Source organism: Enhydra lutris, unplaced genomic scaffold, assembly GCF_002288905.1.
Source record: "Enhydra lutris kenyoni isolate GAN:26980312 unplaced genomic scaffold, ASM228890v2 scaffoldscaffold14, whole genome shotgun sequence".
In the NCBI taxonomy this organism is placed as follows: domain Eukaryota; kingdom Metazoa; phylum Chordata; class Mammalia; order Carnivora; family Mustelidae; genus Enhydra; species Enhydra lutris.
Genome location: NW_019154098.1, coordinates 20,967,070 through 21,039,158, shown reverse-complemented (window position 1 = coordinate 21,039,158; position 72,089 = coordinate 20,967,070). Strand labels below are relative to the sequence as shown.

The 72,089-nt window shown below is 41.8% G+C and overlaps 1 protein-coding gene across 1 annotated transcript; it reads right to left on the bottom strand.

The window, feature by feature from the left end:
- Positions 1–17,666: 17,666 nt before the first annotated feature.
- LOC111146632 (TNF receptor superfamily member 11b) lies at positions 17,667–46,393 on the bottom strand. The gene is made up of 5 exons (XM_022502265.1): positions 46,271–46,393; positions 26,601–26,970; positions 22,747–22,938; positions 20,657–20,881; positions 17,667–18,872 (listed from the first exon to the last, which is right to left on the bottom strand). Exons 1-5 carry the CDS (start codon positions 46,298–46,300, stop codon positions 18,484–18,486), a joined length of 1,206 nt encoding a protein of 401 aa, XP_022357973.1. The 5' UTR covers positions 46,301–46,393; the 3' UTR covers positions 17,667–18,483.
- Between the last annotated feature and the right edge of the window lie 25,696 nt (positions 46,394–72,089).

Genomic DNA, 72,089 nt, shown 5'->3' with positions numbered 1-72,089 from the left:
AGGGCGGTCTGCGAACTGTGGAACATTCTACAGGGATTATGGAAGTGAAGAGCTAAGACTCCAGACAGCTCCCTGGGGACTGGTTTGGAAGGTAACCACACGTCTCGGAGGCCCCGTGGGTTGAGAGTGGTGTTATTTGCCTTTAAAGAAGCTTCTGGTGCTGTGGCCAGTTTCTTCCTTGCGCTGCTTGCATTGAGTTCCAAAGAAAATCCATTAGTAACAGTGGAGTTGATAATAGAACAGCAGATGAAGTCAGAGGGCTCTAAAAACAGCGTGCTATCAGCGTGTCATTTGTTTAGGTCTATGTAGAATGGCGTTTTTCTCAGGAATTTTCAAGCCTGAAATTTGATTATGGGCCCCTTTGTAATTTCTTGATATTTTCCTCTTTTCTGCTTGGTGAAAACAATACTCATGGCCACACTGGGTAGGCTGAAGTCCAGCAGCTCGGTGCCACTCATCACTATGAGCAGGGTTTTAGTCTTCATTTTGAGTTTCCTTGACCTTTCTTCTGGCTCTCAGAGAAGCCCCAGGCCACATCTCCGTCCGTCCCAATGTGGTGTGCATTGGTGCCGCCTCTTACATCTTTCAGCCATGGACCCACTACGGCTGCTCTGTCTCGGATGGCTCCCCATGACTCTGCCAGCCTCCTTGGTTTCCACTCTGTTGCTCTCTTGGACCAAAGCTGGGAGATGATGCAGCGTAGGAACAAGCAGAATTATCTTTGGAGACAAAATGCTGCATATCAGCTGTGCGATTTGGGCACGTTCTGTAACCACTCTAAACCTTAGATTTGTTACCTGTAAAATGAGGTTAACTGCAGTGCTCTCATCTCGAGATTGTTGAGATAATAAGGTAATCCGCCTAAGCTCCTAACTCTATTCCTGTCTCAATAAACATTGACCATTATATTATCTTCACTGTTTTTTTCTATCACGGTGGTTCCAGCCTGGGCAAGCTTCGCTCTTTTTTCGACACAGCTGAGACCATTAGTTTCATAACATGGCTGATGGCTCTGGGATAAGAGAAGAGTGTTAAATCAGGGGGAAATACAATGGCTATTTGGTGTAGAGACACTTAGGCATAAGAGACCCAAGTGTATTCTCCTGGGGTCCCCATCGGGGGCCTCCTGGCAGGCCTCCAGAGATATATTTCTATGTCAGAAGACATTTGTCCTGCAAAAGAATGTCTTTGAACTTACCTAGACTCCTTTGAGTCCAGGCTCAGAGATGAGTTTTGTCATCCTGGGCTCCACTTTGTTTTTCCGCACCAACTCCTTCTCGAGGTTACTGACAGTAGGAATCTCCACTCCCTAGAAAGAGAGCCTTTATCCTACTCTGGAGTGTCACCTTACCCTGGAACAAAAGCCAATGCCTCTTCCCCCTTCTCAGTCTTCCTCCATGGTTCATTCTCTTTCCTTCATGCAGAGGATAATTGAACTCTTGACTCAACTCATACTTAATCTCTATTCAGGCTCACATCAGAGCTAATATCTTAAAATAACAATAAAAATAATAATAGCAACAAAAAACTATTTTTTCTCTTGTTTTCCTTGCCCTACTGCCTCTAAAATGATCTGTCTTAAACATGCTTCTTGTTATTCTACTTTCTACTTAAAGCCATTGTGCCTTCCCTGACACTTAGGTGACAAAATTTATGTTAGCATGAGCAGCTTTTTATATATGCTGGTCTTTTTCCCTGACACGCTCTTTGTTTCTTGGTTCTCTTGGCCATCATGGCTTGCCTCAAATCTGACTTCCTCTGTGAATTCTTCCTGGAACCTGGCTGCGTCTCCTATTCCAGACATCAGCCAGGATCCCTCCTCCAGGCCCTCTTGACACTCTGTACCTTACTCCATCACATGACAACATGTAGGATAATTCACTTCCAGTCCTGCCTCCCCTCTGTCAAAGGGAGCTCTGTGACATCGTCTCCAGTCACAGGAGTGGCAGTGAATAAAATTAATGCTTCCCTCACATTTTACTGGGTTCTTTTTTGTCTCCTCTCTCTTCTGATCCTTACTATAGGTCTGTGAGACAAGTAGGACACCTATTACTGTGATCTCTGCTTTATGTATGAGAAAAGGAGTTTCCAACAGGTAGGTGACTAGGCCCTGGTTACGTCATCAGTTGAGTGAGGGAAGGGGGAAGTAAACCCAGACTGAGTTCTTTGGACTTTCATTCCAAAGCCTCTTTTCACTATTTTTTATTGCTTCCATTTTGACAGAAACTAAACCCTGGTAGGAAAAGTGTCTCAAGGAAGACTGTGGGAGACAGCGACCTGCTGAGGAACCAGAGCTGCAGAATCACTGGGACTCACAGGTGAGCCTGCTGGGTGCGATAAGAACTGTGGGGGGGGTACAGTTGGCTCACTTTAGGACTTGGGGGGAGATTCTCTTTGATGAAGACAAGGTAGATGGGAATGCAGATAGAGAGAAACACCAGGAAAATGAGTTTTAGGCAAAACCAGATCACACTCAAAATCCGGTCTCAGACACCACCTCACAGAGGGTCGTTCCTTTCTGGCAGCCCTCTGGATGGCTCTAAATGACGGCGGATTAATTTTATAAAAGTCTTGAACTGCTGCTAAGAGTTCTTTTTAAACCTGAAAGCAAAACAAACAAACATGAAGGCCTACAGAGCCGAGAATAAGCTCCAAGAGAGAGTGAGAGCATTGGAAATAGTTACTGAGATGAAGAAGGAGATCACGGTGTACCTTGTTTCCAGCCCCACCAGCATTGTCAGCTCACCCACCTGCAAGTCCCGTGGGAAGTCTGAGCTTGGCTGGGGGGACTAGGGGGGCGTTGTAGGGAAGACGCCAGGATGGGAGGGCTCAGAGTTATTTCAGACTCAAGGCTAACATTCACGGAGACCTTGAGTTACGTCATGAAAACTGTCTGGACTTGAGGCCCCCTTATGCCAAATGCGGTTTCCAGAAAAAGGATCTGCTGCATATTTGGAAGCCCATCAACCAAAAGTCGTCTCGTCACTTTTGTACATGAGATCTTTTCATTTGTGAAGAGTATATTATTTTGCTTAATTATGGGCTTAGACGAGATGGCATAGAGCAGCGGAAAAAGCATGAGCTGGGAGTCAGAGCGACCTGGGTCTGAATCATGGCCCTGCCATCCGCCAGCTGTGGTGCCCTGGCCTGGTGGGCTTGAGTCTCCTTGTACACGAATGGAGAATAATCTTGTACTAATGACCTATAATATAGGGCAGTTGTTCCAACTGGATTGTTAATGCATGTCAAGAATCTGGTCTTATTCTGCAACTTAGACATTTAATAATCAGTAGCTAGTATTAAGAAAATATCTGACCTATAACACAGTGACATATGGAAACTAGATTTCATGTTCACTCCAGAAAGATCTATGTAGTGGTACATTATATATAATCTTTTTGCTGGTAAAATATACTGTTTATATTTAATTTCCATTTCCTGGTGGAATGTACTACTATTTCATATCAAAACACCTCCCCAGTCTCCCCTTTCCTTCTAAGATGGAGCCTCACTGGTGCCCCACCAGTGCTGATTTTCAGCACCTTGACAGGTGGTTGTTTTTAAATATTTATAGTTCATTTGCAATCATCTATGTCATGATTAATTATGCTTTTTTTTTTTTTTTTTTTTTTTTTTTTTTGTCAGAGAGAGTGAGCACAGGCAGACAGAGTGGCAGGCAGAGGCAGAGCAGGCTTCCTGCTGAGCAAGGAGCCCGATATGGGACCCGATCCCAGGACATTGGGATCATGACCTGAGCCGAAGGCAGCCGCTTAACCAACTGAGCCACTCAGGAGTCCCTAATTATGCTCTTCTTAAGGAAGGGTGCATCCAGAAAGGAGATAGGGTTATCTCTCTCAGTCACTCACTGCCCAAGACTTGAGTCTTCATCTCCAGTGTGGGGATCATTTTAACCCATGTATCTCACAAAGGTTTTTTTTCTCTTCCCCCTCAACCCCGGTGGGGGTGGGACTCAGGTAAGATCCCTAAGTGGGGAAGAATTTTCTACATTATAACAGATACATACATTCAAGCTGTGATATGGTTTTTGCTATAGATCCTTTTGCAGATAGGAACCTTCTTTGTGCTCTGGCCACCTGCCTGCGAGTCACCTTGTGGTGACTAAGAGTCTCTCGGCACCACCGGATGTTAGGGGATTGGGCAACTTTCCTGAGTAATTATCTCCTCTGACTCACGTTCCTTGCAGTCCCCATAGTGACCTATGTACTACCGAGGATGAGCAAGGAATTTCTTCTCTGGAGTTGTTTAAGGAATAGCCTCAAACTTTCAGCTTAGTCTTTTTTTACACAACTTTCAGTACTACCTACCTAGTGGCCGCAGAACAAATCTGTGCAACTGTTGGATTTGGGTTTGCGGAAACACATTTTGAGTATGTACTTCTGGAAGGACATAGACTCTCCACTCCAATGAGATTCTTTTCATGGATACTCGTCTCTCCTTAAGGCCTCGTTGGGGTGGAAGAGCACAGTTAACACATAGCCTGAGTACCAAGAAGTCATCAAGAGATAACTTTTAGGTGTACTTGACCATCTTTCTTTTTCCTTGCTTTCTCTGCTTCTGGTGTCTGTCTCTCCCTCTCTTCCTCACTGCCTCCCTTCCTCTTTCTCTCTTTAAATCACTTCCCTTCCCTTCCCTACTTCCCTTTTACTACCCTCTTTCCCAATCAGTAGACCCACCATGGCATTCCAGGGGTAAGTCATTACCTTTGTTAGATGTATTCAGAGTGCAACAGTTGTAAATCTCCAGTCCAGGTCCGAGATTTGAATCCCTGGCTCTGTATTACAATCACCCAAAGGGCTAAAAGATACTGATGCCTGGGCTTCAGTTGAGTTAAGATCTCAGGGAGGAGTGGGGAGCTGAACCCTGGGCCTGATACTTCAAAAAGCTTTGAAAAGGTTCTAATGTGCATTCAGCTTACACTGGTTGAAGATATTTGGAGAGTAAAGATATGACAAAACTATTCTAAAAATAAGCTTCAAGAAGATTTATGGCTCAAAGACCTGCAATCATGTGGTTTGGACACACTTGCTTGTTTTCTGTCTGTCAAATAACAACTATTTTTTGAGAACCACAGAAAGAGCAGTTGGTTATGCCCAGACAGAGCTTCTAGGTGAGTTTGCAAGATAAGGCATGTGCTACCCTAAACACTTTAATATACATTATGCCATTCAACCTTCTCGACAAAATTAGGGGGCCTTCGTATAGGAATAAGGAAGAAACAGGGCACCAAAGGATGACTTAAGAGCTCAAGTTTTGACCACTCATTAGAAGTGGAGCCAAGAGGTATGAATACAGGCATTTTGCAGTCTTCCTTTTAATTATCATGGGATACCTCCTCTCTACATTGACAGATAAGACGAAAACAGACATTTGCTGGAGTACTGGTTCTCAACCTTGGCTGCATATTAGAAGCACTGGGAGAGCTTTGTAAAAACATCCTTCACTCAGGTCACACCTTGGAACGATTAAACCCACCAGTCTCAAGAATGGGACACAGACATCAGTATTTTTTAGTGTTACAGGTGACAAAATTGAAAACTACTGAATTAGAGGAAAGAAAGAGATACAAATGAGAGATCTGCAGATAAGCTTCCTAGGTAATACTTCACCTGAACTTGGCATGAGATGGAATAATGCCCTCCCCTTCCGAAAGATGCCCATTTCCTAATCTCAAGGACCTCTGAATATGTTACTTTATATGACAAAGGGGAAGTAAGGGTATGGATATGTTAAGGTTGTTAATTAGCTGATGTTAAAATGGGGAGTTGGCCTGCAATACTCAGGTGGACCCAGTATAATCACTTGGGTCCTTAACTGCGGAAGAAACAGGCAGAGGAAGGAGAACCAGAGAGATGGTAGCATGAGAAAGACTTGGCCCAATTTAGCTGGCTTTGAAGATGGAGAACAGACTGAAGGAATGCAGGTGCCCTCCAGCACCTTTTCCCTCCAGGAAAAGATAAGGAAACAAGTGCTACCGCAGAGCATCTAGGATGAAAACAGCCTTGCCAGTATTTTGCATTTAGTCTAGTGAAACTCATTCTGGGCTTCTGACCTCCAAAATTATAAGAAAATTAACTCATATTGTTTAACCCCCTGTTTGTGGTAATTTATTTCAGCAGCAATAAGAAATTAGTATAGTGCTTAAAAAGGAAGGGTTTGGAGAAACATGTGGTGAGTGTGAAAAATACCCATTTAGCCACAGATTCAGTTTTCTGTGTCTAGTTCTCTATGTACTGTACACCTCACATCTATAGCCTGCACTTGAGCCGGGATTCAAGCCCAAACCTTTTGACTCTAGAATTAGTGCTCATTCCAGTTACCATACTGTGTACTTTTCCTTAAGACAATAGTGGTTTTTCTGATCTCTGCTTTGAGCAAAAGGCAAGGAAGCATAATGTCACAGGGGATCTTATACCACAGAGAAAACAGATTCCCATTCAAGCTACTTAGAGGAACAAATCATCTCTAATTACTTGGATGTTTAAGGAAGATTGATCTGATAGTTGTGTGAAGAAGGATTGAAGTAAATGAAGGTAAGGGCAGACAGATGAGTCAAGAAGTTCCACAACAACTTAGGCTCCTGAGAGTTTGAATTCTGAATGGCGGTGGTATGGTGGTAGTAGAAGTTGAGAGGAGAGGAAGAATCGGGAAAACCTGGAGAGGAAAATCAACCCAAGGGAAATCACGCTACTTGAGAAGGGCAAAGGAAAGACAGAGTCAAAGACAGCTCCAGGTTTTCAGCTGTGGCAGGCTGAAAGAGTGGTTGGCAGTGCTCTTGACAAAATTGAAGGTGCAAGAAAAACAGAACAAATTTGGGGATTGGGATGGGATAGAACAATGGTGTTTAATAAAGAATTTGATTGGCCTTTGTTCTTGGGAGGGAGACGCTAATCCTTGGACAATCCCAAGTGATAAAGAATATCATTTTTATGCTAACAAAATGGCTCAAGGCAGGCCCCTGGATACTTTTGGTGTCAGGGCTGGTCAAAGAAAGACCAACCAAGGTGATGAGAGAGTTGCGACTTTAAGCTATCTTGTTGGCATCTGTAGCATGGAGGATGGGTGGAAATTGAGTTTAATCAGTCATGGTCATGTAATGAAACCCCAATAAAAACTCCAAACAGTGGAGCTTTCTGGTTAGTAAACATCTCATTGCTGTGCTGGGAGGATGATCCGTCTGATTCACCCGGGAAAGGGCCCAGAAGCTCCATATCTGGAAACCTCCCAGATCTTAACCCTAGGAGTATCCCTTATTAAAAAATGTAATCATAAATATGGTGCTTTCCTGAGTTCTGAGAGTCATTCCAGCAAGTCATCAAATCTGGGGACATGGGGAACCCCTTTTTTGTAGCCAGTCTTCCAGAAGCTTCCGTGGCCTGAATAGTCCTGAGATTTGTGGCTGGTAGCTAACCTCTGAAATGGAGGCAGTCTTGTAGAGGACTTTACCCTTAACCTAGGAGTCTGTATCAGAATTGGATTTCTGTTCACCCACCTGTGGTAGAAACAAAATATGTGGTTTCCCCTCAATACTAAGGCCAAAAGTGAATGCTGAGAACATTAAATACAACATTAAAGTACTCACACCGTGATTCTTCATTGACCATTCTGACCTCTCCAATACCTTTGTGCCCGAGGGATAGAATGAAATATTGGGGTCTAAAAGACAAAATGGAGTTTCTGTTACTCACTTGCAATGAAACGGTGGGCATGTAACTCATTCTCTTTGGGCCATAGCCCTTTATCTTTAAAATGGAAATATTAAGACCTAATTTGTACAGCTGTTAAGAGAATGAACATAAAAATCTAAGATCTTGGCACATGACAGGTGTTCAGTGACTGTAATTTCCAGCTGTCCTTTAGGATTATTTCCAATTGGAATGGTTCTTTCTGAGCAAGATTTTCTCTTATCCCGTTCATCAAGAAGTCGTCAAAGTGATTGATGTGGCTTCAGTGAACACGCAGTGAACTATGTGACCTTGGGGGGATATGCTGACTCAACCTCTCAACCATCACTGGCTGTTAGAGAGCTTCATCTTAAAGAGGGTCTTACTATAATTGAAAAATTCACAACGTCTGCTCTGGGGAAGGGAAGACACCCATTCAATGCCTGTATCTGCTGTCACTACGAAGCCAGAAGAGCTTGCTGCCACATGTGTTAAAACCCATCTTGGCCGCAGGTGTCCGGTGTCTATGCTCTGAATGGTGCCATTACTATGGGCACATTCAAGCTTCAGTCACTTGCCCAGGGAGACCCAGCATATCTGGGGCCCAGAATGAAAGCCAGGCCTGTGGATGCCTCCTTGTCCCCTCAACAGACTCCTCCTGACTTGCCTCTCTTCCATTTTGTGGTGAAGTGGTTACATTTCTGCACCAAATAACCAGCAGACTTTCCTAGAGGAATGCTGTTTTTCATTTCCCTCTGGTGATCCCACAAAATGGTTGGGTGTCATCCCTCATGTGAATTCATCTCTTGTGAAGAATACGTTTAAAAAAAAGCAAACACTTGTTTATTATGCCAGGTGCTGGGATAGAAACTTACGTGGGATGACCAGATAAGCTTCTGAGGTTTTATTCTGTCAATTGTGCAGACAGGAAGGCTGAGCCCCAAAGCAATCACACTATTGAGAAGAGATGGGATTTAAAATTAGGTGTGTCTCACCCCTAATCCTTTTTTCCTTTTGGGAAGGCTTATTAACCTGCGTGGGAAAGATGGCTCCTTATTTCTGAGGTAGAATCTGCTCTTATTTTTCTTTTATTCCCAGACTCCATCACATTTATTTTTTTCTAGAAACTTTGTTATGACATTCCCTATTCTTTAAATGTGGCCTAGTCAACAGAGCATATTTTCAAATAATTCGGAAAAGAGACCGTGCCAGCTACACCCAAGTGCCGGTCTGTTGGCTTTAAGTTTTTTTTAATACCCAGTCTCAACTCCATGGTTTGGGTTTAAACAGAAATTTATTCTGGAAACGTTAGCAAAGCTTACTTCTTTTGCCATCCCCTCTTAGTAAGCAAATCCTGGATGCGTTCCTTGCCACGAGTGCTTAATGGCAGAGTACATCTTGTCACCATCCAAGGCAGGTCCTTTTGAGTGGCATGTTCTCGTGGCTGGAGGGAAAAATGTGATCCAGATCCCACAAAAAACAGATGGAGTTTTCCATGCAAAACCATTACTCTTGGATTCCTGGCTAGAGGATTTCTGTTTTTCAAAATTGTGGGTTTATCCCCCCCCCACCCCCCGCCTTCTTGACTCTTGCTGTCTTTCTTTCCCAGGAGTGATGTTGGGTTTCTCCAGCTTAAATTGAGAGGTGCAACTGGGATAGATAATTGGAAGGAAGTATAAGACTCGAGACAGCTGTGACTAGATCAGGCAGATATTACATCCAGTCCAAGCACTGTATAACAATAGAGGTCCCAGATAAAAGAATGGTGGATGTCAGGGGAAAGAAGCTGAAGGCTGCTGGCTTTCAGGAAAATGATGATGATTTGAACAACTGGGTTGTTGGGGATTTAATGAGATGATGTCTGTAATGGTCTTAAGGGTAGGGCTTTGTTCCTTGCAAGTTCTCGATAAACAGCCTTTACTCTGAGTACCAGGGTCAGTGTAGAAACAATGGCAAATCAGAGGAATCGGTGATTTCCTAGGTTTTGCCTTCATACAACATTGTTTTCTAAGAACCTAAATGGACCCAGATCTAACAGGAAACCATGTAATAAATTATAATGATGATTATTATTGCTGTTGATATTATTAGCATAACATCAGCATCAAGGGAGACAGTTAAACTGTCAGGTGCTAAATGCAATGACTGATACATGCACAGTGGGATTAAACGCACTCCAAGAGAGAAAGCTGGGGGTTTCCCATCTTTGTTAAGAGAAGCACAAAGTTAAACAGGACTCTTGATAGGACTGAGAAGCTCCGAGTTCTGATAGCAGCTATGCAATTTAATGTAGCCTCATTTGGTCCTCAAGGATTAGATATAATAATATTTCCCAAAGTTGTGCAATAAGAATTCTAGCACCCAAGTCCTGACCTAGGGAGGATGCTAGGGAATGTACAGTTTGAACAAACAATCCCAAGGGATACTTGTGATTAGGTAAGTTTGGTAAACACTAGGTTGGTAAACACTAGGTTGGAACAATCTACAAAGGCCACCTGCTCAAAAATTCCAGGAAAGTAGGAGTTTCTATTAAAGAAACCATTTTTGCCCAATCTCAATGACAAAGTGAGAGCTATTAAGTCCTGAAATTGGGTTCCGTTGGCTGTGTGTGTGTGTGTGTATGTGTGTACACAAGTATGCACGTGTGTGCATACATGTGCATGTACGTGTTGTGTGTTCATATGTGTGCTTTGCTTGTGTATACATGTATGCATGAATGCTCGTGTGTGTGTGTGTGTGTGTGTGTGTGTGTTGGGGGCATCACTATAGCAATGAGACAGTTTAAAAACCACTTGAATCCGAGGTCATCACTCTCCAGGTTAGTTTAGAAATGGCTGAACCAAGAAGGCAGGAGAGATGAACAGATGACCTCATGTTGTCTCTCAGGAACCTATGATTCCATGAGAACGACACAGGTTTTATGCATGATCTGTCCTGTTTACCTCTTCTTGCCTGAAGTCAGTGAGTCATGAAAAACCAAAATTGCTATTGAAATGTCAATTTGGAAGATGTCTTTGTTTTAGTTAGAAGGATTTTTGTGGAAATATGACTTAAGCTTTTGTGTCTTAGAAGATGAGATGGATTTCCCTGGGAAAAGACTCAAGAAAACCCAAGGAAATGGGAGACTTATTTTGTATTAAATATTTGGAAAAAGACAGGAGTCTCAATCCATTAGTCATAACCAAATGCCCAGTGATGGTGCTCCTTCTCTGATGACTCTCCTGGAAAGATTAACGGTTCTTTACTGTGACCTTTCCTTTCCACTCTGGGCCCACCTGCAGACTGAGTTGCATATTTACCTCAGCCATTTACCTCATGGCTGAACTATTCTAGTAGTCAACTCTTCTCGTTTAATAATCTCTAACTTATTTCCTCTCCAATCCATTCTATACACTCCTGCCAGAATAATCTTGAAATTCTACTTTGCAGACATCAATACCTTTCTTAAAACTTCAATGGTTCCTATTGTGTTCATAGGTAAATATTATAAAATTAAAGATTCTCAGATGGCTAAAACCTCACAATCATCACAGTTAGCTCCTCAAATCCAAACACCTTTGTCTGACATCCAAAGACCTCTTATTTACTCTCTCTTAGTTAGGACTCCAGTTTACAGAAATTGGCTTGGAGGAGAAGGGGAAGTCAATGGTTCACAAAACCAAATGACAGGAAGAAAAGAAGTTGCTAGAACCAGGGGCTTGAACATCATTAGGATTCTTTGCTTGTCTCTTCCTCCTTATTCTCTCTGATACTTCCCTTTTTCTGTGACCTTTGACAACTTTAGGCTGAAACTTTTTTTTAAAAAAGATTTTATTTATTTATTTGAGAGAGATCACAAGTAGTCAGAGAGGCAGGCAGAGAGAGGAAGGGAAGCAGGCTCCCTGCTTAGCAGAGACCCTGATGCAGGGCTCGATCCCAGGACCCTGGGACCATGACCTAAGCCAAAGGCAGAGGCTTAACCCACTGAGCTACCCAGGTGCCCCAGGCTCAAACTTTTATAGATTTTCATTGGATGTAAAAAAATTTTCTTTAAGTGATTCCAAATGCACACATCCTAAGGAAAATCTCTCACTGAATGCCTTGGGGGTAGCGAAAGGAAGAGCTGGGTGTACAGAAAGAGAAGCTGTTATTGCCAAGCCCCATTGGAACAAGGTGGTTGAGTTGGGGTGGGTTGGGAGAGAGCAGTTACCTAAAAGAAGGAGGTAATTACCAGACTAAACTGAAGAGTTCTAGGTAGATAAAACAATTAGTTTCACAACTCACAGGGTGTTACTAATAAACTTCATCGAGCTTATTTTATAGTACTCTAAATTTTTGTATAAACTACATCAGTCTAGGCAATGCTTCCTCAACATGTTATGTACATTTTTGCCTTCATGGCTTTTCTAATACAATTCCTTATATCTACATCCCACCTCATTCTCTCGGCCTAGATGTGCCTATAAGACCTAGCCAAAGTTATTGCTTCTTGGCCTGCCCTGGGCTTCAGAGATGACAGTTGACGAATGTACCATGTTTATGCAATTCGATTGGTACTAAGTATAGACTGTCCGGTATTAGCGATTACTCAGCCATGTGTACATCCTGTCTCTCCACATGGATTCTAGCCATCTTCAGGACAGATATATTTAAACTCAGTTGCAGAGGTAATTTCTGCTTGTTATTATTAGTGTTAAACCCCTGTTTTATAGTTTCCTAGATTTGAGGAGAAAGAAATTTAGAAAATAATAGCAAGAAAGTCAAAGAATTAGAGCATATTGTTATATCCAATATCAACAGTCATAATTACACTAATTAAAGGGATAGAAGCCACTGTTTTGAACTTTGATCAAGAGAAGAGAATAATAAAAGTATGTCCCTCAAAGACTGAGTTTGGACATCAGTTTAGGAAACATCTCCAAAGGTGTTAAGCGTTTTGAAAAGGAGCTACTCCTAGGGCTGTCGGTCCCTGCATTGGCAAAGAAGAGCATAGAGTTTTCTGTTCTCAGAGCTCTCCCTTTCTCTCACACCTATTTCTATACCTGAGCATAAACACCTTTGTGTTTGACAGGGGTAGTTTCACAAATAGCAAACTAGAACAACCCAAGACTATGCTCCTGGAAGTAATGATAGTTTGCCACTATATGTCTTGTTTAGAACTGGGTATAAAATGTACTGTATTTAGTACTAAAATTTGGCACTCAAAAGTATTATTTTCAATGGAACAAATTAGATTTTCAATATGTGCATAAAATACTGAAAGTAGTCTGTTGAATAAGATGCCTAACAAAATAGGTGGAATGGAATAATCATAGTTAATAAGTAAAAACTTCTTGGAATATTTCATATGACTGGTCTAGCATAAGGATTTCAAAATTATTTCTTGGTCTGTATTCTTCAGTCCATAAAACGAATCCATTAAAAATACTTCACACCTTGTGCAAGATTCTGGATGAACGAGAAGACACGGTGGGTCTGGATCATGAAGATAGTTTTAACTGCCATCCAGTCTTTCACATTAAGTTTTGAAACAACAGAATTGACCAGGTTCTAACTTCCTCCTGGGAAGAATGCAGAGAATTGGAATTGGTGATGTTCTCCAACTTATGACAAAACCAAACTAAGTTCACCTTCATGACTTTATAAAAGAAAAAAAAAAAAACCTGATTGGGTGTGTAGTACCAAGATTGAACCCTAATGTGACTATAGACTTTGGGTGTTATTGGTGTGTTCATGTAGGTTCAACAGATGTAACAAATGCACAGCTGGGGTGGGGGATGTTGAGAGTAAAGGAGGCTACACATGTGCAGGGGCAGGAAGTATGTGGGAAATCTCTGTACCTTCCCCTCAATTCTTCTGTGAACCCAAAACTCTTTAAAAAGTCTTAATTTAAAACAAACAAATGAGCAAACACTCATTAGAGACCTGACACAGAACAAATAACTGACCCAAAATCTAAAAAGAGATCGTGATTCTAGTGAGAGAGGACCTACAGGTATGTGCTGACTTGGGTGGATGCAACTGGACACGAATAAGAGCTCAGGCAAGGTAGCTGGCAGTTGGTGAAGGCTGTGGGTGGGCCAGTAGAATAGTGTGGAACTGGGTGCTGCACACACTGGAGGACTTTGCATCCTTTCTGTTGCTTCACAACCTTGGCAGCTTCTCAAATAAAATTTGAAATTAGTCCCATATACAGAGGGCAAGGGGAGACTGAAGAAAGACACAGACCACTCTAGGTGGTAGGCAGCAATCTTAATAAGCAAGAGAATTACATACAAGGCTTATCTTGGGCAGCTGCAAGATGAGTAGATCTCTGTACCTGCCTGCCAGATTCTTAAAGTTTAGGAGACTGTAGCGGGGTACTGTCTTGTATTGAGTTCATAAGTTCCCAATAACACATTGTCTTGGAGCTACATCCTAGAAATGGCTCCCACTGTGAGAATGGTGGGAAGAACTTACGTTCCAAGGACAGGAGACTAGGTGAGGAGCCTCTGATCGTCCGTGTCAAGCTCTCAGGTCAACCAGTGATCATGTCCATTTGATGATCTCCTCCAATGCTTTTGCAGGTTCTTTCTTCATGAAGTCCATTGAGTACTCACAGAATAGACCAGAAAGAACCACAAGATCGTGGAGGGAGGGGCAATAGTCCTGTAGTGGGGGTAAGACCCCTCACCCAGAAGAATAAAAACATTAATGTAGCAGGGGAAAAGGAAAACCCACTGGCTTTAGAACATTGGTGAGCACTCATTACAGCTGAAGAAAGGGAATGGAAGGTGGGAAAAGTCTGTTCTTGGGGCAAGGGTCAAGATTAAGTGCTGAACCCACAACTGGCAGACTTCAAGTGACAAGTAACAGCAAAATGCTGTTGGGCAAAGGATGGGAAAGGAACAAGAATGTGTAGACAGAAGCTTTTTGAGGAGTAGCTCAACGGGAAGCTCTAAAACTCAAGTAGGCATTGCTCTGATACACATCCACCACCCTAAAACAAGCTTTCTATAGGAATTTGAAATCTCTGATGCGCTGAGTATAACTATTGCAAAAAGAAAAGTAAAGAAGAGAGAAGAGAAGAGGAGAGGGGAGGAAAAGAGGGGAGGGGAGGGAAGGGGAAAGGAAGGGAAAAGGGGAGAGAGAGAAAGAAAGAAAGAAGGGGAGAAAGAAAGAAGGGGAGAGAGAAAGAAAGAAAAGGAAGGGTGCCTGGGTGGCTCAGTGGGTTAAGGCCTCTGCTTTTGGCTCAGGTCATGATCTCGGGGTCCTGAGATCAAGCCCCATATCAGGCTCTCTGCTCAGCAGGGAGCCTGCTTCCTCCTCTCTCTCTGCCTGCTGTTTGCCTACTTGTGATCTCTCTCTGTCAAATAAATAAATAAATAAACCTTAAAAAAAAAAAAACAAAGTAAAGGAAGGAAGGAAAGAAGGGAGGAAGGAAAGAAGGGAGGGAGGATGGGAAAGGAAGGAAGAAAGGGACAAAGAAGTTGGTGGAATTAGTAACTAATTGGATTAATGCAAATCCTTCCATTACAATTCTAGCAGAAGGAAAATCATGACCATATCCAGGTATATAAACTATTTACCTGTCTCTACTGACCTGCTCAATGCATTTGGCTTTTTTTTTTTAAAGATTTTATTTATTTATTTGACAGACAGAGAGATCACAAGTACGCAGAGAGGCAGGCAGAGAGAGAGGAGGAAGCAGACCCCCTCGCTGAGCAGAGAGCCGGAGGCGGGGCTCGATTCCAGGACCCTGGGATCATGACCTGAGCAGAAGGCAGAGGCTTTAACCCACTGAGCCACCCAGGCACCCGCATTTGGCTTTTAACAAAAAAATTATGAGACATACAAAAAAGGCAAGAAAAAGCCAATATACTCCCATGTGATAGAGTAATCATCAGAAATAATTTTCAGCTTTACTATAAAGTGGATGTGATTAAGTCAGTGTGGTATTGGTGGAAGGGCAGATTTACAGATAAATGGAACTGAAGAGAGAATCCAGAAATAGACCCACACAAATATAATCAACTTCTTCTTAGCAAAGATGCAAAAGCAATTAAAGGGAGAAACGCTAGTCTTTTAAAGAAATCATGTTGGAACAACAGGAGGACCATAAGTAAGGAAGGCCCGTGGGGGTTGGGCTTCAATATTTCACATCTTATGTAGACATTAACTCAGTTACAAAGGTTAATGTCACCAGTAGTCATGCTGATATCACTGGCCCCTGATATGTGAGAAGGGCCATAACTTACATGATACTCTTCCCCCAGATCCTTAACGTCAGTCTATTCATGAAAAAACATCAGAAATACTGAAATTGAGTCACATTTTACAAAAGAGCTCACGAGGGATACTTCCCACTGTCTTTTTAATGATGCTGTAAATCTAAAGTTGTTTTAAAATTGTAAGTTTTTTAAAAAAGAGAAATGGACGTAAAGTCACATGGCCTATTTCCCTTGGCGGAGAAGGTTGAGGCAGAGTGAACCCAAAGTAGCGACCAGGGAAACCAGTGAAATTGGCATCTCAGTGATTTACACTCGATGCCATTAACTTCCAGATATTTTCAAATGCTTCTCCAGCCTAGTTGGTGCGAGGAGGCCATTTCGTTTTCTGGAAAGAGGAACTTTGGTGGAAGAGCAGGAGCCTCTGAAGGGGAGAAGTCTTCTTGTCAACTCCTGTTCTGCTCCCTATACCCTTAGCCCTTAGTTCCCACAATTTTTTTTTTTTTTTTCACTTCACATGTTGCCACGTTGGGATTCTGATTCTCTGGGTTTGAGCCTCTTGACTTCTCCTTAGCTTTTAATTTCCCCAGAATTAGGAGTTTGTGTGGTATTTAACCAGAGCTGCCCTTCTGTCAGCGTGTCCATAACTGATGTGTTTTCTCACAGGTAGGATTGATCAGCACCAATGTTATACTCTACGTCATAGTCTTACCTTTGTTGCCTACTCCATGATGGGGGGGGGTGGGGGGGAATAGACCCTGTTCACAATGAAAACCCCCTTTTGGGAACTGCAACTGAAAAAGACAGACCCGCACTGGCCATGTCCTTACACCCGTCCCAATCTAGGACAACCAGAGTCTCTATCCCAGGAGTGTAAATTTGGAACTGAAAGATACAGGAATGAAAGACCGAGGAGAAAGTGTAGGAACTTTGGTCCCCAAAGGGCCCACAGTTATTTTAATTCTGTTCTTTCTGAGGCTTGGATACAACCTGTATCAGTTTTCTGTAGTTGTTGTGGCAAACTACCACACACTGAGTGGCTGAAAACATTAATTCTTCCATGAATAAACATTAATAAAAATACTAATTCTGTCATAGCTCTGGAAAGATCAAGTTATCAGCAGTGCTGTACTCCTTGCAGAGGCTCGGGGGGAGAATTTGTTGTCTTCCTTGGGTTTCTTGGCTTATGGCTTCATCACTCCCATCTCTGCCTCTGTCTACACATCTTCTCTGTCTTTCCCCTTTGTGTGACTCTTATAAAGACACGTGCTGTTGGATTTAGGGCCCACCAGGATGATTTCCTCATCTCAATATCCTTAATTACATCTACAAAAGCCCTTTTTCTAAATAAGGTAACATTCAGAGGCTATGATGTGAAGATATTTTTGGGGAGCTTCATCATTAAACCCAATACCCCACCCTTCCAATTAGTTTCTTAAACTAAATAGTGTCAGTTTCCATTACTTGCAACCAAAAAAAACCCCAAAAAACAACCAAAAAAACCCCTCTAGTTTGGTCTCTCGGTGTTAGCCATGTAGTCGTAACTGGTTTGTAAGACCTCTATACTAAGGTTGACTTCAGAAATTCTCCAATTTCAATGTAGTAAGAGTTACTTTGGAATTTATTAAGAATTCAAGTTTCTGCCTTCCTCTTCAGTTTCTCAATAAATTGGTCCAGGAATCTGCATTTTTAACACTTCTCAGGTGGCCCCAATGATAAAAGAACAGGGAAAATTGTGGAAGCTCAGACCCATTAACATCCCTTTCAAATAAAAGCAAGAGGAAAACCAATGAAAAATAACTTGAAAACTTTAATGATGTTGTTTAGATAGTAAAAACATAAAATCTTTTAAATAAAGTACATTCAACTTCTCAGAGCATCTAATATTCAGATAATTTATATTTCATACACTTTCCAACATTAAACAATTGACTAAATAATGCGTTTTCTATAAAATGACATTACAGCTTATACAGGTAAAAGTATATCCCAAAAACACTCCACACAGGAAGAATGGCAGTACCTATTGAGAAATGCTATAAACTTTCCGTTAAAAAATATATTTTATCTCTCATTTGTCATAATAATAAACAGAATATATATTTTTCTTCCTAAACTTGTCATACACGATTTCCCTTTAGGATGATAATATGTACAAACCTTATATCTGAATGAATATAAATAGAAATACTGTAATAGTGTTACAGATATATTAGTAACTCTTACAGAAAAAAAATATGGCTTTCTAATAAAAGCCTCTAGCACAGCTGAAATCTCAAAGCTATTTAAGTTAGACATTCCCATATTTAATAAGGCACAATGGATCTCGTTTCTTATTTCCAGTTGAATCACTGTGAGCAGTAATAAGAGAAAATATAGTCAGTAGATACGAGACCAGATCTATCAGTTGGATAAACTATTTGGGGTTTATCTAAATTTTAGGGGAGATGTTCGTTCTTTCTCCACACCATTGTTTCTTTTTGCGCCTTGTGGCCAAATCTAGTCCTTGGTGATGAGAAAGAAACCACTGCATCCCCCTCAAGTGCCTGAGAAACAGTTTACTCATTCATTGGATCTGGTCCATTGTGAGGAAATAGCCCAGTGGCCATTTCCGGTTATAAGCAGCTTATTTTGACTGATTGGACCTGGTTCCCTATCATTTCTAAAAACAGCTTCTGATATAATCTGTACATGGTGAAGCTATGAAGGAACCTGATGGTCTTCTTCAGGCTCTGAGTGACAGCTTTGGGGAAGTGGTATGTTTTCAAGTGCTTCAGTGCATGCATTAAGGCCTTCAGGGTGTCCTGGTCGCCATTTTTTATTCTCCACAGGCTGAGCAGCTTCAGAATCTGCTCGCTTGATTTGCATGCCTTCAACGTCTTCTCGATGTCTTCTACTGTGACTTTCTTCCCCGGCAAGCTTTCCATCAAACTGCGGAGCTGCTCGAAGGTGAGGTTTGCGTGCCCAATGTGCCGCTGTACGCTGTTTTCACACAGGTCGATATCTGCATCAAACAAAAGCCCGAAGAGACAGTCACATAATGTATATTTTAAAGCCACCACCACAAAATGACTGTGAGGCAGAAGGAGGTTCTCCCAGAATTTCATAAATTTATTTTAAGGATAATCTTCTCTTTCCTTTTTATAGGAAGGGGGAGGCCGAGGGATGCTAGGTATTTGTGAGAACTGAGTTGAATATTATTTCATGTTAGAAAGGGTAAAGTGCTTTATGTATTGTAGGCATCCAACAGAGCTTTGTGAAAAGCCCTAATTTTGGAAATGAACAGTAGAAAACTATAGACCATCACTCTCAGTTTTCTAAGAAAAATTGGAAAAATTAAAACCATAACATTTCAGAAAAATAGAAATAAAGTATTCGACTTAGCCATTTTGTAATATGAACTTTCATTAGCAGATATCTGATATACAACCCATTTGAAGAATTAGGTGTGACAAATGGTCTTTAATAAATAGGGCCAGAGAATTACTGTGGAGGAGGAGGAGGAGATCTGAAAAACCCAACAGAATGGGGACAAACAATGGTAGGATTCATATGGCCTAGAGAATATTTCAATAATGAGCTGGGACATAAATGTAAGAGGGGGTATCTAACACTTCCGTTAATGACACGAGTCATTTACTGTCTGTGAGCCCTAAGGCAAGTCAGTTCATCTTTTTGGGCAGAAATGTCCTTATTTATAAAATAGAGAGTTTGGCCCCTTCCAATTCTAACAGTCTCTGTTTCTCTATCCTACCTTCCCCCCACCCTTTTTTTTTTTTTCCTGCTTCAGGGCTAATTATACTTTCAAAGAATACATTTTTTTGCCAGGGACATAAGAAAACTTTACTCTGCACAAGTGAAAGTCAAAAATCTTAGTCTCCTAAAATAATAGGCTTCAGTTTCAGATATTTGAGGCTTTTTGGGAAGTGTAGGATTCTTCAGTTATCCAACTACAGGTAAAGAGCAGATGGGTTTCTCACGGATACTGTCCACATTACGGAAATCTTCCTGCCCTTTTTGGCAGGTGCTCCCAGTGCTAACTGAAGTCAGAACTCTTTGCACTGTATATCCTAAAGCTTACCGTCCAGTCCACACTCAAAGAAACTTCCTTTTCCCTTTGGATTCTTTCCCATCATAACATACACACACACACACACACACACACACACACACAGTTTCTAAAGGAGACTTTTTAAAATAAAACTCTAGAACATGAGAAACCTTGGTTTCAACTAGCCCTTTTCTCTAAGAAACACTTTACAGACCTCATCTCATTAATCCTCACGCTATAGGCTATTAAAATGGTAATTTTAAAATAGGCTATGTCGTGAGGATTAATGAGAGGACATCTGTAAGACACTTGGAGGCCTCTGGAGAGAATCACCAAATAAATACAAATAAATACAACAGAGCTTCTTGGTGGAAATGCAAGATAAGATCCAAAGTGTGTAAGGAACATCTATGTAGGCCAGAGAGGATGTTAATGAAACCACTACAGGATCTAGAGGTGGAATTCCCGAGGTCTAGTCTCGTAATTGAAATGGACTGTCTCTTGCTTCAGAGTGTTCAGTGTACTTTAAAGAGCGGCCGGGGTGTGGAGGAGATGAGAAGAAAAACCTTGAGGCCACTCTAGGGATAGCTTCTACAACATCACTTGGCAGAAACGTTTTAGTTCAATAATTCCCAAAGGGAAACATTGTTCACACAACTAAACAGATGCACAGTCTTCTTGTTTATGATAAATGGGTGTCTTTGATTTCTTGATTTGTTTATTTCAGGTTACCCTACCTTGGAAGATCTTCTTGACCATATCTTGATCTTTGTTTTGATGCTTCCATAACTTCAGGAGCTGGAAAGTCTGTTCTTGTGAGCTGTGTTGCCGTTTTATCCTCTCCACGCTCTCTGCATTTACTCTGGTGCCCGGCAAATTGTCAACCAGGACGCTGAGCCAATTAGGGGTGAACTTTGTAGGAACGGCAAACCTGAAGAATGCCTCCTCACACAGGGTAACATCTAAAGGTGGGAAAACCAAGATTTACTTAGCAACTGGATTCCGGGAGGTCTAGTGGCCAATAAATAAATAATTCCAACCCAAGAGGGAGTTTTCCCAAGTTGAATGTGTTAGAACGTGAAGTTCAGATAAAATCAACTCTCTGTTGGCTCGTCTTAGTGGCAGATTGTCAACCCAATTGCGCTTATGTCCTCTCTAAAGTTCTTTTAGGGCATTGAAGGGAGAGAATTTAACGAATGTCTAATAGAAATATTTCTATAAACAAATTGCAGCAAAAATTCTATGACTCGATGTACACGTTTACATATTTTAACGTAAATATTAAACATCCTGTTAAAGGGTTGCCTACCATCCACAACTTACTTCAAGACCAATGTCAAAACAAATATAATTACGGTCTTTCGAGGAGTGTGAAAAGTAATCTGGAGTAGTGTACTGTTTTCTGCACACATGTAAACACAGAGTTCACCTTTGAGAACAAGGGTGGATATAGTTGTAGAAGCATACATTAAGTGGGGAAATAATCAACACAAAAAATAGACCGTTAAGAAAAGAGGTACAATGGCCTGAGTGTCTGGGTAGATAGAGTCTGTTTATCTCAGGGATTAAGAGTTTGTCTTCAGGGCGCCTGGGTGGCTCAGTGGGTTAAAGCCTCTGCCTTCCGGCTCAGGTCATGATCTCAGGGTCCTGGGATCGAGCCCCACATCGGGTTCTCTGCTCAGCAGGGAGCCTGCTTCCTCCTCTCTCTCTGCCTGCCTCTCTGCCTACTTGTGATCTCTGTCTGTCAAATAAATAAATAAATAAATAAATAAAATCTTAAAAAAAAAAAAAAGAGTTTGTCTTCAGATTCATCAGACCTGGGTTTGAATTCTGACTGTCACTTCACCACCTACACTGAACCTGAGCAAACTTCACAGTGTTTTTGTGAAGATTAAAGTTCCTGTAGGAGAGGTGCCTGGCTCATAGTGAGTGGTTAATGAATGATAAGAATAAAACTAAGAATGAATTAAATAAGGAGAATGTTTAAAGTTAGAACTCGCCCCTCTTACCACTCCTTCCCTCATTCCATTGTTTGAATAGGAAAGCAGAAAGGCTAAATGACTTGATGAAGATTCTGATTACAGGATGAAAACTTGTTGGAACTGGGTGTGAAACTTAAAAATACTCAGCCCACATTCCTACGTTTCAGATTCTTCTATGTCACACGCGAAGATGGTTGGGGGGAGTCAAGCTAGTTAAATGATATAAGGGAGGTCATCTTCGGTGAGATGCACCCTTGATGGAAGGTCTGAGATTAGTCTAGTGGCACGAACGACACCACTGTGGGAAGCATCCACATAATGAGTGTGGAGCTGGTGATACTTCCTGAACACAGAGTTTAGGACAACCAGAGAAATCAATCGCTTCCGTGCAGTCGAGGCAGTGACACCCTAAGTAACAAAGAGCTTTGCCTTGTCTGGTTTGTTACTAGTTTATATCATGATGCTTCTTAGTTGCCAGATTTTATCCCTTTTTGGGGGGGGGGCAGTTTTTAATCTTAAAAAGTAATAAAAATGCATAATTTACCAAAAACTCTATAATTTGGACTGATAATGTGGCCTTAGACGTCATCTTTAACACCACCTCTTTCCCAGTGGGTAAGATCTGACTTAGGTGTAAAGGGAGAAAGTCAAGTTTGGGAACAAGATCACGACAAGGTGAGACCTCCGGAGAGGTGTTGACTTGTGGCATTAGCGATGCCGAGAACAATCTTAGCTGACAGACATTCAAGAATGGAAAAATAAGAGTTTCATTAAGAAGGTAGCCAGAGGGTCTTGCATTCAATTCAGAGGGGGGTACAAAGGCCGACATCTTAAAATATAATTACCTATTCCACATTTTTGAGTCGGTTCACTGTTTCCAGAACATACATTGTCATGAGTTGCATTTCCTTTCTGAATTAGAAGGAGACCAAATGCACCGCAGTCTGTGTGTTTTCTACAGGGTGCTTTAGATGACGTCTCATTCGAGAAGAACCCATCTGGACATCTTTTGCAAACTGTATTTCGCTCCGGGGTTCCTACAGAAAATACCAAGCAATTTAGCACCTTCTTCTCAAACACTTTTCACAGCAGACTGTTCCTCTTAAGACAGATTTGGAAAGACTTTTCACTTGGTTTTTACTACTATTACGTTGCCCAGAACTTCAGGCGTTTTTCACTTCATTAGAGACCGAAACTTCTACAGTTAGGAGCCCCCCAGGCAGTCTCCCTTCCCTGTAACACATACACAAGTGTGTTTTGCCATTACCTACAGAACACGAAATGAGAGGGAAGGAAAGAGTAACGGTGTTCATTTGTTCAGCCTCTGCTGTAGCATGGGTGAGGCCTCATTGTCAGCCAGATTCTTCATGCATTTTTTTCTGGAAAATCGTGAAGATAAGGGCTGCCTGTCTGCTGTCCTGTCATTCTTTGCAATCAGTACCCACTGAACACTGGGTTGTTAAATTTCATTCGGTGCCTCCCGAAGTCCTGTCTTTCCTGAATCCTAATTGTGAAGCAACTTGTAAGTATGCTAACCTTGAGAAGTAAAAATTTACAACCTTATAATAAACTTTTGAAGGTGGCCATAAAGTTGGTCACCAATTCAAAAGCGTAAGCCTGCCGTTAAGCTACCCAGTAAATGGGAGATGATCTACTGTTTGCTTAAACTATTGAGTTTTAAAAGAGCAGGGTCATTAAAATTTCAAGGAAGGGTGATTGCAAGGGTATTTTATTGCATGATGGAAAGAGACCTGATAAGTTTGGAGAACTCGCTGGTAAGAAAAACTTGAACCAGTCAACAACTGAAGATAAATGCCCTCAAACCCTTGACTCTATTGTGCATGGCTGGATTATACAGTACAGTGTATTTGCATATGAAAATACCTCCATCTAGTGTAAGCTACTTGAACAGATGCAGACTTCAATATTCAAATGTAGCTTTTCCAGCCAATTCTGGCTCAGGCGAGATAACAAATACAAAAGGGACAAATGAAAGCTACAGAAAGTTAATAAACTTCATTTATTAAAAATTCAAGCCTCCCATCTCATTGTATCAAGACCAGAAGAAAGAAAGAAAGAGCAAAAATGGTTTGGTTCTAGTTTCAGCTCCTGCTTCTTCTAGGGATGGATGATGATGCATTGATCAGTAAAAATGACAAAGGACTGGCAGGAAAAAAAAAGAGGAAAGGGCAAACCATGGTCTGAATCTTTCCCACGTTATTTCCGGCATGGCAGTGACATCGTATAAAAGAAGACTTTACACAGAAGTCTAATTTTTTTGTCTTGTTTAATACTTTCTTACTACACCTCCCTCCTTCAGTGGGATCCAGCTGCACACCAGGTCCTACAATATCAAAAGCGGAGGTATTTGGCGAGGACTCCATAGTATTCTCACACTGCAAACACGTTGGGAATCAGTGGACTTGGCCATCTGGATCCAAGTCTCCCTCTGCCAACTACCACATGTTCTGGAAAGCCAATGGCACAATGAAGAATCTTATCATTCTTCATATACATGCTGAAGGCTTGGGTCTCGCCATACATCCCACGAGAAGGTCAACGATATAAGACATTCTTCCAGGTAATGGAACTTGCAAAGTTCTTTAACAAACAGAATCCAAGAGTAATGGAAGGTAAAGTTTCTGAAAGTAGGCGGGAGGCTTTCCACAATGACCCTTCTGAATGGGACTTCCCTCTTTCAGCATTGTTAGAACTTTCCATAGAAAAAAAAAAAAAAAAAAGATTTATCCATCTAAGTGAATGAGTTTGCCCTTATTAATATCCATGGAAACATAAACCTGTCAGGCAAAGTGGGAGATACCATAATGAGAAGAGGTGCTCTGCTCTCCTGTTGAGAATGCCACCATGCCAGCCGTACAAAAAGACATCGGAATGACAGGACACACAGAATGGAGCAGGTAAAACATAGAAAGGAAACAACCTGACTTCAAAACAACAGCAGCAAGGAATGTTTAACACTTTTTGGAATAACGCTACATAGTCCTTCCTTCTCTTTGGACTGGAAACTTCTTATTTTCCATGAGAAACTCTGTTCTGTGGGTTTTTAGGGAAGGAGAGGTAAGTAAGCCCCACTGTGATACCACAAAATAAAATGTATCCCTTTGTCTGTCTTCTGGCTGCCTGCTGGCTTCATTCCCCACACAAATTCTCATGCTGAAGTGAGAAGATTCCTTCCCATTTCCATTATTTTCCAAATTTTTCTAGTTTCCAAACTAGAGTCCCTGCTTAGTTAATTTTTCTGCAATATACAATGACTGAATTGAATTAAATGGATTTGGTTTTGTTGGGTGAGTTTGACTCCCTACAATTTGGTTTAGATTTTGAAACCCAAAGCATCAGTATCACCCATTTCTCTCTGAAATACTCATGCCAGAGACATTTTAAGGGACATTCATGCAATTTGTACCTCCTGTAATTATTCTTACCTGATTCACAACTTAGGAAACAGAACAGACTTCAACTTTTGAGTGTTTCCTTGGTATGTCTTTAAACCTAAAGTATTTGTCATCGAATAATTTAGGCTCTGTGTATCACAACTTCTGAACGCTAAAATAATTACAAAGAATTAGCGTCCTCTAAACCAGTGCTTCTCCGCTAGGGGTGATTTTGTCGTCCAGGGGACAACTGGCAATGTCTGGAGATATTTTTGGTCATCATGACCCGGGGAGGAGTGCTCTTGGCATCTCGTGGCTAGAGACCAGGGCTGTTGCCAAACATTCTACAATGCACAAGACAGATGCCCACAGCAAGAACTATCCAGCCCCAAATGTCAGTAGCACTGGGGGTGAGAAACACTGTTTCGTACTTAGTAATCAGAATCTATACTGGTTACTACTTCCTCCAGAAAAGTGGAAAAAAGAAAAAAAAAGGAAAGGAAGTGAATATTCTGAATTTTCCCAGGCCACGGGAGGATACAGACTACACTGAAGCTTCGTGAATGTGGTAGGAAAAAATGTGCGTTGCAGCTTTAAAAGATTCAATGCACACTGGCCTTAACCTCAGCTGTTCAAAATGCAAAAAGAGAAAGTACTTTGTTTGTAGACAAGTACTGACTATTGGCTTGACAATCTGTTTTGTCTAAGATAAAGAATGAGCTCCTTTTAGAGATGCTGTGGGTCTTTATCCTCGCAGACACTCGACGCCCATGCCAAGGGAAGAACCAGCTTCATTTTTAATAATGAAATGCCTTTCCCCTAACCATTCTCATTTTTTACATAATTAATTATAACTCCTCATTGTTAGCACTCCAGAGCCTCATTAATATCAGCCTAATGACTCTCTTGGTATCAATTATCATTTCTGATGTTTGTCAAAAAGCACTGCAGATTGAAGCTATCCGTGCTGAAGGGAAGCCCAGAAGTATGTATCAACTATAAACAGTGCGACTCCGAGTGTGTCCCTTTGAAAAAAAAGGGCACTCCATCACGCATCTCATTAGAGAGCCATTCGCTGCATTGGAGATTTGCTACTAAATTGCCCCCAGTGGCAAAGTATTCCTCTTAGAAATGGTCCCTGGGCAGCAAGCCAGCCACATAGGATGCACCTAGCAGGTTCTATTACCTCTGCAATTTGCTATCCTAGAATATCATCAGGACAAAACCGTTCCCTTAAGCTCTCAGTACTACCTGACTCTGTACGATCGCATTAATTTTGCCGCACGTCGAAAGCCGATGCGTACCAGCGTGCAGCACTCCAAACCCGGGGGGGCAGCTCCTGTGCTTCAGGCAGAACTCGACCTCCAGGTAGCGCCCTTCCTCACACTCGCACACCCGGTTGTGGGTGCGATTGCACTCCTGCTTGACGTACTGGAGCTCCTTGCACACCGGGGTGCAGTACAGACACTCGTCGCTGGTGTGCCAGCGGTCTGTGTAGTAGTGATTCGGACAAGGGGCGCACACGGTCTTCCGCCTTGCCGTGCAGTGCTGTTTTAGGGAGGTGCCGGGAGGACATTTGTCACACATCAGCTGACGAGAGGTCTCTGGGTCATAATGAAGGTACTTTGGAGGAAAGGTTTCCTGGGTGGTCCATTTGATGGAGATGTCCAGGAACTAGGAGAGATGGAAATGGGGAACACGTTAGCATGGAGAGAGGGTGGCTCTTCTGTGCAAAAGCGTCGTTCGACTCAAAAAGTCCTTTACTACCTGAAGCCCCATTACCTTCCTGCCTACAGGGCTGCACCACAGAAAGGAAGTCCAGAAGCCCTAATTCTTGCATCAAGCAGCTTAATCTCAAAGACCAAGATGGGGGTGGCAACACACATCGTATTTAAGTAAACCCAGGCTCATGGATGACAGGACACTTTATCTCCCTGGATTTCAGGATTATGTCTAGATTAATGAGTTGTATGAATTAGTGGTTCTCCCAGAAGCTATACCAGAAACTCCTAGACTCCCTAATTGAAATGCAGACCTCTACCCATTCTGATTCCACAGGTATGGAGCTGGGATTTGGGATTTAAAAAAACAAAAACAAAAAAACTCCTGCAGTGACTCCAACGCGTGAATCCATACTCAATGACTATTCTTTCGTTTATCCACTTCACAAATCCTGAGCCCTAATTATGTGCCAAGATCTGTGCTGGGCAATCAGAATGCAGCAGTAAGTAAAATAGTCAAGAAACCCTGTGCTGGTGTAGTGGTGGGTAAGAGAATAAATAACAAATTACAGAGAAATTACATGTTTAGAAGGTAAGTGTTGTACAAAAAAAAAAAAAAAAAAAGGCAAGACAAAGAGATTGGAAACATGGGAGGAGACTAACAACATTTCAATGGGGACATCTTCGTAGCTCTCTTTAGGACTAGATATCTCTTTCACTTTTTCCATTCTAAGAATGATGTGTGAAGATGCATCATGATTACATTGTCATCCTGGCCATTCATTCATTCAGTCGTTCAATCATGCAGCAGCTAGGCACTGAATGCCTACCAGGAGTGCACCAGGAATATGCTGGTGAGTGAGACATGTGCCCTGTCCTCATGGAGCCTGCAATTCACGGAAAGATTCCTAGAATTTTAAGACGAATATTTCCTCCAGAACATCATATGGCCCAGTCTTGACTCTTATAGGTAAATGATGTAAGAGTCTTGACTCTTACAGATCCAAGAAAATTAAAGAACCACCTCTTTTCACATTGATTGAAAAAAACCTCAGGGAACAGGCAGGGTTTCTGAAGTTTCTATACTTCTAGAATAGAACTTTCTAGAATAGAATTTTTTATTTCGTGGGTGAGGGTGCTTCTTGGGAGAGCAGCTCCAAATGGGTGCTCCATTTCGTATTCTAGATCTTCAAGGGAACACGGAATTCATTCTTCACACTAATTACAGAAATCACGCGCTCAGAAGAAACAGTGTTGTTTGTGTGTAGGGTGTGGTTTATTTGTTTTTTTATTGTTTGTTTATGGTACGGGGATCAACATTGACTATTTTCAGGCTGTGAGGAGGGGCAGACCAAACACAATAATTTTTTCCAAACTTCTCTTCTGTATGGAACACAGGAAATCTCACAGAAGCCCCTTGACCTGCAAAAGCATGTGGAGCTAGGGAAACAGCACTCCCTTTTGAATTCAGAGTGACAATGGTAAAGAATGGCCCTTTTCATAAACATTTTCATCTAATTAATAATGCATTCACTTCTTACTGGAACACAACAAGAGTGTCAAGGCTGACCAGGCCTAATATGGGCTGATAAACCAGAAGAAAAGAACAAAATATCTCACTTCAGACCATGGATCTTGGAACCAAGAGTCCTGTGAGGTAAAGGACTCCTAAGCAACAAAAAGAATACAACACAAAATCAGGGCTGCCCCAGGGAGTCTTCTCAAGACACCCTCATGATCTGAGGGTTTCTAGGGAAAATATGTTCTTGAATTTCCCCGGGGCTTTCTATTGACTCAAAGTTCATCGACATTTGGAGAAAGAAGAAATAAACCAGTAGTGGCTGGAAGCTGGTTTGCTCTGAATCTTTCAGAAGTATGAAATCTATCCATTCAACACACATTTGGTGAGCACCCACTGTGTACCAGGCATTGTAGAAGGAACTTGGTGTATAGTGGGACACAGAACAAAGATGGTTGTTGCCTTCACAGTCTGGCAAGGGGTAGATGGTAAAGAAGTGAAGAAATAAATAATCACATGGGAGCCTGGGTGGCTCAGTTGGTTAAGCGACTGCCTTTGGCTCAGGTCATGATCCTGGAGTCCTAGGATCAAGTCCTGCATCAAGCTCCCTGCTTGGTGGGGAGTCTGTTTCTCCCTCTGACCCTCCCCCCTCATACTCTATCTCTCTCATTCTCTCTCAAATAAACAAAATCTTTGGGGGCGGGGGGAGAAGTAATTACAAGGAGCAATCAATGTTTCGAAGGAAACTGAGCAAGATGGAAAAGATTATGCTACCTTCCTCAAAGCCCCTTGTGTGAATTTGGCTTAAAAATTTCTAAAATCTTCAAGGCTAGGGAATGAAGTTTTCCCGATGCAACTTGCAGACACATGGAAACAAGGAGGAATGCTTTCTTCTCTTGCTGTTCACCTTTATTTCCTGAAAGACCATTTTCAAAGGTTATGTCACTTTCAAGAGCCTTGACTCTGAGGTGCAAAGAGATGCCTTTGTCCTCTGTGCTACTGCTGAGTGAGCACCACCTTGGTAGGACTGGAAATCCTAAGACTTCCTCCAGCCTGACTCCAGCCTGACTTTCCCGTTTTAACATGGCTCAGTTGTGCCCATTTACTCCTCAACTGACTCTTTCCTCCCTTACCAAGAAGTGGTGAGCATGGGATGGGAACCACCCACCCCCACCCCCAGATGCTGCTTGTGTTCCTCACTGGAAGGAGCCACACAAATTGAAGATCTGACAAAGAAAGCTGATGCAATTTATATTTTTCTAGGCAATTGGACATGACACTGTTGGTTTCCAGAAACCATGCTTTGGAAATTCGTTGCCATTTCTTCAAAATACAGGGAAGTTGAGGTGAAAGGTATCCACAGAGAAATAAAAAAGGTTGACTTAAGGATTAGAGAGCAATTATATTAGTGAAGGTAATTTCTCCAAGGCCACCACATGGGATTTTCATATATATTTTTAAAAAATCAGAAAGCCTTGAGGAACTGCAAAATAACTTGTTTTTAGCAACTTCTATTGGGCCTCTGTGTTTTAGTTGAAAAATTTCCACTTTGGTAAAAAGACAGGACTGTGTGGCCAAAACTGGACGGTGAGGTCTCAGTTTCTGGTTAGCCCCAATTCCTGTACAGAATTTCTGGAACCAGTTACTGGACAGAGGATGGGCAAGATCAATAGAGCTGTTCATCTCGGTCCTGTCTCTCACTTTCTTCAGCATTTCCTGGAAAAGCAATGGAAAAGATGCCACAGAAGGACACATCATCTTAACATCGGCTCCATCTCCCTTGTCAGCTGACAGTGTTTAAAATCCACGAGAGTCCAAAAATGAACTTCTGTGTAAAAGGCATAACCACTGATGAACATCGGCAAAAGCTGGGACACATGGGTAGGTGTGTCTGCGGAAGCCTGAAGTGCTTTCTGTAGAAGGGGCCCCTCTGTTTGGGGTGTTTTATGTTTGGCTTTTAGAGAATAATTAAATGGGATTTTTCCTCTTTATTTTTTTTTAAAGATTTTATTTATTTATTTGGCAGACAGAGATCACAAGTAGGCAGAGAGGCAGGCAGAGAGAGGAGGAAGCAGGCTCCCCGCTGAGCAGAGAGCCTGATGCTGGGCTTGATCCCAGGATCCTGAGATCATGACCTGAGCTGAAGGCAGAGGCTTAATCCACTGAGCCACCCAGGCGCCCCATTCCTCTTTATTTTTTCTCTCTTCCTCCTCCCATTCCTTATGTGTCCATCCTTTGGTGTAGACCGCTTGTGCTTAAGGGCATCTGGGAGTCCTCCCATCTAGTGCTCCCCACCCCTCGTTTTCCTGAAGCCCCAGTGCACCTTTCCTTGAAAGGACACTTAAAGCACCATCTATGATGGCTTTGTCTTTTTCCTTCCATTTTTAATGGTGGACAGTGGTTAAAAGAATTTTCTATTTCAACCCAACCATCTTTCCTCATCTATCAAATGTTAGTAGAGGATGGTGGTGAGTAGGTTGAATCAGTTATTCTCTAAAGCTTTTTCTAGCTACCATTCTAATATTCTGTGGTTTGGAGTGCCTGGGTGCCTTTAGCTCAGGTCATGATCCCAGGGTCCTGGAAACGGAGACCCACATCAGGCTCCCTGCTCAGCAGAGTGTCTGCTTCTCCCTCTGTTCCTCTCCCCGCTCATGCTCTCTCTCTCTCTCTCTCTGACAAATACATAAGTAAATAAATTATTTTAAAAAATATTCTGTGGTTTGACAGCATCCAATTAGCTAATAGGCTTGGAAACAAATGTCTTGCTTTAACTCCCTTTCTACTTCTTGTTCCACTGTTTTATTTGTGAAACCACTTTGGAGTGGAGAGGAGAACCCTCTTTTCCAATCTCCACTTCTCACACTCACCCATGCCTTCTACTCCCTCTGTAGAACCAGCAGATGCCCCAGTGACCTGAATTCCCAGCTATCCCTCCTCCTCTGACATGCCATCTTTTATCCGCTTACCATAGAGTTGGTCCTTCATGAAAAATTGTATGTTTGTTTCTGCATCTGTTTATGCTACTTGTATATATGTACCTGTATGTGCTACAGTTGTAACAATCCTTAGGTAATTCAGTTAAATATTATGTAAACTAATCAACATGGGTGTGAAAAAATTATTATTCTTTTAGGAAAATGCTTTGAGAATGACTTGATAAAGATGAGCCACAAAGAAGCAAAAAATAAAAAAATGTGCTATAGAATTTGGAGTCTCTGAGACAACTGTAAAAACAAAATCGGGTAAACATCTAGAATAATTAGTTTGTTTCATGAATGTTTTTAAGTGCCAAAATCGAAATGGATGGGCCATACATTACAGAACAGGGTTTTGTAAGAAAGACAGCATAGGACTTCAGGTAGCAAACACAGATTCTTTAGCCTTGGCGAACTCTCAAAATAGAGGTGAATGAAAGTTTAGTTAAATGTTTTAGTTTATGATACATGTGTATAGTTTTTATTGTTAAATGTTTTGACTGATTTTATTTCTTTTTAAAGATTTTATTTATTTATTTATTTGACAGACAGAGATCACAAGTAGGCAGAGAGGCAGGCAGAGAGAGAGGAGGAAGCAGGCTCCTTGCCGAGCAGAGAGCCTGATGTGGGGCTCGATTCCAGGACCCTGAGATCATGACCTGAGCCGAAGGCAGAGGCTTAACCCACTGAGCCACCCAGGTGCCCCTTAACTGATTTTCTTGTTAATCGTTTAACTCTTAGTCGCAAACATAAAATTTCAAATTAGAATTCTCAATATTTAAGAGGTAGAGTGGTATAGTCATGTATGGGCAAGTAACAAAAAAGGACAATATGAAGATGGAATTCTGTTTGTGTATTCCATTCTAACATATGTGCATCAAATCTCTACTCTGTGGTAGGCAGTAGAGTTAAAAATAACCTTTATAATATTTTGGTTTGTGCCTACATTAGAATGTTTTATTATCATTAAGTTTCTACATTAGAATGTTTTATTATTATTATCATTAAGTTTCTACCAGCTATAAAAGTGAGTCTTAGAATGAGTAAATAACTGTCCCAGGTCCCAGTCATTAGTGGAAACAGACTTCAAACCCCGAGCATGTGCCATATAATACTGTTTTTAGTCATTCTTTAACATTTACCAAATACTCTCACTTATGCTGTAACCTTCATGCATATTCTAGAAGTAAGACTTGATGTGCTTATTTTTCATTTAGACTGAAGAGCATAGAGTTAGGAGATCACAAAAGATCAACCAAAGCCTTCCTGAACCAAAGCCTTCCTGAAGTCCAAATGAACTGACATTGACTTTTGTTCTTTCTATGAAGACTAGCACTTACTGGTCCAAAGCCACTGAGACAGAAATTTCTCAGATGATGATCTGACTAGAGCATTCTACTGGTGTAAGCTTCGTCCTAAAGGGCAAAAGAAAACGCTTTTCTCTAACAAGTTTATTTTTGCATTACGCAATGCAGCCAATTCCATACTACCAGGCTCGCTCTCTGGTATACAGAACCATGAGTGACCCAGTGGGTTTCCGTTTATGGAAAATTCATTAAAAGGAGCCCATGCACAGCTTGAAATAACTACTTGGTTTGGGAGTTCCTTTTGTGATCTCTCGTCATGATCTTTGCCACAGAGAACTATTTGAGGACTATCCAGAGTTAGGTAAACTTCTGGTCAGTTTAGAAACCATGCCATTTTACAGTTCATCTTGGCCAAGAAGGAAGACATTCAGGATACATATCATGGTGAATTTCCTAAAGATCTCTTATAGTATAAACTATAAATTTTATTTTTTATTTTATTTTTTTATTTTAAATTTTTTAAAAATTTTATTTATTTATTTGACACAGAGAGAGAGAGATCACAAGTAGGCAGAGAGGCAGGCAGAGGGAGAGGGGGAAGCAGGCTCCATGCTGAGCAGAGAGCACGATGCGGGGCTCGATCCTAGGACCCTGAGATGATGACCTGAGTCAAAGGCAGACGCTTAAGCAACTGAGCCACCCAGGCGCCCCTAAATCTTATGTTTTAAACAACTGTTTTCCTCTGAAGCTTAGTGTATTTGATTTTCTATAGTCTTATAGTGTAGTAGCCCATTCCTTTTCTCCTCCATTCCTTAAATAATTCATTGATTCATTCAGCAAACACTTCCTGACACCATTACTATGCTCTAGAAATAGTGCTAAATGATGGAGTTGAACATTGATCTAAAACCCCAGCCTAATGTAAAAATCTCATAAATCACTGCAAAGCTATTGGAAGCAGAAGAGAGGAGAGAGAGGATCTAGAAAAGACTTGGCAGAGAAAGGTCAGAAATTATGAGGGACTGAAGACAGGTACTGGTGACAGAGGAGAGGAAGAGATAGATAGATGTTGGCTGATTGCATGGGGAGTGTGTCCTAGAAAAAGCAATGGAAGAACGTGCCCATGAATTTGAACTATTAGATATGTAGTATTGCCATTAATTACTGACACCAGGAGGAGAAGACAGATATGGAGAAAGAAAATGAATTTAGATTGGAACATCTTCCGTCTATGAGACTCAAGTGGTGTGTACTAAATGACTGGATATATGTATTGAGAATTTAGGACAGAAAGGCAGAGAAACACACAGGTTTCAGGGTTAGCAGCACATACATGGCTCTAGAAGCAGAGAGTTCAGATGGCATTACCCAGGGAGACTGCATAGAAGCATAAAAACACAAAACTTAACCCCAGAACTTATGAACATACACAAGATAGGATGAAAAAAGAGGAAGTAAAAAAGGTAGGAATATCACAGTGTTTTGGAAAGAATGCTAAATGGATAATTTAATAAAGTCTAGAGTATATAGCTTCGCCATTAGTTCAATGTTAATTAAGAAGAGCGCTGTTAGCTCAAACTTGCATTTAGACTATGAATACCAGGGTTCCAAACTCAGTCTGACCACCAGGTTTCATAACCTTGAACCACTATCTTACCTCTAAAATGAGAATAATCGTTATTTGAACTATGCCTGTACAGTTGTTGTATTTCAAATGAATAAAAGGAGAGGGGCGCCTGGGTGGCTCAGTGGGTTAAGCCTCTGCCTTCAGCTCAGGTCATGATCCCAGGGTCGTGGGATCGAGCCCCACATAGGGCTCTCTGCTCAGCAGGGAGCCTGCTTCCCCCTCTCTCTCTGCCTGATGCTCTGCCTGCTTCTGATCTCTCTCTGTCAAATAAAAGGAGGGACACAGATAAATTTGGTAAAGAATAAACTTCCAGACAAATAGGAGGCATTATTACATGTACTAATTACATAGAAGGTGGGAAATGGGAATTTTGAACCAGACTTATTTCTGAAGACATTTTGACGTTTCTTGTTCAGTAGGAAGTAACACACTTACGATCGCCAGAAATTGACTATTTCCCTATTCTGATTTCTTTTGTAATTAGTTTCAGTATCGCCCCAACTGGTGTCATCTTCTTGGTCTATATCAAATGTTTGCAAGGCAGTGTCATGCGGCTGCTTAGAGGGGCCGAAGGGAAAAGTATTTGTCTCCGTCCTCATATGCGTAACATGGTACCTTACGCATATCAAGTATTCAATATATCACATTTAATTTTATTCAACTCAACAGATACACTGAATGCCTACTATGTGTAATTAGGATTCCTGGGGATGATATATGCCCACAGACAAATATTCAACATGTAAATTTGCAAGAACAATCACAAAATCTGAAATTTTCTCATCTATAAAATGATACTGATGACAAGTTGCCTCAAGGAAAGAAATTTCCAAAGCATCTTTCATCTCACGTGGCATTTTGAGGTACCGTCCATTTGCACGCAGCTCCCATTTTCAAGGCGAATGTAGAAACAAAACGGGTCGTTCATCTGAGAGGTTTATCTGCTGCAGCAAGTTCCCCACCTAAGGCTCTCCCACTGCTTAATAATTTTCACAATAGCCGGTTGTTTGGTGGAGGATTAGGTCTCTACGTCAGAAGCAGGAGCAAATGAATTAAACCTGTTCATCTATACAGAACTGATTTGCTGTCAACAGCCAATGCGAGGAAAACGGGAAAAGAAACCCAAGGAATTATGATTTATTAGATGAATCGCTGAGCCACATTCTACACTATTTGGCTTCCCTGGGGGCTGAAGAACTGTCTCAGGTAAACTTCAACTTGAAATGCAATTTTTCGTTGCCGTCAGAAGTTTCCTTTGGCTGTTTGAAGCCTTTTAAGTTAGTGAGCAGTACCTTATTTATATATGGAATCATCCAGAATTATCCGGACAGATTCGCTGATGATGTCTTTGGTGTTTTGGAGTTGTTTTACCGACAGCTAACTCTGACAGATTAACAAATGGAAAGAAAAGAAAAAAATCTCTGAGGAAAATGAACTAGCAATACACGTGAACTTAAAAACTTTCCAAGAAAGTTACGTAGAAAGCTCACATGCTTGGGCCCCCGGCTTAATATCTTTTTTTTTTTTTTAAGATTTTATTTATTTATTTGACAGACAGAGATCACAAGTAGGCAGAGAAGCAGACAGAGAGAGGTGGAAGCAGGCTCCCTGCAGAGCACAGAGCCCGATGTGGGGCTCGATCCCAGGACACCAGGACCATGACTTGAGCCGAAGGCAGAGGCTTTAACCCACTGAGCCACCCAGGTGCCCCCCGACTTAATATCTTAATAGTTCTTCTCTTGCATTTCTGCTAATCACCAGATTTGAGATTGACCACTAATTCTGAAAAGTTCAACTCAACAGCAGAGCAATTTCTCTATAATTATGTCCGTTCAGATCCACCAAATAAGCATTATGTCCAGGTGTTCCAGCTACGGTCCCTGGCGTTTGGGGCTCAGAATTGGCAAGACATTTTAGTATGTTGATAATTTTGAACATCAGTATTTTAAATTCCTTTTTATTTCTACAGTGCTTTTCTTCGAAGGTACTACATTACTCACATCATTTCATTCATCTCTTTGGGTTGTTAATGATCTGGATTGAGGTCCAATCAACATATGGTTAAGGGCAGCTGGTGAGAAAAAGTTAGGACTGAGAAGCTGTAGTGATTGGAACAGAAACTACAAATAGAAATGGAACAAAACAGAGTGTGACTTAAACATGGAGGGATTCACCGTGTGCCTCCAACATGGGAAATTCCAGAAGCTCCAGGTGGTATGGGAATAATAATAGCTTAGTGCCTTATAGTATGACCTACCAGGCTCTATTCTAAACCCTTTCTTCACATGCTAATATCATCCATCCCCTCCGCCAACATCTGATGAGAGAGGCTGATCCCTATTTTATAGATGAAGAAATAGTCTCAGAGAAGGTCAGTGATAGGTCAAAGGTCACTGAGCTAGCACACATGTGAGCTGGGATTCCATCTAATCCTATCCAAATCTAAGCCTTTAACAAGATATGCTTGTGTCTGGAAACTTGCAGCCTTACGAAGGAGCTAGGCATATAAATAACCAACTGAACACAATATAAAGTTCAATAAGATCTATCTTTTACCTATCCATCTTATCTGTGTACCCATCTTATCTGTCTTCTACCCTCCTTACCTACCCTACCCTCATTCCTTCCTTCCTTATCTATCTATCATCTATCTATCATCCATCCCACCATCTATCCTGCTGAGTAAATTCTTCTCCCTCCCTTGTCCTGAAATGCAGTGGTTCACATAGGCCCTCCGGACGATGGTTCCCTGAAACTGAGTGGTACTTCAGAAGCAGTAGCTTCTGGGTAACGCACCCTCTTGAACGTGCTCTCCTTCCTTTTCTGCCTTACTCTGCTTTCACTCATTCCTCCTTCCCTAGGACTGCACTTTCCAGTAAGGTACTAAAACGTGTGTATGCCTCATGCTGTGTTTCCTAAGGCATCTGGGCTTTGAACTCATGCCCAGTAAGGAGGCCAAGGCACTTAATTTCAAAAGAAAAAGACATGATGCTCCCACTGAAGCCAAAGGAGGAACTGCAAAAGGATGAAAAACACATTAGATTCACTATGCCCAAAGATTTGACCCTCGCAAGCCCCATCTGGGGTTCTCTTAACCTCAGCTGAGACGAGATCTCTCAGTTTGAAGGCACACACGGAAGCAGGGCTCCTGCGGAAGGATATTTTGTTTCCCACTGGCCTCAGCTACTAGATGGAAATGCCTTTAGGACAAAAAAAACTCAGCTGGGTTACCCTAGGGAAAATTTCTTCTCCTCTTGGAACCTCAGTTTCTCCATCTATAAAGTAAGACTAATCTCCACAACATAGCATTTTTTATGAAAATAAAGTGAAATATTGTGTGTGTCTTCCACATACTATACATATCCTAAGAATCCTTAGTTTCTTCCTATTTTGTGATTTCCTTCTTTGGCTCAGCTTCAATGCGTAGATGTTGTCCTGATGAAAGATGGCGGTGGCCCTCTATGAAGGAGGGTCAGTTGGAAGCAATGACGAGAAAAAACACGATCCCTGTTTCTGTTTCTTATTCTCACATAAAAGGGTGTCTGGTAAGTTAAGTACCTTTTGACCTTTCCATTTTGCAGCCTGGCTAAGCTTTTACATATTTTTAGTTCCCTGAATTTCGAATTTTCCAGCAACAGAAGAAAGAAGAGGTCCTTCCTCATGAACACTTCTAACAGTATCTTTGATGAGGGAGTTTCAACTAATAGTTCAACTGATAATAATAGTTTCAACTAGTAATCTAAAATCATAGATCAAGCACTGTGATTAAATGCTCCTGCCTCTCAATGATCTAATATTCCTGGGGTCTGGGTACTGAGTGAGTTGGGACTGGCTGGCTTTTATGCTGTGCTAATAAACAACTTCAAAATCTCAGTGATTTAAAAATAACAAAGGTGGGCGCCTGGGTGGCTCAGTGGGTTAAGCCTCTGCTTTCGGCTCAGGTCATGATCCCAGGGTCCTGGGATCAAGCCCTGCATCGGGCTCTCTGCTCAGCAAGGAGCCTGCTTCTTCCTCTCTCTCTGCCTGCCTCTCTGCCTACTTGTGATCTCTGTCTGTCAAATAAATAAAATCTTAAAAAAAAATTAAAATAAAAAATAAAAAATACCAAAGGTTTATTTCTCACTCATGCTATATTCCTAGCGGGGCCTAATTAACATTGTCCTTTGTCCAGGACTTAGGATGATAACACCACTAATATCTAGAACGTGACTGGTTTGATGTGGAGGAGGAAAAGAGGGGTAAAAAAAGTTGGGGGAGGGGGTCATATGCCCACTTTAGTGCTCTAATTTGGAGTGACATACCATTTTAACTCACAAGTCAATGGCCAGAGCTATTCGTCCTCTCCCCACCCTCCATGGTCCCCCCTTACCAAAAGACTGGAAAGCACGGTTTTACCATGTTTCTGGAAGGGAGGATGGAGAATGATCTACAAGTAGCACTTGCAGCTACATCCTTGCTCAATAAACATCACTCATGCTTTCTTATGGACCTTTGAGCACAATCCAGTCAATTTTCTTTTCTTTTCACTCAATATTAAAAGAAGGGACAGAGGGCACCCAACTGGCTCAGTAGGAAAGCACATGAAACTCTTGATCTTGGGGTTGAGGGTTTGAGCCCCATGTTGGGTGTAGAGACAACTGAAAAATGAAATAGTAAAAAAAAAAAAAGAAAGAAAGAAAGAAAGAAAGAAAAGCAAGCAAGAAAGAAAAAGAAATAAGAAAAGGAAAAGAAAAGAAAAGAAAAAAGAAAAGAAATGATAGAAAACAAAGTGTGGGAGCAGAGATTTCTGTCTACCAGCCTGGTATGGTACTCAAGGGAAGTATTTAACCCATTACCAAGCTTATTCTGCCCTAAGGTTTGACATCTATTCCAAAAAGCCACGTGCAGCTGTCAAGTACTTCCTTGTGAAGATAAATGCAAAGAAAATTCTGCAATGAGTTTAGGGAGATTGCTAGGAACCAAAATTATACCTCTTTCCTAAGTCCTGAGGGAATGTCTTGGACCTGACTTCTAACTAAATGTAATATAGAAAATGCACACATTAATGACTTCTACGCATACTAGCTAAGGACAAGAAGGACTTATTTCCAAATGAGAAAATGTTTTATGGTTTAAAAGAATAATCTGTGATCTTAAAACAATTAAGTCTTACCACTTTAAAGTAGAAGACATTTCAAAAGCTGCCTCCCCTGGGATCTCACTGACTGAAACAGAATTTCTTATACCTGAAACCGGGGGGGGGGGGGGGCAGAAGAAACTGACAAGTGCAACAGAGTAGATTGTTAAAAAATGGTCCTTTAAGATAATTTTTTTCATAGATAAATAAGTCCTTTTGATTTTTGCATGTTTGGACTATTAAATCGTATATCATCGATTTGTTACTATTATTTTTTAATGACAAAAGCTCGAAACTAAAGCAGACCTCCCACATATCACCTGGTCCAATACCCCTATTTTATTTATTTTTATGATTAAGATTTTTTATTCAAGCATAATTATCACCCAGTGTATTAATTAGTTTCAGGTGTCCAATATAAGGATTCAACAATTTTTTGACATGGGTAAAGTTAAGACCCACAGTGCTGGTGTCACCAACCGGACCTCAGACTAAGACAGAATCTTGCCTCCAGCCACCACAGCGATCTCACCGTCACTATGTCCAACTTAATTTCTAAATCACATTTTTTTTGTTGTTGGTGGTGGTGGTGGTAGTGCAAATTGATGGTGGGGGCATCTTTTTAAAGAATAGGTTCCTGATATCCATATTTTCAAAGAAATGAAAGAAATCACTTCTTTGAACATGAAAGCAACATTACATGGGAATTGAGGTTTTTGAGTCATAGGCCAGGGAAGAAAATTGAATTTACCAAAGGCAGTCAGGAGGTTTAGATGAATTACTGCCTTGTTTTAAATCTAAATCCATCTTGACACCCATTCTCCTATTTTATAGTTGATTATTTAAGAAGTTCTTACAGAAAATGCTTCCAAGGGATAGACTAAATTGAAGTGAGTATCCTAAGGCTATTCTTTTTATTTTTAGAGAAGTTGTTCCAATAAAATTAAACAATGTCTTCACAGTATTAAGACATAATTTTAGAAAGGCAAATTTTTAAAAAATCCAAATAAGAAAGTCATAAATGAAGGCCATTAGGAGCACATTACTTTTTTTTTTTTTTTTTTTTTTTTTTAAAGCAAGGCTTTAGGAAAGATATTTCATTTCCTCCTGCATTGCCTACCCATTATGGTCTGGCTGATGCAGGTGTTTCCCAGAAATTGGGGTGAAAATGACCTACCCAGGCCATACCTGGGAAGTTATGTCGCCTTGAGTTCGGAGGAACCATTGTGGTATGTCTGCAGATGGTTCTGGCCTTCAGGACCTTAATTTAGAGAAGCCCAGGTAACTGTGAGGGGGTGTGGGGGCACACAGCTTCATACCTAATGTCTTGTAACACTATTCTTATCCCTCACAACTGTCTAAAAGAATCCTTTTTTTAGACTTTCTATGCTAGTCACCCCAAAATATTCTGTGGCAGTGAGTTCCAAAAACTAATTACATGTCACATAAAAATGCTGTCCTTGTATCTATTTCAAGTTGGCCATACCTCCATCTTTCTTCTTACACAGATAGTTTACAGATGTTGCTAGGAGTTCCGATTCACTAGTTCCTGCTCTTGTGGGTTGCTCAGTTTTATTTTGATTTTTGTTTTCTTTTCTAAACACACCTGCTATTACTGTTCATATTTGCATTTTGTTTACTGGACTTTCACTATCACAAATGCGCCCTGGGGTTGTTTGCCTCTCTCCTCTCTTGCCCTGTGCAATCCATCACCCTTCCCTAGGGCTTTAAAAACCTGCTGTACCCTGATGACCTGACTTTTTTTTTTTATCTTGAGCCCAGGCTTCTCCTACACTCCGCCATTTTGAATCCAAATGTCTACTTGACTTCTCCATTGGCACATTTTACAAACACGTAAGACTGATCAAACCAAACATGTATACTGGATGCCCAGAGCAACCTGATGGGGAGGTCAGGAAGTGGGTTCAACTGAGCTTACGCTGCCCCTCCACGGGTCACTATATGAATCTAGTTCATTTCTATTGCTCACTTAAGAATGGGTCTTCATGAAGGTATGGATATGAACCATCATAGTAGAAATGTGCAAAGGAATATCTAAAATATTGGTCAGGTGGATAGGGTATCACATCTGTATTTTGAAAGAGATCAAAGGCAACATTAGAATGTTAACTCTCCGGCAGCAAGGAAACTGTTGGTAGATGATGGAACACACTACCAGATCTCACTATGGCTCCTCTGACTTCGCAAACACACCTTTAGTGTCAGGCACCGTGGAGACCTGGGAGCCACAAATGTGAAGAAAATGGAAATCTGTGTTTGCAAAGAGCTTGTACTGTGTTTCCCACAAAGTGGTGGTGCTATCCCCTGCAAGTTCTGGAAAAATCTGTGGAGGATTTTTGTTATCACCGTGACTGCTAGACATCCTGGGCCATCAAGAAGAATCTCGTGTCCCACCCACGTCAAGATGTTCTATTCACACACACACACACACACACACACACACCCCTATTTATCATTATCCTGGCCTAGATTCAGATTCCGTTTTATATATACACAAAGTGGTTTTTGCATGATTTTTATATATATTGAACTTTCCAGGAATTTTACAACATAAACTTGGATAGAAGGTTGTATTTTGCTTTGTTTTAAAACTCTGGAGGGGTTTGTTCACCATTTCAGAAAAGCGCCACATGAAAGCCAACACTGATCATGGTTTTGAACCCCAGCAGATCGCATGGGCTCTGACCTTTGTTCCTAGCGATGTGTTCACAGCAATTTCACATAAAGATGCTAACATATCACGGCTTCATGATGTCTCCAGCGAAGTTGTATTTTATTTTTAGCTACTTTCCTTTTATTTGTCCTTTATAGTGTAGTTATGCTGGTATATTGACTTTAAAAATTATGTACATAAGTAAAATATAGGTGCTCTAAATTTCGTTTCGGGGGAGCAAGAGAGTTGTTACAAAGGATATATTTTCAGAGTGCGTGGAAGAGGGATATGATTGAGAATTACTGCCCTACAGGGCAAGACCTACAAATACACTGGTAACTTTGACATTTTGGCTTCATTGCAGCAACACAAGGGGCATCCAGGCATCCTTTGTCAAAGCCTTGAATAATGCAAATATAAATTTTTATAAAATTACTCTTTCTCTGCACTCTATTTCCCAGTCCTCTTTTTTGGGCGGGCTACAAAGAAGAAACTCCAGCTAAAGAAAATGCTACTGGTTAATGAGCTGCAGAAAGGAATAATGCTTTTCACTGAAAGCTTTCAGAATAGGGAACATGTCGGAACATGTTGGTAGGAGGGCTGAGGGTTCCTCAGGGCAAAACCCAGCAGGCACGTTAGTGGAAAGGAAGGCAAGAAGAATTGAGTGTGTGTTTAGTGCCCCTCTGACAGATGCTGCCATAGCTCTCCTTCTAGAACTACGTGGATGAAACATCTGGCACAGATGCTTTCTTTCCCCCAGCCAGGGGGAATTGGACAACTGTGGTTTAAGCCTAGAAGTAAAATTAAAGATCAGATTCAAATTAGAGCACTGTGCTGAAGGTTGCTAGGGCAGGGATCAGGACTGTTTGGGACTGAATATATGTCAGATTCTCCTACAAACTCCAGAGTGATCGTTCTCTTAAAATAAGTAAAGAAGCCAACAAGTAAAAGCAAGACAAAAACTCTCAGTCACTGAGCGAGAGGAAGGAAACCGAAATAAACAACAAAACAACAGAACAAACCAGAAAAGGCATTATCCTAATGGACAGGGGGATCAAGCTGTCAAAATCGCCTTCTTGCTCTCAATCCCTTTATTCCCACACTCCATCCAAGTCTTGTCACCATGACACGGATCAGCTTTGAGAAGGCCAGCAGGTGGTTTGGGCACAACACAATGGGAAGTTTCACCCACCAGTTAAAATCTAGGCCCAGGCAAGATGTTCCCAGAGTATCAGGTGGCCCCGAGCACCCATGAATGGAGGTGACTGGGGACACAGTGACCTCACCTTCCACTGCAGGCCTCTCCTGGACATTTTAGTTAGCATTCCAAAGAGCCAGTGACTATGGCCTTAGTCTTGTTGGCCACACCCCCGCATGGCTTGCCTCCTGGTATATCCTGTGTTCTCCCAGAAAAATCTAGAATTCTACTTTGCCACACCATTATACTTTCTCCCGTGCCTTAGGTTCGGGACACCTGGATTTTATCCCCAACAATGAAAACATTCTAGTCCTCCTTCAAGGTAATAAGTAGTGTAGCCTTCTCTCCCTCCTCTGAGGGGCATTAGCATTTCATTTACAAAATTCCCTTGGGTCTAGATTTACCTACAGTGAGCTGATCGCATAATCTAGAAGCTGCTGTTAATATGGAGCGGGATTGTATGTGGTGATATGGCCGGTGTGCATAATGTTATCTCTGTTTTATAGAAGAGAAAATGAAAACTCAAGAAAGATGTAACTTGGCCAAGGTCATGTGTCAAGGAGATGGTGTTGGTGGATTTGAATTTTGCTCCCACTGATAACCACTGCTCTGTGGCTTCCTTTGTAAGGACCACGAGGGCAGAATCTTTTCTATGCCCAAGTCACCCAGCTTCTGCCCTTTTGTTACTCTCATTAGACAGAGTTAATTGTCTATTATCTGCCTTCTCCATTAGGCTGTGAGGCTCACGGGGGCTGGAGTGGTGTCCATCTTGTTTTCCACTTGGTCACTCATGCCTAGGGGCATGCCTGCTATGGAGGACAATTTCCTGTGATGCTTCTACTCCTTACAACTGCACCGAGGGTGCTTACGAAAGGGCATCTGGACTCCTTGTGTCTAAGTACAAAGTATCCATCTCCAGTCATTTCTTAAAGTCAATCCAAGCAACTACAGAAAGGAAAAGGAAAATCTTTCCTGTTGAAAGTATTTCCTAGGTTCAAAACACATAGAAAGTCTTCTCTTTTGATACTGGTGCATCATCTACAATTAGTTTTATCTCTAAACATATCAAGCTCCCTAGATAGACTATATATCAAAATATACATTTACTTATTGCTTAGGAGCACTTATTATTAAATACATACATTATTTAGTGGAAATTCTGAAGCTTAAAAGTCATTGATAATATGTTTATTATCAATTAAATCTTTAACAGAATACAAAGGCAAGGAAGAATAAAATGTCCCCATTTTCATAGCAGAATGATGTAAACGAACTAAATGCTAGAATGATTAAATTAATCGTGGTACATCCATACAATGGAATACCATACAATGAAAATGAATGAACGATTGTACATCCAACGGTTTAAAAAAAAATGATCTCATAAATGGAGCTTAAGTGAAAGCAGCCAGACATAGAAAAGTGATAAAAGTCCATTTATATAAAGTCCCAAACAAACAAAGCTCATCTTTGATGTTAGAAGTCAGAATATTGATTACTCTGGTTATAGACATATTAGCGAGAAGGACGAGCCCAGGGAGATTCTGGGTGCTGGTAATGTCGTATTTCTTGATCTGGTTGCTAGCTCACAAGTGTTTTCTTTGAGAAACTTAAATTAGGCACTTATGAGTTGGGCAACTCTGTGTGTGTGTTATGTTTTAATAAAGGTTTACTTTTCAAAAAGTTCTCCATGGTAACCATATTGGTGGAGCTATTTTATATATTTTATCTTACATTAGGTAGAGGTAGATAAGATTATTATACCTACTTGTGCACTCCTGTCCAACCTACATTTTCTTTAGTGACTTTGCTATTTATTTACTTATTTATGCTTGTGTATCCTGGGAACTACCTGGAAGATTTCCTAGCCTACTACTCACTATTTGTGGGTTGGATGTTGAAACTCGAGCATTTACTCCAACGTGCTCAAAACACATATGGGGCTTAATGTCTCACAAATGTCTGATTCCCATCTTAATGTATTGTATACTCTGGTGACATAAAGGAAATAAGTCATGAGCCATAGAATAATCTACAAACAAATCTTATTAACTTGATTGGTCAAAATCTTAACTAAAAAAAGAGGTAACCTAAGTCACAAAGACTCCTTTCTTTCTAAACAGCACATTAAAAATAACTTGTAGCCCTCTTCAGTGTCGAACTTCAATTACTGAAATCTATTTTATAATATAACTAACATTAGTCCATCAATATCTTCCACATTACATTGAAGTTAAGAACGGGAAAGAAACCATTTTAATAATAAAATTGCATTAGGATCCTAAATTGTGCAGTTATGAAACCCGTGTACCTGTGTGTGTGTGCGCTTGTGTGTGTATGATTTTTTTTCTCAGGTGCCAGTTACGCAAAATTTCCCATAACATTTGCTTAAGTGGGGAAAGAGCCTAATGATGTATCCTCTCATGTTCACCGCAACCAAATTTTATTCTAGTTATAACAGTTCTAAGAGGACTGACAACTCCCAACTTAACTCTGCTTCTAAGAGGCCACTCTAAATAATCATAGTAATATCCAACTAAGCAAAGATGGTATGAACTCCTGGAGGGCGTCAGATCATCTGCAAAGAGGAAAGTAAATAAAATGGATACAAATCATTCAAACGAAAAGGGTTTAGAGCTCCTCTCGCCTTTCCATAAACCCAGCAGGAACTTTCCAGTGCAAAGAGACACGCCACGAGCGGCGCGATGGGCTCCGGAAGGAGGTCTCCCGTTCCAAGCTGCCCCAGCTCTGTCCCGGGCCAGGGAGCGCGCGGAGCTCGGGCCCCGTGGGGCCGCGGCGGGCAGGCTCCCAGGGCCCGCGTCCCGCCGGGCACTTACCACGAGCGCGCAGCACAGCAGCTGGTTCATTGCGGTCCCCGGGAAACCTCCAGCGTTGGGCGGCGGCGGCGGCTGGACGAGCGCTCCGCGGCGTCTCCGCGGCCCGTGCACTCATCTCGTTATATATAGCGTCCGGGCGACAGGAAGTATCGGCTTGGCTTTGATCATTCATTCTCTATCTGCACCAAACTTTACACCTTTCTTTTTTAGGAACTTGGGCGGGAGCGGCTGGGGGGTGGGGGAGGGGTGCGCAGAGCCCGGGGGTTAACGCTTTCACAGCCGGGGTGGAAAGAACGGGAGAGGTGGGGGCTGGGGGTGGGGCGGGGATGTCTGGCCCTCCCTGGGGAAAAAAAAAAAAAAAGAAAGAAGGAAAAAAAGAAGAAGCCACCGGGCTGCGGAACAAGGAGGCTACTGTCTCTGCGCGGCCCTGAGGTTTCCTGGCCGCTTCCCGCCAGCGGGCGGCCTCCTGGCAGCCGCCACCGGCGGTGGGGGGGCCGGGCGCACGCTGGGGAGCTGCGGTCCCGGCCTCCTCCGCTCTGCGCGGCCGCTGCAGCCAAGATCGGGGCGCAGCGGGGCGTGCGTCCCACGCCCTTAATACCCCGTCTCGGCTGACCCCTTGCCGGCGGCTTCTGAGAGCTCCAGTAACAAGGCCGCGCCTTTCTGCACCGCATTGTCGCAGCGCCCCGCTGGGCGCCATCCCGAATCTCCAAGGTTACAGAGCCCGTGCCCAAGGAACTTCTCTCACTTCTGTCTGGTTCTAGAGCCAGGGCTTTCCCCCGCTCACTTCTCCTTGTCTGGGGTGGTGAGAGCCAGAGAGAAGCAGCCCAGGAAAAACTTCCTGCCTAGGGCAGGAAAAAAGCGTGCAGGCTGCGGGGCTGTCTTGGCCCTTATTTTCCTCATCCACACCCTCATCATCAAAGGGCCCTGGGGACGGGAGGGCCTTCCATCCTGAACTTCCGGAATTGCCTCTTCAAGGTCGTTCCTCTGCCTCTGAGCAGTTGACAGGAGTTTGGGGCTTGCATCAAAGGGTCTTCACTCCCACAAGCTGCTCTTCTGAAAGCTGGACCCGGTCACTTCTGATGGGTTCGTCCTGTCCTGGGAGGTCCTGCCATCACCCATCAGTTCTCGGGTTTTCACCAGATGCTGAAAACCTCACTCACTTCCCCATCAGGGCCCAGGGTTCAGTTGTGGCCAGAGTTCAAGGATGGAAGCAGAAGAGATCCCCCCCCCCCCCCCCGCCACAGGTATTGCCCACAGGGATCAGAGATCCACGGGGATCAGAGATCCGCCCCTTCAAATGGACATGCTTCCACCAGGAGCTCACAGGGGATCCAGAGGAGGAGTAGAACATATTCGGAGGAGAAGAATGTCAACTCCTCTGCTCTGTGAATCACAAAACACAGAGCATCTTGTTCAGCGTTGCCCCCGCACCCAGGGGCTGGAGCTTAACAGCATGATGGTCTCTTAAGTGAACTGCGAATGAATGAAGGCCAGCGAGTGGGGACCCAGTGGTGGGACTCCAGACCTGCCCTCCCACTTCCGAATTTCAGTTTTAACATCTACAGCCTGAGCTACTAACACGGACTTACCATGGGACACGAATCAATTCAAATGTTAGTAGTAAGGCACTCTATGAATGACAGTAGTATGGTTTTTATTAGGGGGATGTGTGTCTAGGATATTATTTGAAGGCAGTTTTCTTGAAACGTCATAGATTGCCAATATGCAGGAGCCAGAGCTTGGAGAAAACAGGCACTGAGTCCTGCCGTGTTCACCCCGGGGGAAATTCCATGTCTCTCTACGCCTCAGTTCCCTCAAGGGGAAGAGAAAAATGATGCTGATATTACAGAAATGTGAGAGGGAACAAATGAAAGCATTTCACAAGGAGGACATAAATGAAGTTCATCACTAGTGGTGAGCATTACATAAAGTAGCACATGGACGATCACTGAGCAAAATGCCTGGCTTCTAGGAATTATTGACTAAATTGACTAGGGAATATTGACTATGATTGTTCTAGAACTACCTTGATACTGGTCTTTGAAGCCCGCGTCTACTACATCCCAGTTCTGTGACCTCAGGCAAGTTTCCTCTGACTCATTTATGTTTCTCTTTTGTTTCTTCATCTGTATAATGAGGATAAAAGTCACACCTTCCTCAGCAGATTATAAAGGTTGTTAATGAGGATTAAATTGAATAAAACATCTAAAACACTCAAAATAGTGTCTAGCACAGAGAAAGTGCTCCTTACCTGCTAGCTATTATTATTCTTCTGAAAAAAAATTTTTTTTAAGATTTTATTTATTTATTTATTTGACAGACAGAGATCACAAGCAGGCAGAGAGGCAGGCAGAGAGAGAGGGGGGAAACAGGCTCCCCGCCGAGCAGAGAGCCCCATGTGGGGCTCAATCTCAGGACCCTGAAATCAAGACCTGAGCCCAAGGCATAGGCTCAACCCACTGAGACACCCAGGCACCCCTATTATTATTATTCTTATCTCAGGTTCTCATAGGGATGTTTATATAAACACAAGGTGAGTCAAGATTATAACTCCCAAGGGCAGAAATCTGGTCTCTTTCTCTAGTATTCCTTGAAGCTTTTAGCTCAGTGTCTGGCTCTCTATAGCTATGGGGAGTTACTATAAATAATAATAACAGTAGTGGTAGTGGTGGTTGGTGTGTGTATGTGTTGGGGGGCGTGTAATTACCTGTAATCTTGACAAAAGCTGGGGCACCATTTATCTAGTATCACAAAAATCGACTGTCTATTGACTGTGTATTTCAGGGCCTGAGTATGAGTCATTTGTTAACCACTGGACAGATGGGAAACGGATAAACACTGTGAGTTACTGGTCACTTCATTTGTTATTTTCCTGGGGCAACCTGGCTGATGCCCCTGGGTCCCCCCATGTGACCCACCACGATGGGCAGCGGCCCCAGCACCCTCTGAAGCTTGAATTGGAATGGACCCCGGGGATCTGGGACTGAACCCAAAGGGAGACGTCCGAACACCAACTTCACAGAATACATTCATCTTCCTGTTATAGGTCTCGTCGGCGGAGCCCACTGGTGACATTAAATGGAGTGTTCCGTACATTTAACCTTCTGTCCCTGGTCACCAGATAAGTGTGATACTGACTTTCTCAGAGACACCCCATCAGATGAGTCTCATCTTCTCTTGCTGGAACCCTTTCGACGTGGGCCCCGCGTTGAACATGTTTTCACTCCCTGAGTTTCTGATCGTCCCTGCCTCCAGGTCTGCCCCTCCTAAGGCTGAGAAAAACAGGACCTGAATGGTGGGAGCTCCCACCAGGAAAGCACTTCCCCTCTTCAGCACGACAGCAAAGCCCCTGGTTCAGAAGGCCGCTTTCATCATCATGGTAATGGAAATGCCTGAAACTCGGGACAGGAATTGATTAGGTCATTTGGGAGACCAGGCAGGCCCGGGGACTCTGAAATGACTGATCAAGAGTCTAGATTATCTTGCCCTGAAGTCCCCTCACCTGACAACTGGAAATACTAGCTCTGAGATTATGTAAATGAAAGGTTATTAACTTGAAGAACAAGAACGTATTCCTTATTATTTCGTTGTTATCGAAAGGAAACCTTTTCTGATTTCGTAGGAGAAAGAACAGAAGGAGAAATACCATGCAGCTAGCTTATTGATTTTCTTTTCTTGTATTCATGGTTGCCAATTTCTTCGCTAAGAAATATGATTTTGACAATATTAATATTACAGACAACAAATATTTGACTTTTAAGGTGTTACAGACTATGGGCAGGAGTGGGCGTGTCCTTGCTTTACAACAAGAATGTACAGAAAGGCAAGGTGGGAGAGCGGAAGCATTTTCTGAGTAGGTCATCGGTGACGTAAGGGTCTGTTTGACAGTGTTGGAACAGAAGGAATTCCTTGAACGTCACTCTGCCAACTTCTTAGGGTTATAGATCCAAACACAGACGTGCTCCGAAAAGCCCTCTGAAACTAAAAATTGCAGCGTAAATGCAAAAGTATTTGTATTGGTTTAACTAGGTTTCAACTTTTTAATCCCTTGCATATTGCAAAAATTCAAATAGTATGGACACATATAAAATGGAGGGTCAATCTCCATCTCACTTCAGACGTCCCCGCCCCTTGACAAAAGCTGCTTTTGAGAGGGGCTGCCAATTTGCCCCCCAAAGACGCTACTATACCACTTCTTAATCATACCACTTTTGGCAGGGGTGGGAGGATTAGTAAAACCAGTAATATTATTCCCTGTATCCCCTGTCCATGGCATTGGAAGGAGCCCTGCACATATAAGAGGGAAGCCTGGTCTTTCAAAATGAGATGTAGAAGGAGAACTGCGTCATTTACAATTCAGCACTCCGCAGCAGCTATCAGCATATCAGGAAGTGGAGGGGAGAAATATGTCTTAGTCGCTCAGTCGGCTGCGTCAGGACACCATAGACTGGGTGGCGTAAACAACAGACATTATTTTCTTACAGTTCTGGAGGCTGAAAGTCCAAGATCAGGGTGCCAGCTTCTGGTGAGTGCTGGCTTCCTAGCTCCTACATGGCCACCCTCTCCCTGTGTGCTCAGATAACCTTTTCTTTCCGCCTCTTTGGAGAGAGAGATCTATCTTCCTCTTCTTAAAAGGCCAGGCGTCGCGTACTGCACTAGGGTTCCGCCCTCATGACCTCTTTTATTCTTAATTGCCTCCTAGAAGCCCTTTCTCCAAATTTGGGCACGTTGGTGATTAGGGCTTCAATCTATGAATTGTTGGGGAGGAGCTGAAGGGGGGATGCTATTCGATCCGATCTCTCGCAACTTAGATCTACCCTTGTCTTTCTAGACTCCTGATCCCATGCTTAAATTCCCAGGGAAGTCGTGCTTTTGCCACATACTCCATAAATGGTACTGATATAAAACTGTAAGGTCAGTCCTTTTCTCTCCCTTCAGTTTCTTTTTCCTCCTTTTTTTGACTTCTTTTCCCTCTCTAACATCTAATGAAATCACCTCCATGGTTCTGGCATTCTGATTTATGCCTGCATCACTTTCTAGAACGCATCGCCCACTTACGGATTCTGGTTTCTCTGACCATATGAGGTTGGGAAACTCCTCACTGCGAGGAAATCTTGTGCATTCTTTGATAAAGGCTGTTAGTGGAAGAGCACCATATGTCAAGCCTTTGTACACATGCAACCCACGTTACAATTTCCTCTTTGTCAAAGTTGGTGACAAATTCCTGATTCCTCTGGGTGGGGAAGTCGGGAAAAAAAGGAACAAAATTCTCAACAGACCATAACAGTGTGTGTCTGTTGTTCTCAGCAGCCTGAGGAGAGGACATAACCCCCTGCTTATAAACACTTTGACCTTGTCTGCCAATCGCTCTAGTCACTTCAAGAGGGTTTCCTGAAGCTCAGATATCCATCTAGTGCCCACTCATTCCCAAGAAATCTGGTTCCTGAATTCAAAAGGGATGTACAAACCACCACTCACCCAGAGGCTTCTGAACAAATAAATGTTTATATCCGAAAAGTGTTAGGGAAAGCTGCATACACATCCAGAATTCCTCTTCAAACATCCATCAGGAAATTCGGTCACCTCTAGTATCAATGCAAGGATTCTCCCCCCCCCCCCCCCCCCCCCCCCCCCCATTACGTGTCTGCACCTGGCTCCTACAAATATGATAGATAAGAACCCTCAGAATTATTCTCTTGATAGTCAGTTAGGTGCTTCTATCTGGGAAACTCCCCTCCTCTAACTAAAACAAACCTTTAGAAACAAAGCTTTTGATGAGATAGTCTTCAGAGAAACTAGTCCGCAAGAGAGAATTGCTTCCTGAAACAGGAGTTCGCCTCTGAAAGGCTTAGCCCAGTGGAGCCTCTCGAGGTGAAGACAAACTAAAGAGGGAAATATGGTTATTTAACATTCAGCTGAAGGAGCACCATTAACAAAACCGGCAAAGAAACTTACTTCAATATAAGTAAAGTAACGTATCATTCATTTATTCAACAAATATTTACTTAGTACCTAGTGGCTGCGAGACATGGTACCCCTGATACAGACCGAGGTAGTTCCTACACATTTGAAGCTTCTGGTCAGGTTAAGGCAAGAGAATAATGAAGTAAACCTGGAAATAAACTCTTCAGACACCAGGTAAGTCAACTGCAGAGACTGGTTAAGAGAGTTGAAGTCCCTACTAGTTAGTATAGTGGTGTGTAGCTGAGAAGCATCCCCTTTTAGGTGAGCTTAGGAAAGAGCTCTCTGAAGGGCAACTTCTGATCTGACAATGGAATGATGAGGCCTGTTCCAGGTGGTGGGGTCAAAGTCTTCCAAATGAGAGTAAGTGATGAGAGATGTCGGTGGGCCAAAGTTACGGCAATCAGAGGGAGATTTAAACCACTGGCAGCCAGAGGGGTGGACAGGACCAAACCACGCAGTGTCAAGAGGGACAGAGTAAGCACTTTAGTTGAAGGGCAGGGAAGCCACTGACCTACCGTAAGATGTGGGTGAAGTGAGGGGTGCCTGGGTGTCTCAGTTGGTTAAGCGTCTGCCTTCTGCTCAGGTCATGATTCCGGAGTCCCAGGATTGAGCCCTGTATACGGTCCCCTGCTCATCAAGGAGTCTGCTTCTCCTTTTGCCCCTCATCCCACTCATGCTCTTTCTTTATTGTGCTCTCTCTCTCTCTCTCTCTCTTAAATAAATAAATATCTTTCAAAAAAAAATAAAAGATGTGGGTGAAGTGATTTCATATACATGCAAAAGGACTGTGGTTTGTTGGTGGTCATGCAGCTAGAACGGAAGGAGGACCACAGAAAGTAGGAAGGTAGTTGTCACCAGGATAATCACCATCAAACCCTTAGGTCCCGAGATGTACATTTTTTGATAAGGCTTTTAATAAAAGAGCTCAATTACATTAAATAGTATTCCCTGCCCACCGAGCAGAGGAAAACCTATGTCAAGCCCTTTCTGCCATACAACACACATCACAGTTCCCTCGTTGAAATGTCTGTCCAAGCTTGTGCAAGTTCCTGATATCTCTGGGTGGGGAAGTTGGGAAAAAGGAATAAAATCTCAACAGACCATAACAGAGTGCCTGTTGCTCTCAGCATTTCGAGGAGAAAACACAACTCCTTAGGTCCTTATTTATATCCAAGTGGCTTTGGTCAAGTTCCTTAGTTTCTCTGAGCCTCTGGTTTCATCATCTGTAAAATGAATATTCTAGTTACCTAATGAAGTTGTACCTACTTCCTAAGGGTACCAGGAGAATCAGATAATGTATGTGAGAGAGCTCAGTCTGAAAGTACTGAAAGTACTAAAACTCTGAAAGTACTATGTAAATTTCCAAGATTACTAATAAAGGATCTTTCCTTGAATCCCATGATTGGAGTAAGTGACTAACATGTCAGAAGGATACAAGAGAGCTAAATGACAAAATGAGCAAATAGGTAAAAAAGAAGCATTTGTGCTAAGAGTACATACATGAACTTTTATATTTTTTTAAGTTTCTAAATATTTTTGTAGATACTGGAGGCTTAATTGTTCCCCAAAGTAATGGTAATATAACTAATGAATAATAATAATGACAACATTTTTGAATGCCTACAATTTTGAAGATGCGGTGCTAAGTATATTATATTTATTAACGCCCATGATATAGAACTATTCTTCCCATTGAGGACTGAGGCTCTGAGAAGTTAAGTAACTTTCATAAGATCAGTAGCTAATGAATGGATTTGAGTCCAGAGAGTCTAATTCCAGACCTTAACTACCAGTTCTGCTGCTTATAATAAAGTTGAGGATTTTCTAAAGCTGGAAGTAAATTCGGTCCTACAGAATTAATTAGGTATTTGGTAAATGTTGGTAATAGCCAATAGTTAAAAGTAGATGAAGATTAGCTTCTCTTCTTAGATCAAAATCTGCTATATGCACAGATATATTTATTAGTAAGAAGAGCCACAATGGTCACACAATATGAATTTATACTTTGAGGCAGTCTCAGATCTCATCCAATTTTTAGTCTTCTAACCACAGTTTGTGTTATAGGTTGACCTGAAGCATTTGTAACAATATTCAGTGGAAGGAGGCAGTCCCAAGAATATAGTACATTTCAAGGATCAAACCTAGGGCACAGATCCTGAAAGTATTTTACTCCTAAATATCTTCTCATTTTGAATACTATTGAAAAGGAGATTGCTATCATAATTTCTCTTTCAGATGGTTTCTTGTGATAGAAATACAATTGATTTTTGCATATTTATTTTGCTCCCTGCACTTTTACTGAATTTGTTAGTTCTAACAGATTTTTGGTGGATTCTGTAGGGTTTTCTGTATATAAGATCATATCAACTATAAACAGCTCATTTTATTTCTTCCTTCCCATTTTTTCCTTTTTCTTAATTGTTGCAGTTAGAACTTCTGTTACTATGTTGAACAGAAGTGGTGAGACCAAGCATCTCTGCCTTGTTCCTGCTCCTAAAGAAAAGTCGAACCATCGAGTATGATAACTGGCATGAAAGAAAACAAAGGATCCTAAGAGTCTATAGGCCAAAAAACTGGACAACCTAGAAGAAATGGAAAAATTCTTAGAAACATACAATCAGCTGAGACTGAATCAGGAAGAAATTGAAAATCTAAATAGATCAATTGCTGATAAGGAGATCAAATCAGTGATAAAAAAAAAAAATCTCCCAACAAATACAAGCCCAGGACCAGGTGGCTTCGTGGGTGAATTATACCAAACATTAAAAGAAGAATCAATACCAATCCTTGTCAAGGACTTCCAAAAAATTGAAGAGGAAGGAACACTTCCAAACTCATTAGGGAGGCTAGCATTACCCTGATACTAAAGCCAAAAAGATGGTACAAGAAAAGAAATGTATAGACCAATATTCCTAATAAAAATTGATGCGAAAATCCTCAACAAAATATTAGCAAATTGAATTCAACAGCATATTAAAATGATCCTACACCATGATCAAGTGAGATTCATCGCTGGAACACCAGAATGTCTCAACTTATGCAAATCAATAAGCCACATTAACAGAGAGGAGAATAAAAGCCATATGATCCTTTTATAGATGCAGAAACAGCATTTGACAAAATTCAGAATCTTTTCATGATTAAAAAAAAAAACTCTCAACACATTAGGTATAGAAGGAAAGGATCTCAACATAAGCTATCATTGTACTCACCAATTCTAAAAAGAAAGGACAAAGAACTGGCTGTATTCTGTATTCCTACAAGGGTAGAGAGGGCGTTAAAATATTTTAGCCCAGGATTTCCCCACTAATTTTTTCATTATTGCCCCCAAAGGAGAAAACTTTAAGTTAATTTAATTCAATTTAGAGACAGAAATTAGATACTGAAGCATAATTTTTTCAGGGAGTGTTGTGCTTTTGAGAAACATAAAAACCTTGCAATACCTCAGACTTTTTCCACCCCACCCCCTGTAACAAATTGTACCCTCCGTGGAATATATTGCTCCCGCTAAGAATGTATTCTTTAGCCAACCAGTGCCTTGAATACCCATAATTTCACCAAATAAGAGCGAATTATACCACCATCATGCTAAGTAGCAAAGTCTGGCGGTGCCAGGAGACAGATAGGGCTGAATTCCTGCAATATGGACCTTCTCGTGAAATGCTAGCTTACCTCCTGGAAAGTGGGAATCCTGGTTAAGTCAACTGTCTACCTGTAGAGACTAGGTTAACCTGACTAACGTGTATAACACCATACGGGGCAGCTATAGTTTAAAATAAGTTACAGATGTAATAACAAGAACCCAGAACGAGGGAGTAGACAGAGGGAAGAGTTCTGTGCAGGGAGTAGCTCAGAACACAGGAGAGAAAGGATAGGGTTTGGCTCTGGAGGAATATAAACAATGTGTGAATGAAAAGCAGCCCAAATCCTGTCACTACCATTTGCCCTCAGGTACGTGAAATGGCCTTTGATGGTTCCTATTTCTGTAGGTGCCACATGGCCGTCAGTGGGAATTAGGCAGGTGGGAGTAGTGGAACAGAGAACAGTTAAGGTCACCTTCTGAGTCCCAGTAGGAAGGCCATTTTCTGTGCTCTGATCTCTTCTCTCAAGAGGCATATTGCTCCTGTTGGGAGGAATTCCAGTAGAGCCCAAGGCACCCTTACACTTCGAAACGAGACCAACTGGGAGGACTTTGCACAGTGGGACCAAAAGCCAGACCTAGGAATGATGTCTTAGTGGCTCTGACTCCAGCCAGTGCCCTCCAGGGATGCTCTCTTGTCATAAGCAAGTCTCATCTGGGGGCTTTCAAGTTCATGAAAGCTGTGGGCTTTATGGCCCAAAGAACCATATATCGGTTCACATAAATTTTTCATTGAATTTTAGAAGCTTCCTGGTCTCTGACTCCAGGAGGGAGATTGATTTGGAGTATGATGAAACTCTTTGCTGCCCAGTTTTAAAGAGATGTTGGTACCTTGGTTACTCACAATACTGTTGTATTATCACTTGTCGTATTTCAGCATTTATGTTCGCTGGGCTCTTGTCTAAGATACCGATCCTGAACTTTCAATGTTAAATAAATGATGGTTGTTTTCTCCTCCCTAGGACAGAATTTTACTGACCGAAGACTAAAAATGGGCTCTCCTTTGAAAATCGTGTCCACTCAGAACAGATCTTTGTTAGAGGGAGCTGCAAACAGCGACTGACTCAGTAGCTCCTTGATTCCCGAACAGCCTGGTACTTACCACAGTTTACATTTGAAGGAACCTCTGCTGTTCCTTTCATGGTTGGTCATGTAGGGGAGAAGAAAAGAGCACAAAAGCAGAAGTCCCAAGGGGCAGGCCCAGTGAGAAGTGTGGAAGAGGGGGTTTTGGTCACCTTTAAAAAAAACAAAACAAAACATGTAAGATAAGGTTCAGCTAGCGTAGGACGAAGGCAGTTTTTAGTAACGAATGTGGTCAAATCATCTGGGGCCCTTTTAGATGAAAAGCAAAACAACCGAGGACTGCTCTGGCTCTGAAGCCGGACTTCTTGTATTTGAAAACCTGCCGCCTTGCTCAATGTGCTTACTTACATTTCTCTGCATCTCGGTTTCTCCACCTATACGACGGGGAGGCTAATAATATTATTTACTTCTTAGAATGGTTCTGACTATTAAGTGGACAAATATGTGCAAGGCATTTAGAACAATGCCTGGCAAGCAGGGAGCTCTCCACAAACGTCAGCACTTTTCCTACAATCAAATCCGTGCATGGATTGCTTTAGAATGACTGCACTTAGGCTGGGTATCATGGCTGTGGAGGCCGTTGAATGAAGAGATTTTATAGTTCCAAAGACTATTGGTGTTCCCTGTTTAAAAGCATAGATATTCAAAATAGACAGTCTTTTTTTTTTTAGAGAGATTTTATTTATTTATTTGACAGAGATCACAAGTAGGCAGAGAGGCAGGCAGAGAGAGAGAGAGGGGGAAGCAGGCTCCCTGCTGAGCAGAGAGACCAATGCGGGGCTCAATTCCAGGACCTTGAGATCAAGACCTGAGCCGAAGGCAGAGGCTTAACCCACTGAGCCACCCAGGTGCTCCCAAAATAGACAGTCTTGCGGCAACCTCTGAAACCCATGTCCAGCAGTGCCTATGGTGTGTTCAGCCATGCATGGAGCACCGTGAAACCCGACCAGGGGCAGATGTCCCTGTGTCTTCCTTGTCTTCCAGGAGTGGATAACTTGGTCTCTTAATCAGAGCGTGCCTACGCGTGCTTTTTTAAAAAAGTTACAAGAAGGAGTTGGTGCAGGAGGTCAGAAGGCATAGCGATATAAACATGGGATGAGTCTTTAGGGGTTAGGGGATATGAAAGATGCATTTGAAATGAGATTGGGGATGTGTGTTGCCAGGACACCTGGAAGGGCTTCCTGAAAGAGAGGAGCTTTGAAAGATTAGCAGGACTTTTGGAGGCAGATAGGAGAAGGAAGTGGATTCCAGGCAGGAAACACCAGGCTATTGAAGACCCAGGGACAGGCAGGGCTGTTGCGTGTTGGTGGTGGATGACCAGCGCTTCAGGGTGCCTGGTCCCAGCAGGGGGAAGGGGAGCAGCACAGCTGGGAGAGGACCTTGTCACGAGCGCTGATGCTGCAGGGAAGGAGGGGCTCAAGGAGAAATGTGGGTGATTTTGAATGCCCGGTGCTACTCTTGCTTTATGAGCAGTGGAGGCTCAGGCTTTTTGAGATATCGCTGAAGACCCCGTTTGTAAGCCACTTTATTTTTTTCAAAGTACTTTACACCCTTTATTTCATTTAATACTTAACACAAGCCAGTGCAATATGTAAGGGAGCCATTATTTGCCTCATATCTGCCTAGCCATGCTGCACACATTGAAAATAATGCAGACAATCCGGAGATTGTCCTGTCCGTACCCAGATAAAGATTAGGCAGAAGGTGAAGGGACGATGAGGACCGCCCGTGGGCCACTCAGCAAAGTTACTCCTTTGGAAACAGAATCTGCTTTTGTTTCAAACTGTGCCAAAAGTTAAAATAGGGATGGTGTTCTTATTCATAAAGGATATCAATACTGTCACTGTACCTTGAAATATACCCTATCATTTTATCATTTAAGCCATAAGACCAAATCCAACATGTATACAGTGTTTCTAAGTCAACAAAATATCAGTAGATCATCTAGTCAATAATGATTAATCATTAATATTTAAATTATTAATTATAATAGTATTAGTCATTTTGTCAGTATTGACAGGTAGATTGGCTAAACTAGTACACTGTTTTTATGATGAGGAAAGTAGCGCTGAGAGGACTAGTGACCAGTCCAGGGTGGTGCAGTTAACAAGAAATTGGCTAAAAATTAAATCAAGAGCTTGAATTCTGGGGGTGCCTGGGTGGCTCAGTTGGTTAAGCGGCTGCCCTCGGCTCAAGTCATGATCTCAGGGTCCTGAGGTTGAGCTCCACGTTGGGCTTCCTGCTCAGTGGAAAGTCAGCTTCTCTTTCTCCCTCTGTGGCTCCCCCTGCTTGTGCTGTCTTGCTCACACCCTCTTGCTCTCAAATAAACAAATAAATAAAAATATTTTAAAAAAGAGCAGCAATGGTCATGGTCTCCAAACTGTGGAAAGAACCAAGATGCCCTTCAACGGACAAATGAATAAGGAAGATGTGGTCCATAGACACTATGGAGTATTATGCCTCCATCAGAAAGGATGAATACCCAACTTTTGTAGCAACATGGACGGGACTGGAAGAGATTATGCTGAGTGAAATAAGTCAAGCAGAGAGAGTCAATTATCATATGGTTTCACTTATTTGTGGAGCATAACAAATAGCATGGAGGACAAGGGAGATGGAGAGGAGAAGGGAGTTGAGGTAAATTGGAAGGGGGAGATGAACCATGAGAGACTATGGACTCTGAAAAACAATCTGAGGGTTTTGAAGGGGCGGGGGGTGGGAGGTTGGGGGAACCAGGTTGTAGGTATTGGAGAGGGCACGTATTGCATGGAGCACTGGGTGTGGTGCAAAAATAATGAATACTGTTATGCTGAAAATAAATTAAAAAAAAAAGAGCTTGAACTCCAGATTACTTCAAAACTGGCATACTCCATCATATTTTTATTACTTTTTGCTGAAGAGTAATTGACATGTGATACTGTATTTGTTTCAGGTATACAACGTAATGATTTGATATTGATATACATTACATTACTTTTTTAAGATTTTATATGTTTATTAGAGAGAGAGAGTGGTGGTGGTGGGCAAAGAGGGAGAAGGAGAAGCAGACTCCCCACTGAGCAGAGACCCTGCTCCCCAGTCTGCGAGCTTGACCCCAGGACCCTGAAATCATGACCTTGAGCCAAAGGCAGACGCTTAACCAACTGAACTACCCAGGCAGCCCTACATTACATTCTTTTGCTAGCTGTTTCTGTTTAACGCAATTTCATCATTTGACAGTAAACTTCTGTAGACTAAAGGTGATTCTCAACTAATAATCGAATTCTTTCTTTCCTATTTTTTTGAGGCCTGTGCACAGGTGCCAGGATGGAAGACTACAAGTGGCTCATCTGATACGAGGGCTGGCTCTCTGCATGGTACAAAAGCTGGTTAATAGCTTTAAAGAACTCTGCCTGCTGACTTGACTGTAAGACCTGTTGCATTTTGTTGATTCTCCAGCCCACATTCCTCTCCTCCTGTCTTCCACTCCCTTCACTCACTCCCAGGCTGGAGAAGCAGAGAGAATCCGACACTGGACCTCAACCTTTTCTGGCTAAATACCCATCTGCGTCAAAGTGGTGTTGGTTTTGGCGCTTCGGTGGCTGGACTTGAGACTGTCCTCGGGCAGCTGAGATAATTTCTTTCTAATGGTTTCTTGACCTACGAAGCCAGAAGAAGGTTATTTTTGCTTGGAGACCTCAACATTTCAATGGGGAGTTTGGTTTTAGACATTTTCTAATGTCCTATTCACTTCTTAAGAAATGAAAAAAGCTAAATCATTTTCAAAGAAGTGACTTTGCAGTTGGCATGTCACCTTATGGGCTGACAGCTGAGCCCATGCTGTCCAGGGTGTACTTGTCTAAATGACGCAAGGAAGCCAATCATCCCCCTGTTGTTTTGCATTTCCTAAAAGGGAAGCCTCCCTCGGAGCAGTGGTGGATGTAAATTCCGACACCCATACAGAATTGTTGAGAAACATTTGAAATCTCTTTAGAACCATGTAAAGTTAATAGCTGACCATGGGAAGGAACTGCTGGAAAGGCTCATACAAATCAAACTGAAAGGAGTAATTGCCTGTGGTAGAGATTAACTAGTGTAATGGGGAAAGCCCTAAATGAGTACTGGCCTATATAGTCCATGGAATATTCCTATGTAGTCCAAGGAGTAGTAGTGTCCTCTGAAACTATTGTGAGTTGCTCTCAAAAGAAGTTTTTTGAGTGATGGATGGATGCTCAGTGCATTCATCACCAGGGCTTTATTGGAAATTTTCCCTTTGTCTGGAAGGACCATTACCCAACACATTTGTTCCTACATTCAGTCAAGAAATATTTTAAGAACCTTCTAGTTGCCAAGCTCTCTACTCTAGATATCACAGATATGAATAAATTAGGGTTCACTTGTTCAAGGAATTTATACTCCAGTAGGGAAGACAGAAAAGGGACAAGTTGAAACAGAATGTGTAAAGACAAACACGGTGTTAGTGGAGGGGGAAAGCCCAGCCCTGCAAGTCAAGGCAAGGATCCAACGGTTAAAACAAATAAACAAATAAAGAACAAACAGGAAATTGACTAGAATTCAATTCAGAAGTTACTGAATAAAATGATAAAAGTATTACAAACTATAATCTGTTAGATATCCATGAAGTTCAAGTTCTTTTACATACATTATCTCAAATATCACATTTTATAATACCCATTTTCCAAATTAGGAACCGAGACTCAAACTATTGACTCAAGCCCACATAACAAATGATTGCTAGGGCTGGGGTTAAGATATATCTACTACTGAAGTTATTACCCACCTACCATGTACATACAAGGTTGGTTCTTAATTAATGTATCAATTCTTAATGGCTACCTCCTCCTCTGATATCCCACTGTCCCTGTGTATCTAATTCCAATCTAATTCATGCATCACTTCAAGGAAATCTCTCTCAACACATCTTGCATGCCTTTATTTTTACTGAAACCCTTGTCATCATCTAACATACAATATACTATATTTTGTCATTTCTGAGATCCCCTTCATTCATATTTTTATATCTCTGAAGATATTATGCATCGACTCATCAAGAGCATGGTAAAGTTTGTGACGTCTTCTTCTTTGTTTAGACATAAAAGTAACAGGGCATCTTCACGTTGATGCCATCTGAAATTCCTTAAATATGCAGTATTGTGCTTATGTTATATTGCTTATCTTCTGTCTTCCTCCAGCAGACTATAAGCTCTAAGAGAAGAGGACTTTTATCTGCCTTTTTTATCTCTGTACTCCCATCCCCTGAAATGTTGTTGAATTAATTAATGGCCCATTAGATGTTGAGTGTCAACCCTGTATCCATAGCTGTGTGAGGTGCTTGCTATAGAATGGGGAATGAAATAGACATGGCCCTTGCCCTCCAGCAAGAGATTCAAATGAAACAAACAAACAAACAATGGCACAAATAAATGTGCAATGTGAAGTGAGGGATTGAGAGAAGTGAAAATGTTGAAGGTGCTTGGAAAAAAAATATGGGGTGCTTTCCAAATTTAGATTGGAAACTCAGAGACGCCCTCTCCAAGCTGATGTCAGAAGGGTGAAAGCAATAAAGTCAAGAATGAAGATTGTTGTGCAATCTGACACATGTAATAGCTAATCTTGACCATCCCAGTTCAAAACCTTTTCTCCCCTCTTGCAACAATGCATGGCACTTAGTGCATCTGCAATGTACTTGTAGTTATATTTTTGCAGGGATCCTTTCTGTTCACCTAGATTACAAATCTATCCATCCTCTGGTTGAATAGAGAGGGCATTGGATTAAGAGACAGTAAACCTAGGTGGTAGTTCTAGCCTTGCTCCTACTTTCCATATCGGAGAAGGTTTGTAAACTCTGCTGACTTCAGCACCTTTACCTGTAAAAGTAAGAGTTTACATTAGAGGATCTCTAAAGTCTTATTAAGCTTTAACATTTCAATTCTATTGTTATCAGCCCATTTTAACAGTTACTGAGGAGCTACTATTAGCTAATGTCTGTGCAGAGCACTTGAGGAATTGAGATGAGAGGAAAGGAAAAGGCACAATCCGTTCATTTAAAGGGTTTATGACCTTGAGGAGGAGACTGATACATTGATGACTTCAGTATAATGCAGCATAGAATTCCCTCTGTTTTTGAACTTTAAACCACTATTATTGCCTTTCCAGGTATGAGCAAAGTCCCCCTCTTAGTAAAGGCACTTAACTTGCATGCCACCAACAGATGGGGCAAGTGGTCACATCAACTAGACACTGTTGCTTTGGATTTGAGAGCTATTAGATGAGAGGGAGCTTTGAGAACCTAAGTTGTTTGTAGGAAAATAAGTGACCGTATGCCAGGGTAACATGGGAATTGAAAGTAAAGGTTGCTTTGTTCCACCTGGAAGAGGAAGAGAGCGGGAGTGCTGGTCTGGGGGTTGTCAAAGACGCTATTGAGGAAAATTTAGAGGCCATTAATGTCTCAGATTTTAAAGGAAGAATAATAATTAAGGAGGCATATTAGTTGGCTAATTACCTTATATATTAACCATCAGTTGCAAAATAGACTACCCAACTAAAGATGGATTTCATAAGAAATGCAATCATTAGTCCACATAATATAAAATACAGAGGCAGGGATAGTCCAGGTTTAGTTCAATGGCTCAAAATGTCATTGAAGACTCAAGCTCTTCTACCTTCTGCTCTGTCTTCCTCAGAATGTTGGTTTTTGTTCTTAAGCTTTTCCCCCTCATGATTGCAAGATGGCTGCCAAATCACTTGGCATATTATTTTAAATAACTGTACAAAAAAGGCCGAAAGGGAAAACTGTGCTCCAAATCCTTTTTATTAAAGAGAAGAACCATGTTATTCTTGCCCTATTTCTCACCCCAGTCTCAGTAGAGTTCCCTTCAGGTCCCAGTGACCATGGCGGGTCATGAATCCATGCACCAACTATAAGGGAAGCTGGGAAAGTATGTACCTGACATTTGCAGTCTCCATGTTGAATGGCAGATTCTGTCTGCTAGGAGGAGGTGTATATGTGAAGCGGGAAGGTGATAAATGGTGCTGGGTCAGCTTCCAACGCCATCTTCAAAACAGGAAAAGAAGGAGTGTGGAGTTATTAATGGATCTCATGCTCAGGCCCTGGCATAGTCCTTTGCTGTCTGACTTGTAGGTGTTCAGTTGATATTTGTTGATTGTGGGGTCATTGTCATGGGAATGGAAAATCAATGACAGGTCAAGCAAGTGAAGAGTAAAATTAGTTATTCTTTCCAGTCCATGGCTGGATGAAAAAAAAAATTAATTTGTTTCTTGAATGGGTGACTGTTGGTATTTCTCCTGGGTGGATAAACTGAAATATTAGTTCAACATCAGGAGAGGTAGTGGTGGTTTTTATAAAACCTTGTCGAATTTGGCAACAGTTATATAATCTAAAAGCAAATCAGAGAAAAACCCGAGTTCAATGGAAAAAGACCAGATCCTAGGAAATAAAAGTTTACCGAAAACACCATGTGTGGAATCCTAATGAAAAAAAAGAAAACAGAGTGTAACTTGGCCCCAGGGTTATGGAAAAACATCCAGTTCTATCCTAATAAAGTACTTAGTGTCTATTGATTACACATGGAAACTCACAACAAGGAAGAAGAGGGCACGAAATTAGTCCATTTAAAAAAAATTGACTACATAAACAAGCAGACATTAACACATTTTAAAAACTTCCTTTGCCTTTCTCATAAGTACAAACAAAGCAGAAAGCCAAAAAGTTGTCTTCAGACTAGAGCAACAACAACAAGAAAGAATATGACATAGAGACCAAAAGAAGACCCAAGTCATCCAGTTAAAAGGAGTGTGAATTATTTTAAATAATTTATATGAAGACATACAGAGAGACTTCAAAATTAGCATGAGCCCGTCACAGCACACTGATCCTTTGAAATGACTTCTCGCATTTCTTTTTAAGTCTGTTAAACCCTTTTGCAAAATAGTGAGAGCTGGCCTAGAGACTGGAAAGCATTAGACATGAACAAAAGGTATGGGGTTATTTCCCATTGATCTTTCTTGGAAGAGATTGCTCCATTTTTAAATGACTGAGGCTATTTAACTCTAACCACAATATACTTTGGGTTTTGTTTTGTTTTATTTCCCCCATCTGGAGTTTAGTTCTTTTGCTCCACTCTACCCCAGCCTCTCACGGATGCGAAGGCCTATCCTAACACAGGAAAAGGGACCACACAGGACCCCAGGCAGCTGGCTCATCTTTAAATGTTTCTCATTTCTGGGGCACCTGTGTGGCTCAGTGGGTTAAGCCTCTGCCTTCAGCTCTGGTCATGATCTCAGGGTCCTGGCATTGAGCCCTTGTGGGGCTCTCTGCTCAGCAGGGAGCCCGCTTCTCCCCGCTCCCCATGCCTGCCTCTCTGCCTGCTTGTGATCTCTGTCTGTCAAATAAATAAATAAAATATTAAATGTTTCTCATTTCTTAGTGTTTGCTGTGACATGTTAAGACAGGTACCACACTTTTGCTGTACATTTTTCTTCCCAACTAGCCAGGATTCACAATCTCTTTGGAGTTGTGGTATGCTTTTGGTTGATCAACTTTCTACCATCCCTTGGATTTCCTAGATTCTTCCACGTCCTTGGAGGTAACGATGCAATCTCTGCTCTTCTTTCGGCATCAAAAAATACCCTGGTGCAGTGGTTCTTTCTCAGGAGTCTGTGCTAGAGTTACACAGAGAGCCTTTAATTCACATGGGGGTCTACTTGCCCGGGTGCACCGAATCAGAATCTCTGTGGTTGGGCCTGGCAAACCATCTGGAAACAATTCTTTGAGTTATTCTGATGTACAGGTCTGGCTCGAACTAGTAGTCTGTTCAAATCATAAATTTACCTACCAGAAAGAAAGAAAAAGAGACAAAAAGGAAGAAATAGAAAGAAAAATGAAGCTTGCCTAGCCAGCCCTTGCATCCGATTACCATGATAGCTAACCACTATGGCTGTCCTGGGAATTGACATTAGGACAATGGCTAATGGGAGACCAACTCCCCGGATTCATATTTCTGCTCCGCGGTGTGTCCTGCATCAAATTAATTAGTCACTCGAGACCTTCCTTCATTTATCTTACAGTGCATATAATAATGATCCTGGCAGTAATTTTGGGCTTAAACTATGTATTACATATAAGATGAAAACCGATAATGTATTTGCTGATAGACTGGCATAAAGTGTTTGTTCAAACAATGTCAACTGATGTTATCTCAGGCTGCTCAAAGGCTCAGCCTAGAAGTTAAACAGTATGTCTGATCTAAAAAAATGAAAACATGAATGATTATAAATAAAGGAGTTTTGTTTCATAGATAGAACATTAAAAACCTGAGATCCGAAACAGGATTTTTGTTTTAGGTCTGTGGTATTATAAATGTTGAGCCCATATTTTAATTAAGTAATTATATTAGCATTGAGAATGCCAGAGTCCCTTTTAATGGTGTGAATAAAACCCTAAGGTACCATAAAATGACATCCAGAAATTACAGGCTTGGATAATTAAGGATGGTATTATTTCCGGCAGGCCCAAAGAGCTTGGTCATTCATTTATTCACTGATTCAACAACAATTTGTTGAGCTGCTAACATCTGTCAGACACCGTTAACAGGAAACATATAAGCCCCGCCATGCCTTTCAGAACCTTTCTCTAGGACCCTGGGAATTAGAATGTGCAGTGTAGAGACCCCCCCACGACACCCCCCACCCCACCAGAAGGAAGATGTTTGCAGCTGATGAATTCTGATGGTGGTTCACCTGATCCCCAGAGCTGTGCTGTTTCCATTTTGTCCAGAGGTTTAGTAATTCGCTTTTCTTTTGATTTTTTGAACCATTCAGGTCCTGATGATAAATTCCTTTGTTTATGCAAATTGGCAAGAGTGTTCCTCTGGCTATTATGCCCACTCTAGTAAATTATTTAAATAGTCAATTGATGGTGTCCTCTGATGACATCCAAGTTTTGTGATGTTGTTTTAGACCAACAATTTATTTTTAGCAAGCTCATTTTACTCCACAGAAATAGTCCGCAGGTCATTAACCAAGTGATGTTTTTGTCCCAACAAGCTAAGTCCACATCCTAATCTCGACATTTGGGAAATATTTTTCTCTATGTGGAAAGAAAAATGTGAGCCACAGACTGCATTTGCAATCTTCTGATGTCTGAACTACTAAAATTTGTTATGGAAAGAATAGTTTTGTTATAAATATGAATTTCATAATAATTTCCATGAGTATTATCTACCCCCGGCAGATAAGGAAATTTGTCTTTGTTGGTTAGCTTTTCAAAATAGCCATGGACAGGATGATGGCAGATGTATGATGTCTTAAATAAGTAGCTATCATCCTGCTTAAGGAATAGCAAGTTCTTCCAGTAGAGAGGAAGGATGAATTGGAGAGCAGAATCACTGCCAGCATGGGCTCAGGTCTGTGGGGTTTGCATGATGATTTTAAGCACAGAATCTGGTCCTAGACACCTTGTGACTTCACCCTGTCTCCCATTACAGAACTTACCAGACTAATGATAGCAACACTTAATAGATTGGTCAAGTGACTCAAGTTGAGTTCAGGTTCCCCTGTCTGATTTCCTTGATCAACTCAGTTAATAACCCCAAGCCTCAAGATCCTTTAATAGGATCCCTAAAATGGGACCAATAATAATGTCTAGTTGAATAAGGTTTAAATGAACTAACACATGGACGACAGTCATAGAGACGTGCAAAATACTGTCATTCTCTTCCCCTTTAAGTAGGATTTAGGATTGAAATTTCTCACCCCTTTTGGAGGGCAAGTAACTGACTTTGGCCAGTGAGATATGAACATATGTTGCTTCTGGGAGGAAGCCTTAAGAGCTATTGTTAGATTTACCTACTCATTGTCTGCTTCAGTAACATCAGTATTCCACATGGTAGCCTCTCCATCCACTGGGGTCCTGAAGAGAGGGTGGTGTGGTGCTGAGCTCCTGCTCATCTGAAATAAACCTTTGTTGTTTTAAGTCACTGATATGTTTGGAAGTTATTTATATCTCGCACATAAGTTGGTCTGGAACTGAATGTAAAGCACTTAACACATAGTAATGTGCCAGTTTGGATGAGAGGTGAAATCACAGGTGTGATTAGTTCGCTTGTTTAACAGAAGTTTACTGATGACCTTCTATATGCCATGCATAGTGAGTTCCATAGTGAGGGACAGATAGAGTCCCTAAATTCATGAACTTCTCTGTTGTGCCGAGCCCACTACCATTCTAAAACTGAGGAAAAGCAATTAGAAAGTTTCACATCCTTGTGGGAGAGGAAAAGCTATGAACTTGGGCTGGCCAGAACTCTTCATGCAAAGATATAAGGGCAAATAACACTTATCCCTGACTATAAGATCTGACGTGGACAATGGAGGTAACCTGGCCCGTATTGGTTCTGGGTATGCCTAACGGTGTCATCCAGCTTAGCCGTGGCACCATTATTGATGCTTCTGCTCCGAGTTCCCTGACCCAACATGTCACTACTGCACTTAGCAAAATGAACCCCCTTTAGAGAACTCATGCCTAGTTTATCTACATGAATTAACCTTCTGCCGAGCCCCTGCGACCCCACCAGACCAAAATAAAACCAGATGTTTACCATCCTGATCTGCCATCCATCTACCCTGTGTGTGTTAGACACACCTGAGCTAGTCTCAGGATAGCTTTCTGAAGAAGCTGAGAAGTAACACATCAAAGGGCTATTTACTCCACTCGCTTTCTGGAAATAAATGGCATTTGGTGAGGCACAGGGTGGTGATCCTTACAGTTCCTGGCAGAGAGCCTAAGCTCTAGGTGTGGGGCTTCATGGCCCTGAGGTGGGAAGGCAGAGATCCAGGTTGTACTTTTGCCTGCTCCCACATGAGAAGGAGTATTGGACTTCGAAGCTCAGGGCAGAGCACCGTTTTGTGTTGAGTCCAGCAGTGAGAAGCTTGGGCTAAGCAGAGGGGCCCCAGCCCCAGCTGCTACCCAGCGGAGTGTCTGCGGTTTCCAGGGTTTCTTCCCTTCACAGAGAGGGAGAGGTAGGTGGGGATCAGCTGCTTCTTCATGCCCAGGCGAACTCTGAAGAATACAGTTTTTCTGCATTCTTGGTGTACAGTTAGGTAGGAGTGATGATGTGGAGGGAAAAACAAACACAATGCATTGGGTTGAGCTTCACGTTGCTTCAGTATAAATCCGGGCCTTGTTGCTTACAAGATGTGTGATCCAGAACCAATTATTTGATGTCTCTGAGCCTCAGTTTCTTACCTACAAAATAGGTAAGAAATAGTAATATTAATGCTAAATGATTAATGTTAATAATATTGACATCATTATTAATATTAATTAGAAATATTGATATTAATATCAATGTAATATTAATGTTAAAATAGTAATATTAACATCAGTTTTATAGTTGGTGTTCAGAGAATTAAGCATTTAGTAATGTCTGAGGCACAGTGGACTCTCAATATATGTTTGTGCCTTTTCCTTTTTTCCTCCTAAAGCGGGTGTAACTAAGTACGTTTGAGCTTGTATCTCTCAGAGCTTATGGAAAGCATTATGGCTCTCTGCATGTTATAATGTTCTTTCACATATATATTTTTTCATTCTCCCAATAATTTTATAATCATGTTAATCAATTACTATAATCATTCTAATTTTATAGATAAAGAAACTGAGGCTCAAAGAGATTGAGCAACTTGATCAATTATCACAAAGATAGTATTTGTCACAAGATTGACTGGAGTCATTGGATGTAGACCCCCTTCTCTTTATAGTCCTTACTACTTCTTTGGAATTGCATGGAACCTGACCTTGTAGTGGTCAAAGATCAAGTCAGATTAGCACTGTTTCTGCCTCCTACTTTTCATATTTCCACTGCGATTAGAAATACTTTGATCTAAGGTCAACTCTAAACATATTGGGAAAGGGGAGTTGTGTAAGTATTAGGCTGACTGTGGTCCCTGTATTCTGTAGACTGGGACACACATTTTAATCTTGGTAGGGCCTCAGACAGGCAATCTAAAGGAGGGGGAAAAAAAAGATGTGTCTACTATTCCTCACTCCCAATCCAAGGGAGGCTGATCTGCATGGAGTACATTCCTCTTTATAGGTTTCCCTCTGGATGTTTGACTTTCTGTACTGATGGTCACGGCTTGTCTCGAGTTAGACTTCTGAATTCCACTAAACATGCCATCTCCTCATTTTAGGGGGCCTAGGAAACGTAAAAATCTCAGGGTGCTGCACATTAAGGTAAATAATGCCTTACTAAACCTTCCTCAATTTTGTCTAATTTCCTGATAGGAGCTTGAATGAAACAATAGGTAGCTCCAAATAGTATTAGGAAAATGTACCCTTGGTAGATAATGATTGTCAATGTCAGTTTCTTTGCCCGTCACCAAACCAAAGTCCTCAATTACAAAGTGTCCTTTTAGGATGCTTGTTCTCTTTTAAGGGTATCCTAAGTAGTCATTTTAATTTGGTTTCCCCTTTGTATAAAAAAGTGTTGGGATCTAGTGATGTGGACACAGTAATTTTTAATAGCGCTTAATCTCAAAAAACTGCCTGTGGAGCTTCAGAAGTAGTAGAATATCATGGTTTTAGTCTGCTATAACAAAATACTGGGCTGCCATAACAAAATACCATAGGCCGGGTGCCTTAAGCAACAGGAATTTATTTCACACAGTTCTGGACACCGGAAGTCCAAGATGGTGCCATCAGGGTTGAGTTCTGGTGAGGTCTCCCTTCCTGGACTGCAGATAGTCGTTTTCTTGCTGTAGCTCTCATGGCAGAGAGAACAAGCTCTGGGGTCTCTTCCTCTTCTTATAAGGGCACTAGTCTCATCATAGAAGGTCCACCTGCATGATTTCATCTAAACCCAATCACCTCCCAAAGGCTTTATCTCCTAATACCATGACATTTGGGGTTAAGGCTTCCACACAGGAATCTGGGGGTTGGAGAGACACAAACATTCAGTCTATTACAGTAATGTAGTGAGAGCAATAAAGTCAGATCTCCTGGGTTAAACATTTCAATAGTAGCACTTGCTCACATTTGATCTCAGTGTACTTAACCTGTTTGTACCTCAGTTTTATCTGTTAAAAAAATAAATCTTGCTTAGTGGAGCTGTAAGAATTAAATGAACTAATATATGCCCATTAGACATTACTGAAGATGGTTGTGTGTGAGGTGCCTCAGAAATACATGGGAGAGGGGTGCCTGGGTGGCTCAGTGGGCTAAAGCCTCTGCCCTTGGCTCGGGTCATGATCCCAGAGTCCTGGGATCGAGCCCCACATCGGGCTCTCTGCTCAGCAGGGAGCCTGCTTCCTCCTCTCTCTCTCTCTCTCTCTGCCTGCCTCTCTGCCTACTTGTGATCTCTGTCAAATAAATAAACAAAAAAATCTTTAAAAAAAAAAAAAGAAATACATGAGAGAGTAAACACAAACATTGGAATGCTCTGAGTGTCTGGAGGAACCATGCAGCATTTCTTTAAAATGACATGGAAACTATAGACACTTGGTTAATATGCTAATTACCGTGTAATATTGCTTCACAAAACAGAGAACACGTTCCATAAATTGTCCTGAAATTATTTCAAATGTGTCCTCATTTCATCTCCTTGTGACTTTTGCCAAAGAAATCTAACACTCTCCAGGGAAGCTCTTGGTGCCTTATTCAGTCATGTTGGAGTGTCCCCCACATATTATGATAAAAACTCCCAGAGGGGATTGCATCAAGGGCTTTCAGATACTTCTGCTTCACACTGCAACCTGAAACCAGATGTCCAGCCTCTGTTACCTTAGAATGAATTCCTACATTACTGCCTCCCACCCCCACTCCCAGCTCATCCCCTTATTAGCTCAAGAACTGGTTAAATTGAATGTACGAATCTTCCTTGACTTAGAGTGGGATTATGTCCACATAAATCCAGAGTAAATTGAAAATATCCTTAAGTCAAAAATGCTTTTTCCTCCTTCCTTATTTATTTATTTATTTATTAAAATAAGCTCTATACCCTGTATGGGGCTTGAACTCATGACCCTAAGAAGAGTCACATACTCTACTGACTCAGCCAGCAAGGCACCCCTTGGAAATGCGTTGACTACATCTAACTTACTGAACATCATAGCTTAGCC

Bases quoted from the DNA above. Each gene is read 5' to 3' on its own strand.
- LOC111146632 (XM_022502265.1), bottom strand. From the start codon at position 46,300: ATGAACCAGCTGCTGTGCTGCGCGCTCGTG. The intron at 22,939-26,600 runs GTACGCATCGGC...TATTTTCTGTAG, and splicing joins GTTTGGAGTGCTGCACGCTG to GAACCCCGGAGCGAAATACA. The intron at 20,882-22,746 runs GTAATTATATTT...TCCCACCTTTAG, and splicing joins GACTCAAAAATGTGGAATAG to ATGTTACCCTGTGTGAGGAG.